Source organism: Haliotis rufescens, unplaced genomic scaffold (assembly GCF_023055435.1).
Source record: "Haliotis rufescens isolate VD_foot unplaced genomic scaffold, xgHalRufe1.0.p SCAF_119, whole genome shotgun sequence".
Lineage (NCBI taxonomy): Eukaryota > Metazoa > Mollusca > Gastropoda > Lepetellida > Haliotidae > Haliotis > Haliotis rufescens.
The window spans coordinates 18856-90944 of NW_025963801.1; the positions used below are offsets into that span (position 1 = coordinate 18856).

Genomic DNA, 72089 nt, shown 5'->3' on the forward strand with positions numbered 1-72089 from the left:
GGTAGGCGGGTCGGACAGGTCCCCCCGACCACGTTGACGTTCAAATTGTAGATTTTTAGCTATTTTCTCCAGGCCTTAGGGGCGACCGTAGTGTCAAAAGCATGACTTGTCACCATGGGCAGGGGTGCCAAAATGTAAAAAAAGGAGTATCGTCTTGAAACTCGGTAGGCGGGTCGGACAGGTCCCCCCGACCACGTTGACGTTCGAATTGTAGATTTTTAGCTATTTTCTCCAGGCCTTAGGGGCGACCGTAGTGTCAAAAGCATGACTTGTCACCATGGGCAGGGGTGCCAAAATTTTAAAAAAGGAGTATCGTCTTGAAACTCGGTAGGCGGGTCGGACAGATCCCCCCGACCACGTTGACGTTCGAATTGTAGATTTTTAGCTATTTTCTCCAGGCCTTAGGGGCGACCGTAGTGTCAAAAGCATGACTTGTCACCATGGGCAGGGGTGCCAAAATTTAAAAAAAGGAGAATCGTCTTGAAACTCGGTAGGCGGGTCGGACAGGTCCCCCCGACCACGTTGACGTTCGAATTGTAGATTTTTAGCTATTTTCTCCAGGCCTTAGGGGCGACCGTAGTGTCAAAAGCATGACTTGTCACCATGGGCAGGGGTGCCAAAATTTAAAAAAAGGAGTATCGTCTTGAAACTCGGTAGGCGGGTCGGACAGGTCCCCCCGACCACGTTGACGTTCGAATTGTAGATTTTTAGCTATTTTCTCCAGGCTTTAGGGGCGACCGTAGTGTCAAAAGCATGACTTGTCACCATGGGCAGGGGTGCCAAAATTTAAAAAAAGGAGTATCGTCTTGAAACTCGGTAGGCGGGTCGGACAGGTCCCCCCGACCACGTTGACGTTCAAATTGTAGATTTTTAGCTATTTTCTCCAGGCCTTAGGGGCGATCGTAGTGTCAAAAGCATGACTAGTCACCATGGGCAGGGGTGCCAAAATTTAAAAAAAGGAGTATCGTCTTGAAACTCGGTAGGCGGGTCGGACAGGTCCCCCCGACCACGTTGACGTTCAAATTGTAGATTTTTAGCTATTTTCTCCAGGCCTTAGGGGCGATCGTAGTGTCAAAAGCATGACTTGTCACCATGGGCAGGGGTGCCAAAATTTAAAAAAAGGAGTATCGTCTTGAACCTCTGTAGGCGGGTCGGACAGGTCCCCCCGACCACGTTGACGTTCAAATTGTAGATTTTTAGCTATTTTCTCCAGGCCTTAGGGGCGATCGTAGCGTAAAAAGCATGACTTGTCACCAAGGGCAGGGGTGCCAAAATTTAAAAAAAGGAGTATCGTCTTGAAACTCGGTAGGCGGGTCGGACAGGTCCCCCCGACCACGTTGACGTTCAAATTGTAGATTTTTAGCTATTTTCTCCAGGCCTTAGGGGCGATCGTAGTGTCAAAAGCATGACTTGTCACCATGGGCAGGGGTGCCAAAATTTAAAAAAAGGAGTATCGTCTTGAAACTCGGTAGGCGGGTCGGACAGGTCCCCCCGACCACGTTGACGTTGAAATTGTAGATTTTTAGCTATTTTCTCCAGGCCTTAGGGGCGATCGTAGTGTCAAAAGCATGACTTGTCACCATGGGCAGGGGTGCCAAAATTTAAAAAAAGGAGTATCGTCTTGAAACTCGGTAGGCGGGTCGGACAGGTCCCCCCGACCACGTTGACGTTCAAATTGTAGATTTTTAGCTATTTTCTCCAGGCCTTAGGGGCGATCGTAGTGTCAAAAGCATGACTTGTCACCATGGGCAGGGGTGCCAAAATTTAAAAAAAGGAGTATCGTCTTGAAACTCTGTAGGCGGGTCGGACAGGTCCCCCCGACCACGTTGACGTTCAAATTGTAGATTTTTAGCTATTTTCTCCAGGCCTTAGGGGCGATCGTAGTGTCAAAAGCATGACTTGTCACCATGGGCAGGGGTGCCAAAATTTAAAAAAAGGAGTATCGTCTTGAAACTCGGTAGGCGGGTCGGACAGGTCCCCCCGACCACGTTGACGTTCAAATTGTAGATTTTTAGCTATTTTCTCCAGGCCTTAGGGGCGATCGTAGTGTCAAAAGCATGACTTGTCACCATGGGCAGGGGTGCCAAAATTTAAAAAAAGGAGTATCGTCTTGAAACTCGGTAGGCGGGTCGGACAGGTCCCCCCGACCACGTTGACGTTGAAATTGTAGATTTTTAGCTATTTTCTCCAGGCCTTAGGGGCGATCGTAGTGTCAAAAGCATGACTTGTCACCATGGGCAGGGGTGCCAAAATTTAAAAAAAGGAGTATCGTCTTGAAACTCGGTAGGCGGGTCGGACAGGTCCCCCCGACCACGTTGACGTTCAAATTGTAGATTTTTAGCTATTTTCTCCAGGCCTTAGGGGCGATCGTAGTGTCAAAAGCATGACTTGTCACCATGGGCAGGGGTGCCAAAATTTCAAAAAAGGAGTATCGTCTTGAAACTCGGTAGGCGGGTCGGACAGGTCCCCCCGACCACGTTGACGTTCAAATTGTAGATTTTTAGCTATTTTCTCCAGGTCTTAGGGGCGATCGTAGTGTCAAAAGCATGACTTGTCACCATGGGCAGGGGTGCCAAAATTTAAAAAAAGGAGTATCGTCTTGAAACTCGGTAGGCGGGTCGGACAGGTCCCCCCGACCACGTTGACGTTCAAATTGTAGATTTTTAGCTATTTTCTCCAGGCCTTAGGGGCGATCGTAGTGTCAAAAGCATGACTTGTCACCATGGGCAGGGGTGCCAAAATTTAAAAAAAGGAGTATCGTCTTGAAACTCGGTAGGCGGGTCGGACAGGTCCCCCCGACCACGTTGACGTTCAAATTGTAGATTTTTAGCTATTTTCTCCAGGCCTTAGGGGCGATCGTAGTGTCAAAAGCATGACTTGTCACCATGGGCAGGGGTGCCAAAATTTAAAAAAAGGGAGTATCGTCTTGAAACTCGGTAGGCGGGTCGGACAGGTCCCCCCGAACACGTTGACGTTCAAATTGTAGATTTTTAGCTATTTTCTCCAGGCCTTAGGGGCGATCGTAGTGTCAAAAGCATGACTTGTCACCATGGGCAGGGGTGCCAAAATTTAAAAAAAGGAGTATCGTCTTGAAACTCGGTAGGCGGGTCGGACAGGTCCCCCCGACCACGTTGACGTTCGAATTGTAGATTTTTAGCTATTTTCTCCAGGCCTTAGGGGCGATCGTAGTGTCAAAAGCATGACTTGTCACCATGGGCAGGGGTGCCAAAATTTAAAAAAAGGAGTATCGTCTTGAAACTCTGTAGGCGGGTCGGACAGGTCCCCCCGACCACGTTGACGTTCGAATTGTAGATTTTTAGCTATTTTCTCCAGGACTTAGGGGCGATCGTATGTCAAAAGCATGATTTGTCACCATGGGCAGGGGTGCCAAAATTTAAAAAAAGGAGTATCGTCTTGAAACTCGGTAGGCGGGTCGGACAGGTCCCCCCGACCACGTTGACGTTCAAATTGTAGATTTTTAGCTATTTTCTCCAGGCCTTAGGGGCGACCGTAGTGTCAAAAGCATGACTTGTCACCATGGGCAGGGGTGCCAAAATGTAAAAAAAGGAGTATCGTCTTGAAACTCGGTAGGCGGGTCGGACAGGTCCCCCCGACCACGTTGACGTTCGAATTGTAGATTTTTAGCTATTTTCTCCAGGCCTTAGGGGCGATCGTAGTGTCAAAAGCATGACTTGTCACCATGGGCAGGGGTGCCAAAATTTTAAAAAAGGAGTATCGTCTTGAAACTCGGTAGGCGGGTCGGACAGATCCCCCCGACCACGTTGACGTTCGAATTGTAGATTTTTAGCTATTTTCTCCAGGCCTTAGGGGCGACCGTAGTGTCAAAAGCATGACTTGTCACCATGGGCAGGGGTGCCAAAATTTAAAAAAAGGAGAATCGTCTTGAAACTCGGTAGGCGGGTCGGACAGGTCCCCCCGACCACGTTGACGTTCGAATTGTAGATTTTTAGCTATTTTCTCCAGGCCTTAGGGGCGACCGTAGTGTCAAAAGCATGACTTGTCACCATGGGCAGGGGTGCCAAAATTTAAAAAAAGGAGTATCGTCTTGAAACTCGGTAGGCGGGTCGGACAGGTCCCCCCGACCACGTTGACGTTCGAATTGTAGATTTTTAGCTATTTTCTCCAGGCTTTAGGGGCGACCGTAGTGTCAAAAGCATGACTTGTCACCATGGGCAGGGGTGCCAAAATTTAAAAAAAGGAGTATCGTCTTGAAACTCGGTAGGCGGGTCGGACAGGTCCCCCCGACCACGTTGACGTTCAAATTGTAGATTTTTAGCTATTTTCTCCAGGCCTTAGGGGCGACCGTAGTGTCAAAAGCATGACTAGTCACCATGGGCAGGGGTGCCAAAATTTAAAAAAAGGAGTATCGTCTTGAAACTCGGTAGGCGGGTCGGACAGGTCCCCCCGACCACGTTGACGTTCAAATTGTAGATTTTTAGCTATTTTCTCCAGGCCTTAGGGGCGATCGTAGTGTCAAAAGCATGACTTGTCACCATGGGCAGGGGTGCCAAAATTTAAAAAAAGGAGTATCGTCTTGAACCTCTGTAGGCGGGTCGGACAGGTCCCCCCGACCACGTTGACGTTCAAATTGTAGATTTTTAGCTATTTTCTCCAGGCCTTAGGGGCGATCGTAGCGTCAAAAGCATGACTTGTCACCAAGGGCAGGGGTGCCAAAATTTAAAAAAAGGAGTATCGTCTTGAAACTCGGTAGGCGGGTCGGACAGGTCCCCCCGACCACGTTGACGTTCAAATTGTAGATTTTTAGCTATTTTCTCCAGGCCTTAGGGGCGATCGTAGTGTCAAAAGCATGACTTGTCACCATGGGCAGGGGTGCCAAAATTTTAAAAAAGGAGTATCGTCTTGAAACTCGGTAGGCGGGTCGGACAGATCCCCCCGACCACGTTGACGTTCGAATTGTAGATTTTTAGCTATTTTCTCCAGGCCTTAGGGGCGACCGTAGTGTCAAAAGCATGACTTGTCACCATGGGCAGGGGTGCCAAAATTTAAAAAAAGGAGAATCGTCTTGAAACTCGGTAGGCGGGTCGGACAGGTCCCCCCGACCACGTTGACGTTCGAATTGTAGATTTTTAGCTATTTTCTCCAGGCCTTAGGGGCGACCGTAGTGTCAAAAGCATGACTTGTCACCATGGGCAGGGGTGCCAAAATTTAAAAAAAGGAGTATCGTCTTGAAACTCGGTAGGCGGGTCGGACAGGTCCCCCCGACCACGTTGACGTTCGAATTGTAGATTTTTAGCTATTTTCTCCAGGCTTTAGGGGCGACCGTAGTGTCAAAAGCATGACTTGTCACCATGGGCAGGGGTGCCAAAATTTAAAAAAAGGAGTATCGTCTTGAAACTCGGTAGGCGGGTCGGACAGGTCCCCCCGACCACGTTGACGTTCAAATTGTAGATTTTTAGCTATTTTCTCCAGGCCTTAGGGGCGACCGTAGTGTCAAAAGCATGACTAGTCACCATGGGCAGGGGTGCCAAAATTTAAAAAAAGGAGTATCGTCTTGAAACTCGGTAGGCGGGTCGGACAGGTCCCCCCGACCACGTTGACGTTCAAATTGTAGATTTTTAGCTATTTTCTCCAGGCCTTAGGGGCGATCGTAGTGTCAAAAGCATGACTTGTCACCATGGGCAGGGGTGCCAAAATTTAAAAAAAGGAGTATCGTCTTGAACCTCTGTAGGCGGGTCGGACAGGTCCCCCCGACCACGTTGACGTTCAAATTGTAGATTTTTAGCTATTTTCTCCAGGCCTTAGGGGCGATCGTAGCGTCAAAAGCATGACTTGTCACCAAGGGCAGGGGTGCCAAAATTTAAAAAAAGGAGTATCGTCTTGAAACTCGGTAGGCGGGTCGGACAGGTCCCCCCGACCACGTTGACGTTCAAATTGTAGATTTTTAGCTATTTTCTCCAGGCCTTAGGGGCGATCGTAGTGTCAAAAGCATGACTTGTCACCATGGGCAGGGGTGCCAAAATTTAAAAAAAGGAGTATCGTCTTGAAACTCGGTAGGCGGGTCGGACAGGTCCCCCCGACCACGTTGACGTTCAAATTGTAGATTTTTAGCTATTTTCTCCAGGCCTTAGGGGCGATCGTAGTGTCAAAAGCATGACTTGTCACCATGGGCAGGGGTGCCAAAATTTAAAAAAAGGAGTATCGTCTTGAAACTCGGTAGGCGGGTCGGACAGGTCCCCCCGACCACGTTGACGTTGAAATTGTAGATTTTTAGCTATTTTCTCCAGGCCTTAGGGGCGATCGTAGTGTCAAAAGCATGACTTGTCACCATGGGCAGGGGTGCCAAAATTTAAAAAAAGGAGTATCGTCTTGAAACTCGGTAGGCGGGTCGGACAGGTCCCCCCGACCACGTTGACGTTCAAATTGTAGATTTTTAGCTATTTTCTCCAGGCTTTAGGGGCGATCGTAGTGTCAAAAGCATGACTTGTCACCATGGGCAGGGGTGCCAAAATTTAAAAAAAAGGAGTATCGTCTTGAAACTCTGTAGGCGGGTCGGACAAGTCCCCCCGACCACGTTGACGTTCGAATTGTAGATTTTTAGCTATTTTCTCCAGGCCTTAGGGGCGATCGTAGTGTCAAAAGCATGACTTGTCACCATGGGCAGGGGTGCCAAAATTTCAAAAAAGGAGTATCGTCTTGAAACTCGGTAGGCGGGTCGGACAGGTCCCCCCGACCACGTTGACGTTCGAATTGTAGATTTTTAGCTATTTTCTCCAGGACTTAGGGGCGATCGTATGTCAAAAGCATGACTTGTCACCATGGGCAGGGGTGCCAAAATTTTAAAAAAAGGAGTATCGTCTTGAAACTCGGTAGGCGGGTCGGACAGGTTCCCCCGACCACGTTGACGTTCAAATTGTAGATTTTTAGCTATTTTCTCCAGGCCTTAGGGGCGATCGTAGTGTCAAAAGCATGACTTGTCACCATGGGCAGGGGTGCCAAAATTTAAAAAAAGGAGTATCGTCTTGAAACTCGGTAGGCGGGTCGGACAGGTCCCCCCGACCACGTTGACGTTCAAATTGTAGATTTTTAGCTATTTTCTCCAGGCCTTAGGGGCGATCGTAGTGTCAAAAGCATGACTTGTCACCATGGGCAGGGGTGCCAAAATTTAAAAAAAGGAGTATCGTCTTGAACCTCTGTAGGCGGGTCGGACAGGCCCCCCCGACCACGTTGACGTTGAAATTGTAGATTTTTAGCTATTTTCTCCAGGCCTTAGGGGCGATTGTAGTGTCAAAAGCATGACTTGTCACCATGGGCAGGGGTGCCAAAATTTAAAAAAAGGAGTATCGTCTTGAAACTCGGTAGGCGGGTCGGACAGGTCCCCCCGACCACGTTGACGTTCAAATTGTAGATTTTTAGCTATTTTCTCCAGGCCTTAGGGGCGATCGTAGTGTCAAAAGCATGACTTGTCACCATGGGCAGGGGTGCCAAAATTTAAAAAAAGGAGTATCGTCTTGAAACTCGGTAGGCGGGTCGGACAGGTCCCCCCGACCACGTTGACGTTCAAATTGTAGATTTTTAGCTATTTTCTCCAGGCCTTAGGGGCGATCGTAGTGTCAAAAGCATGACTTGTCACCAAGGGCAGGGGTGCCAAAATTTAAAAAAAGGAGTATCGTCTTGAAACTCGGTAGGCGGGTCGGACAGGTCCCCCCGACCACGTTGACGTTCAAATTGTAGATTTTTAGCTATTTTCTCCAGGCCTTAGGGGCGATCGTAGTGTCAAAAGCATGACTTGTCACCATGGGCAGGGGTGCCAAAATTTAAAAAAAGGAGTATCGTCTTGAAACTCGGTAGGCGGGTCGGACAGGTCCCCCCGACCACGTTGACGTTCAAATTGTAGATTTTTAGCTATTTTCTCCAGGCCTTAGGGGCGATCGTAGTGTCAAAAGCATGACTTGTCACCATGGGCAGGGGTGCCAAAATTTTAAAAAAGGAGTATCGTCTTGAAACTCGGTAGGCGGGTCGGACAGGTCCCCCCGACCACGTTGACGTTGAAATTGTAGATTTTTAGCTATTTGCTCCAGGCCTTAGGGGCGATCGTAGTGTCAAAAGCATGACTTGTCACCATGGGCAGGGGTGCCAAAATTTAAAAAAAGGAGTATCGTCTTGAAACTCGGTAGGCGGGTCGGACAGGTCCCCCCGACCACGTTGACGTTCAAATTGTAGATTTTTAGCTATTTTCTCCAGGCCTTAGGGGCGATCGTAGTGTCAAAAGCATGACTTGTCACCATGGGCAGGGGTGCCAAAATTTAAAAAAAGGAGTATCGTCTTGAAACTCTGTAGGCGGGTCGGACAGGTCCCCCCGACCACGTTGACGTTCGAATTGTAGATTTTTAGCTATTTTCTCCAGGCCTTAGGGGCGATCGTAGTGTCAAAAGCATGACTTGTCACCATGGGCAGGGGTGCCAAAATTTCAAAAAAGGAGTATCGTCTTGAAACTCGGTAGGCGGGTCGGACAGGTCCCCCCGACCACGTTGACGTTCGAATTGTAGATTTTTAGCTATTTTCTCCAGGACTTAGGGGCGATCGTATGTCAAAAGCATGACTTGTCACCATGGGCAGGGGTGCCAAAATTTTAAAAAAAGGAGTATCGTCTTGAAACTCGGTAGGCGGGTCGGACAGGTCCCCCCGACCACGTTGACGTTCAAATTGTAGATTTTTAGCTATTTTCTCCAGGCCTTAGGGGCGATCGTAGTGTCAAAAGCATGACTTGTCACCATGGGCAGGGGTGCCAAAATTTAAAAAAAGGAGTATCGTCTTGAAACTCGGTAGGCGGGTCGGACAGGTCCCCCCGACCACGTTGACGTTCGAATTGTAGATTTTTAGCTATTTTCTCCAGGACTTAGGGGCGATCGTATGTCAAAAGCATGACTTGTCACCATGGGCAGGGGTGCCAAAATTTTAAAAAAAGGAGTATCGTCTTGAAACTCGGTAGGCGGGTCGGACAGGTCCCCCCGACCACGTTGACGTTCAAATTGTAGATTTTTAGCTATTTTCTCCAGGCCTTAGGGGCGATCGTAGTGTCAAAAGCATGACTTGTCACCATGGGCAGGGGTGCCAAAATTTAAAAAAAGGAGTATCGTCTTGAACCTCTGTAGGCGGGTCGGACAGGCCCCCCCGACCACGTTGACGTTGAAATTGTAGATTTTTAGCTATTTTCTCCAGGCCTTAGGGGCGATCGTAGTGTCAAAAGCATGACTTGTCACCATGGGCAGGGGTGCCAAAATTTAAAAAAAGGAGTATCGTCTTGAAACTCGGTAGGCGGGTCGGACAGGTCCCCCCGACCACGTTGACGTTCAAATTGTAGATTTTTAGCTATTTTCTCCAGGCCTTAGGGGCGATCGTAGTGTCAAAAGCATGACTTGTCACCATGGGCAGGGGTGCCAAAATTTAAAAAAAGGAGTATCGTCTTGAAACTCGGTAGGCGGGTCGGACAGGTCCCCCCGACCACGTTGACGTTCAAATTGTAGATTTTTAGCTATTTTCTCCAGGCGTTAGGGGCGATCGTAGTGTCAAAAGCATGACTTGTCACCATGGGCAGGGGTGCCAAAATTTAAAAAAAGGAGTATCGTCTTGAAACTCGGTAGGCGGGTCGGACAGGTCCCCCCGACCACGTTGACGTTCAAATTGTAGATTTTTAGCTATTTTCTCCAGGCGTTAGGGGCGATCGTAGTGTCAAAAGCATGACTTGTCACCATGGGCAGGGGTGCCAAAATTTAAAAAAAGGAGTATCGTCTTGAAACTCGGTAGGCGGGTCGGACAGGTCCCCCCGACCACGTTGACGTTGAAATTGTAGATTTTTAGCTATTTTCTCCAGGCCTTAGGGGCGATCGTAGTGTCAAAAGCATGACTTGTCACCATGGGCAGGGGTGCCAAAATTTAAAAAAAGGAGTATCGTCTTGAACCTCTGTAGGCGGGTCGGACAGGCCCCCCCGACCACGTTGACGTTGAAATTGTAGATTTTTAGCTATTTTCTCCAGGCCTTAGGGGCGATCGTAGTGTCAAAAGCATGACTTGTCACCATGGGCAGGGGTGCCAAAATTTAAAAAAAGGAGTATCGTCTTGAAACTCGGTAGGCGGGTCGGACAGGTCCCCCCGACCACGTTGACGTTCAAATTGTAGATTTTTAGCTATTTTCTCCAGGCCTTAGGGGCGATCGTAGTGTCAAAAGCATGACTTGTCACCATGGGCAGGGGTGCCAAAATTTAAAAAAAGGAGTATCGTCTTGAAACTCGGTAGGCGGGTCGGACAGGTCCCCCCGACCACGTTGACGTTCAAATTGTAGATTTTTAGCTATTTTCTCCAGGCGTTAGGGGCGATCGTAGTGTCAAAAGCATGACTTGTCACCATGGGCAGGGGTGCCAAAATTTAAAAAAAGGAGTATCGTCTTGAAACTCGGTAGGCGGGTCGGACAGGTCCCCCCGACCACGTTGACGTTCAAATTGTAGATTTTTAGCTATTTTCTCCAGGCGTTAGGGGCGATCGTAGTGTCAAAAGCATGACTTGTCACCATGGGCAGGGGTGCCAAAATTTAAAAAAAGGAGTATCGTCTTGAAACTCGGTAGGCGGGTCGGACAGGTCCCCCCGACCACGTTGACGTTCAAATTGTAGATTTTTAGCTATTTTCTCCAGGCGTTAGGGGCGATCGTAGTGTCAAAAGCATGACTTGTCACCATGGGCAGGGGTGCCAAAATTTAAAAAAAGGAGTATCGTCTTGAAACTCGGTAGGCGGGTCGGACAGGTCCCCCCGACCACGTTGACGTTCAAATTGTAGATTTTTAGCTATTTTCTCCAGGCCTTAGGGGCGATCGTAGTGTCAAAAGCATGACTTGTCACCATGGGCAGGGGTGCCAAAATTTAAAAAAAGGAGTATCGTCTTGAAACTCGGTAGGCGGGTCGGACAGGTCCCCCCGACCACGTTGACGTTCAAATTGTAGATTTTTAGCTATTTTCTCCAGGCCTTAGGGGCGATCGTAGTGTCAAAAGCATGACTTGTCACCATGGGCAGGGGTGCCAAAATTTAAAAAAAGGGAGTATCGTCTTGAAACTCGGTAGGCGGGTCGGACAGGTCCCCCCGACCACGTTGACGTTCAAATTGTAGATTTTTAGCTATTTTCTCCAGGCCTTAGGGGCGATCGTAGTGTCAAAAGCATGACTTGTCACCATGGGCAGGGGTGCCAAAATTTAAAAAGAGGAGTATCGTCTTGAAACTCGGTAGGCGGGTCGGACAGGTCCCCCCGACCACGTTGACGTTCAAATTGTAGATTTTTAGCTATTTTCTCCAGGCCTTAGGGGCGATCGTAGTGTCAAAAGCATGACTTGTCACCATGGGCAGGGGTGCCAAAATTTTAAAAAAGGAGTATCGTCTTGAAACTCGGTAGGCGGGTCGGACAGGTCCCCCCGACCACGTTGACGTTCAAATTGTAGATTTTTAGCTATTTTCTCCAGGCCTTAGGGGCGATCGTAGTGTCAAAAGCATGACTTGTCACCATGGGCAGGGGTGCCAAAATTTAAAAAAAGGAGTATCGTCTTGAAACTCGGTAGGCGGGTCGGACAGGTCCCCCCGACCACGTTGACGTTCAAATTGTAGATTTTTAGCTATTTTCTCCAGGCCTTAGGGGCGATCGTAGTGTCAAAAGCATGACTTGTCACCATGGGCAGGGGTGCCAAAATTTAAAAAAAGGAGTATCGTCTTGAAACTCGGTAGGCGGGTCGGACAGGTCCCCCCGACCACGTTGACGTTCAAATTGTAGATTTTTAGCTATTTTTCTCCAGGCCTTAGGGGCGATCGTAGTGTCAAAAGCATGACTTGTCACCATGGGCAGGGGTGCCAAAATTTAAAAAAAGGAGTATCGTCTTGAAACTCGGTAGGCGGGTCGGACAGGTCCCCCCGACCACGTTGACGTTCAAATTGTAGATTTTTAGCTATTTTCTCCAGGCCTTAGGGGCGATCGTAGTGTCAAAAGCATGACTTGTCACCATGGGCAGGGGTGCCAAAATTTAAAAAAAGGAGTATCGTCTTGAACCTCTGTAGGCGGGTCGGACAGGCCCCCCCGACCACGTTGACGTTCAAATTGTAGATTTTTAGCTATTTTCTCCAGGCCTTAGGGGCGATCGTATGTCAAAAGCATGACTTGTCACCATGGGCAGGGGTGCCAAAATTTTAAAAAAGGAGTATCGTCTTGAAACTCGGTAGGCGGGTCGGACAGGTTACCCCGACCACGTTGACGTTCAAATTGTAGATTTTTAGCTATTTTCTCCAGGCCTTAGGGGCGATCGTAGTGTCAAAAGCATGACTTGTCACCATGGGCAGGGGTGCCAAAATTTAAAAAAAGGAGTATCGTCTTGAAACTCGGTAGGCGGGTCGGACAGGTCCCCCCGACCACGTTGACGTTCAAATTGTAGATTTTTAGCTATTTTCTCCAGGCCTTAGGGGCGATCGTAGTGTCAAAAGCATGACTTGTCACCATGGGCAGGGGTGCCAAAATTTAAAAAAAGGAGTATCGTCTTGAAACTCGGTAGGCGGGTCGGACAGGTCCCCCCGACCACGTTGACGTTCAAATTGTAGATTTTTAGCTATTTTCTCCAGGCCTTAGGGGCGATCGTATGTCAAAAGCATGACTTGTCACCATGGGCAGGGGTGCCAAAATTTAAAAAAAGGAGTATCGTCTTGAAACTCGGTAGGCGGGTCGGACAGGTTACCCCGACCACGTTGACGTTCAAATTGTAGATTTTTAGCTATTTTCTCCAGGCCTTAGGGGCGATCGTAGTGTCAAAAGCATGACTTGTCACCATGGGCAGGGGTGCCAAAATTTAAAAAAAGGAGTATCGTCTTGAAACTCGGTAGGCGGGTCGGACAGGTCCCCCCGACCACGTTGACGTTCAAATTGTAGATTTTTAGCTATTTTCTCCAGGCCTTAGGGGCGATCGTAGTGTCAAAAGCATGACTTGTCACCATGGGCAGGGGTGCCAAAATTTAAAAAAAGGAGTATCGTCTTGAAACTCGGTAGGCGGGTCGGACAGGTCCCCCCGACCACGTTGACGTTCAAATTGTAGATTTTTAGCTATTTTTCTCCAGGCCTTAGGGGCGATCGTAGTGTCAAAAGCATGACTTGTCACCATGGGCAGGGGTGCCAAAATTTAAAAAAAGGAGTATCGTCTTGAAACTCGGTAGGCGGGTCGGACAGGTCCCCCCGACCACGTTGACGTTCAAATTGTAGATTTTTAGCTATTTTCTCCAGGCCTTAGGGGCGATCGTAGTGTCAAAAGCATGACTTGTCACCATGGGCAGGGGTGCCAAAATTTAAAAAAAGGAGTATCGTCTTGAAACTCGGTAGGCGGGTCGGACAGGCCCCCCCGACCACGTTGACGTTCAAATTGTAGATTTTTAGCTATTTTCTCCAGGCCTTAGGGGCGATCGTATGTCAAAAGCATGACTTGTCACCATGGGCAGGGGTGCCAAAATTTAAAAAAAGGAGTATCGTCTTGAAACTCGGTAGGCGGGTCGGACAGGTTACCCCGACCACGTTGACGTTCAAATTGTAGATTTTTAGCTATTTTCTCCAGGCCTTAGGGGCGATCGTAGTGTCAAAAGCATGACTTGTCACCATGGGCAGGGGTGCCAAAATTTAAAAAAAGGAGTATCGTCTTGAAACTCGGTAGGCGGGTCGGACAGGTCCCCCCGACCACGTTGACGTTCAAATTGTAGATTTTTAGCTATTTTCTCCAGGCCTTAGGGGCGATCGTAGTGTCAAAAGCATGACTTGTCACCATGGGCAGGGGTGCCAAAATTTAAAAAAAGGAGTATCGTCTTGAAACTCGGTAGGCGGGTCGGACAGGTCCCCCCGACCACGTTGACGTTCAAATTGTAGATTTTTAGCTATTTTCTCCAGGCCTTAGGGGCGATCGTATGTCAAAAGCATGACTTGTCACCATGGGCAGGGGTGCCAAAATTTAAAAAAAGGAGTATCGTCTTGAAACTCGGTAGGCGGGTCGGACAGGTTACCCCGACCACGTTGACGTTCAAATTGTAGATTTTTAGCTATTTTCTCCAGGCCTTAGGGGCGATCGTATGTCAAAAGCATGACTTGTCACCATGGGCAGGGGTGCCAAAATTTTAAAAAAGGAGTATCGTCTTGAAACTCGGTAGGCGGGTCGGACAGGTTACCCCGACCACGTTGACGTTCAAATTGTAGATTTTTAGCTATTTTCTCCAGGCCTTAGGGGCGATCGTAGTGTCAAAAGCATGACTTGTCACCATGGGCAGGGGTGCCAAAATTTAAAAAAAGGAGTATCGTCTTGAAACTCGGTAGGCGGGTCGGACAGGTCCCCCCGACCACGTTGACGTTCAAATTGTAGATTTTTAGCTATTTTTCTCCAGGCCTTAGGGGCGATCGTAGTGTCAAAAGCATGACTTGTCACCATGGGCAGGGGTGCCAAAATTTAAAAAAAGGAGTATCGTCTTGAAACTCGGTAGGCGGGTCGGACAGGTCCCCCCGACCACGTTGACGTTCAAATTGTAGATTTTTAGCTATTTTTCTCCAGGCCTTAGGGGCGATCGTAGTGTCAAAAGCATGACTTGTCACCATGGGCAGGGGTGCCAAAATTTAAAAAAAGGAGTATCGTCTTGAAACTCGGTAGGCGGGTCGGACAGGTCCCCCCGACCACGTTGACGTTCAAATTGTAGATTTTTAGCTATTTTCTCCAGGCCTTAGGGGCGATCGTAGTGTCAAAAGCATGACTTGTCACCATGGGCAGGGGTGCCAAAATTTAAAAAAAGGAGTATCGTCTTGAACCTCTGTAGGCGGGTCGGACAGGCCCCCCCGACCACGTTGACGTTCAAATTGTAGATTTTTAGCTATTTTCTCCAGGCCTTAGGGGCGATCGTATGTCAAAAGCATGACTTGTCACCATGGGCAGGGGTGCCAAAATTTAAAAAAAGGAGTATCGTCTTGAAACTCGGTAGGCGGGTCGGACAGGTTACCCCGACCACGTTGACGTTCAAATTGTAGATTTTTAGCTATTTTCTCCAGGCCTTAGGGGCGATCGTAGTGTCAAAAGCATGACTTGTCACCATGGGCAGGGGTGCCAAAATTTAAAAAAAGGAGTATCGTCTTGAAACTCGGTAGGCGGGTCGGACAGGTCCCCCCGACCACGTTGACGTTCAAATTGTAGATTTTTAGCTATTTTCTCCAGGCCTTAGGGGCGATCGTAGTGTCAAAAGCATGACTTGTCACCATGGGCAGGGGTGCCAAAATTTAAAAAAAGGAGTATCGTCTTGAAACTCGGTAGGCGGGTCGGACAGGTTCCCCCGACCACGTTGACGTTCAAATTGTAGATTTTTAGCTATTTTCTCCAGGCCTTAGGGGCGATCGTAGTGTCAAAAGCATGACTTGTCACCATGGGCAGGGGTGCCAAAATTTAAAAAAAGGGAGTATCGTCTTGAAACTCGGTAGGCGGGTCGGACAGGTCCCCCCGACCACGTTGACGTTCAAATTGTAGATTTTTAGCTATTTTCTCCAGGCCTTAGGGGCGATCGTAGTGTCAAAAGCATGACTTGTCACCATGGGCAGGGGTGCCAAAATTTAAAAAAAGGAGTATCGTCTTGAAACTCGGTAGGCGGGTCGGACAGGTCCCCCCGACCACGTTGACGTTCAAATTGTAGATTTTTAGCTATTTTCTCCAGGCCTTAGGGGCGATCGTAGTGTCAAAAGCATGACTTGTCACCATGGGCAGGGGTGCCAAAATTTAAAAAAAGGAGTATCGTCTTGAAACTCGGTAGGCGGGTCGGACAGGTCCCCCCGACCACGTTGACGTTCAAATTGTAGATTTTTAGCTATTTTCTCCAGGCCTTAGGGGCGATCGTAGTGTCAAAAGCATGACTTGTCACCATGGGCAGGGGTGCCAAAATTTAAAAAAAGGAGTATCGTCTTGAACCTCTGTAGGCGGGTCGGACAGGCCCCCCCGACCACGTTGACGTTCAAATTGTAGATTTTTAGCTATTTTCTCCAGGCCTTAGGGGCGATCGTATGTCAAAAGCATGACTTGTCACCATGGGCAGGGGTGCCAAAATTTAAAAAAAGGAGTATCGTCTTGAAACTCGGTAGGCGGGTCGGACAGGTTACCCCGACCACGTTGACGTTCAAATTGTAGATTTTTAGCTATTTTCTCCAGGCCTTAGGGGCGATCGTAGTGTCAAAAGCATGACTTGTCACCATGGGCAGGGGTGCCAAAATTTAAAAAAAGGAGTATCGTCTTGAAACTCGGTAGGCGGGTCGGACAGGTCCCCCCGACCACGTTGACGTTCAAATTGTAGATTTTTAGCTATTTTTCTCCAGGCCTTAGGGGCGATCGTAGTGTCAAAAGCATGACTTGTCACCATGGGCAGGGGTGCCAAAATTTAAAAAAAGGAGTATCGTCTTGAAACTCGGTAGGCGGGTCGGACAGGCCCCCCCGACCACGTTGACGTTCAAATTGTAGATTTTTAGCTATTTTCTCCAGGCCTTAGGGGCGATCGTATGTCAAAAGCATGACTTGTCACCATGGGCAGGGGTGCCAAAATTTAAAAAAAGGAGTATCGTCTTGAAACTCGGTAGGCGGGTCGGACAGGTTACCCCGACCACGTTGACGTTCAAATTGTAGATTTTTAGCTATTTTCTCCAGGCCTTAGGGGCGATCGTAGTGTCAAAAGCATGACTTGTCACCATGGGCAGGGGTGCCAAAATTTAAAAAAAGGAGTATCGTCTTGAAACTCGGTAGGCGGTTCGGACAGGTCCCCCCGACCACGTTGACGTTCAAATTGTAGATTTTTAGCTATTTTCTCCAGGCCTTAGGGGCGATCGTAGTGTCAAAAGCATGACTTGTCACCATGGGCAGGGGTGCCAAAATTTAAAAAAAGGAGTATCGTCTTGAAACTCGGTAGGCGGGTCGGACAGGTCCCCCCGACCACGTTGACGTTCAAATTGTAGATTTTTAGCTATTTTCTCCAGGCCTTAGGGGCGATCGTAGTGTCAAAAGCATGACTTGTCACCATGGGCAGGGGTGCCAAAATTTTAAAAAAGGAGTATCGTCTTGAAACTCGGTAGGCGGGTCGGACAGGTCCCCCCGACCACGTTGACGTTCAAATTGTAGATTTTTAGCTATTTTTCTCCATGCCTTAGGGGCGATCGTAGTGTCAAAAGCATGACTTGTCACCATGGGCAGGGGTGCCAAAATTTAAAAAAAGGAGTATCGTCTTGAAACTCGGTAGGCGGGTCGGACAGGTCCCCCCGACCACGTTGACGTTCAAATTGTAGATTTTTAGCTATTTTCTCCAGGCCTTAGGGGCGATCGTAGTGTCAAAAGCATGACTTGTCACCATGGGCAGGGGTGCCAAAATTTTAAAAAAGGAGTATCGTCTTGAAACTCGGTAGGCGGGTCGGACAGGTCCCCCCGACCACGTTGACGTTCAAATTGTAGATTTTTAGCTATTTTCTCCAGGCCTTAGGGGCGATCGTATGTCAAAAGCATGACTTGTCACCATGGGCAGGGGTGCCAAAATTTAAAAAAAGGAGTATCGTCTTGAAACTCGGTAGGCGGGTCGGACAGGTCCCCCCGACCACGTTGACGTTCGAATTGTAGATTTTTAGCTATTTTCTCCAGGCGTTAGGGGCGATCGTAGTGTCAAAAGCATGACTTGTCACCATGGGCAGGGGTGCCAAAATTTAAAAAAAGGAGTATCGTCTTGAAACTCGGTAGGCGGGTCGGACAGGTCCCCCCGACCACGTTGACGTTCAAATTGTAGATTTTTAGCTATTTTCTCCAGGCCTTAGGGGCGATCGTAGTGTCAAAAGCATGACTTGTCACCATGGGCAGGGGTGCCAAAATTTAAAAAAAGGAGTATCGTCTTGAAACTCGGTAGGCGGGTCGGACAGGTCCCCCCGACCACGTTGACGTTCAAATTGTAGATTTTTAGCTATTTTCTCCAGGCCTTAGGGGCGATCGTAGTGTCAAAAGCATGACTTGTCACCATGGGCAGGGGTGCCAAAATTTAAAAAAAAGGAGTATCGTCTTGAAACTCGGTAGGCGGGTCGGACAGGTCCCCCCGACCACGTTGACGTTCAAATTGTAGATTTTTAGCTATTTTCTCCAGGCCTTAGGGGCGATCGTAGTGTCAAAAGCATGACTTGTCACCATGGGCAGGGGTGCCAAAATTTAAAAAAAGGAGTATCGTCTTGAAACTCGGTAGGCGGGTCGGACAGGTCCCCCCGACCACGTTGACGTTCAAATTGTAGATTTTTAGCTATTTTCTCCAGGCCTTAGGGGCGATCGTAGTGTCAAAAGCATGACTTGTCACCATGGGCAGGGGTGCCAAAATTTAAAAAAAGGAGTATCGTCTTGAAACTCGGTAGGCGGGTCGGACAGGTCCCCCCGACCACGTTGACGTTCAAATTGTAGATTTTTAGCTATTTTCTCCAGGCCTTAGGGGCGATCGTAGTGTCAAAAGCATGACTTGTCACCATGGGCAGGGGTGCCAAAATTTAAAAAAAAGGAGTATCGTCTTGAAACTCGGTAGGCGGGTCGGACAGGTCCCCCCGACCACGTTGACGTTCAAATTGTAGATTTTTAGCTATTTTCTCCAGGCCTTAGGGGCGATCGTAGTGTCAAAAGCATGACTTGTCACCATGGGCAGGGGTGCCAAAATTTAAAAAAAGGAGTCTCGTTTTGAAACTCGGTAGGCGGTTCGGACAGGCCCCCCGACCACGTTGACGTTCAAATTGTAGATTTTTAGCTATTTTCTCCAGGCCTTAGGGGCGATCGTAGTGTCAAAAGCATGACTTGTCACCATGGGCAGGGGTGCCAAAATTTAAAAAAAGGAGTATCGTCTTGAAACTCGGTAGGCGGGTCGGACAGGTCCCCCCGACCATGTTGACGTTCAAATTGTAGATTTTTTGCTATTTTCTCCAGGCCTTAGGGGCGATCGTAGTGTCAAAAGCATGACTTGTCTCCATGGGCAGGGGTGCCAAAATTTAAAAAAGGAGTATCGTCTTGAAACTCGGTAGGCGGGTCGGACAGGTCCCCCCGACCACGTTGACGTTCAAATTGTAGATTTTTAGCTATTTTCTCCAGGCTTTAGGGGCGATCGTAGTGTCAAAAGCATGACTTGTCACCATGGGCAGGGGTGCCATAATTTAAAAAAAGGAGTATCGTCTTGAAACTCGGTAGGCGGGTCGGACAGGTCCCCCCGACCACGTTGACGTTCAAATTGTAGATTTTTAGCTATTTTCTCCAGGCCTTAGGGGCGATCGTAGTGTCAAAAGCATGACTTGTCACCATGGGCAGGGGTGCCAAAATTTAAAAAAAGGAGTATCGTCTTGAAACTCGGTAGGCGGGTCGGACAGGTCCCCCCGACCACGTTGACGTTCAAATTGTAGATTTTTAGCTATTTTCTCCAGGCCTTAGGGGCGATCGTAGTGTCAAAAGCATGACTTGTCACCATGGGCAGGGGTGCCAAAATTTAAAAAAAGGAGTATCGTCTTGAAACTCGGTAGGCGGGTCGGACAGGTCCCCCCGACCACGTTGACGTTCAAATTGTAGATTTTTAGCTATTTTCTCCAGGCCTTAGGGGCGATCGTAGTGTCAAAAGCATGACTTGTCACCATGGGCAGGGGTGCCAAAATTTAAAAAAAGGAGTATCGTCTTGAACCTCTGTAGGCGGGTCGGACAGGTCCCCCCGACCATGTTGACGTTCAAATTGTAGATTTTTTGCTATTTTCTCCAGGCTTTAGGGGCGATCGTAGTGTCAAAAGCATGACTTGTCACCATGGGCAGGGGTGCCAAAATTTAAAAAAGGAGTATCGTCTTGAAACTCGGTAGGCGGGTCGGACAGGTCCCCCCGACCACGTTGACGTTCAAATTGTAGATTTTTAGCTATTTTCTCCAGGCTTTAGGGGCGATCGTAGTGTCAAAAGCATGACTTGTCACCATGGGCAGGGGTGCCATAATTTAAAAAAAGGAGTATCGTCTTGAAACTCGGTAGGCGGGTCGGACAGGTCCCCCCGACCACGTTGACGTTCAAATTGTAGATTTTTAGCTATTTTCTCCAGGCCTTAGGGGCGATCGTAGTGTCAAAAGCATGACTTGTCACCATGGGCAGGGGTGCCAAAATTTAAAAAAAGGAGTATCGTCTTGAAACTCGGTAGGCGGGTCGGACAGGTCCCCCCGACCACGTTGACGTTCAAATTGTAGATTTTTAGCTATTTTCTCCAGGCCTTAGGGGCGATCGTAGTGTCAAAAGCATGACTTGTCACCATGGGCAGGGGTGCCAAAATTTAAAAAAAGGAGTATCGTCTTGAAACTCGGTAGGCGGGTCGGACAGGTCCCCCCGACCACGTTGACGTTCAAATTGTAGATTTTTAGCTATTTTCTCCAGGCCTTAGGGGCGATCGTAGTGTCAAAAGCATGACTTGTCACCATGGGCAGGGGTGCCAAAATTTAAAAAAAGGAGTATCGTCTTGAAACTCGGTAGGCGGGTCGGACAGGTCCCCCCGACCATGTTGACGTTCAAATTGTAGATTTTTTGCTATTTTCTCCAGGCCTTAGGGGCGATCGTAGTGTCAAAAGCATGACTTGTCTCCATGGGCAGGGGTGCCAAAATTTAAAAAAGGAGTATCGTCTTGAAACTCGGTAGGCGGGTCGGACAGGTCCCCCCGACCACGTTGACGTTCAAATTGTAGATTTTTAGCTATTTTCTCCAGGCTTTAGGGGCGATCGTAGTGTCAAAAGCATGACTTGTCACCATGGGCAGGGGTGCCAAAATTTAAAAAAAGGAGTATCGTCTTGAAACTCGGTAGGCGGGTCGGACAGGTCCCCCCGACCACGTTGACGTTCAAATTGTAGATTTTTAGCTATTTTCTCCAGGCCTTAGGGGCGATCGTAGTGTCAAAAGCATGACTTGTCACCATGGGCAGGGGTGCCAAAATTTAAAAAAAGGAGTATCGTCTTGAAACTCGGTAGGCGGGTCGGACAGGTTCCCCCGACCACGTTGACGTTCGAATTGTAGATTTTTAGCTATTTTCTCCAGGCCTTAGGGGCGATCGTAGTGTCAAAAGCATGACTTGTCACCATGGGCAGGGGTGCCAAAATTTAAAAAAAGGAGTATCGTCTTGAAACTCGGTAGGCGGGTCGGACAGGTCCCCCCGACCACGTTGACGTTCAAATTGTAGATTTTTAGCTATTTTCTCCAGGCCTTAGGGGCGATCGTAGTGTCAAAAGCATGACTTGTCACCATGGGCAGGGGTGCCAAAATTTAAAAAAAGGAGTATCGTCTTGAAACTCGGTAGGCGGGTCGGACAGGTCCCCCCGACCACGTTGACGTTCAAATTGTAGATTTTTTGCTATTTTCTCCAGGCCTTAGGGGCGATCGTAGTGTCAAAAGCATGACTTGTCTCCATGGGCAGGGGTGCCAAAATTTAAAAAAGGAGTATCGTCTTGAAACTCGGTAGGCGGGTCGGACAGGTCCCCCCGACCACGTTGACGTTCAAATTGTAGATTTTTAGCTATTTTCTCCAGGCTTTAGGGGCGATCGTAGTGTCAAAAGCATGACTTGTCACCATGGGCAGGGGTGCCATAATTTTAAAAAAGGAGTATCGTCTTGAAACTCGGTAGGCGGGTCGGACAGGTCCCCCCGACCACGTTGACGTTCAAATTGTAGATTTTTAGCTATTTTCTCCAGGCCTTAGGGGCGATCGTAGTGTCAAAAGCATGACTTGTCACCATGGGCAGGGGTGCCAAAATTTAAAAAAAAGGAGTATCGTCTTGAAACTCGGTAGGCGGGTCGGACAGGTCCCCCCGACCACGTTGACGTTCAAATTGTAGATTTTTAGCTATTTTCTCCAGGCCTTAGGGGCGATCGTAGTGTCAAAAGCATGACTTGTCACCATGGGCAGGGGTGCCAAAATTTAAAAAAAGGAGTATCGTCTTGAAACTCGGTAGGCGGGTCGGACAGGTCCCCCCGACCACGTTGACGTTCAAATTGTAGATTTTTAGCTATTTTCTCCAGGCCTTAGGGGCGATCGTAGTGTCAAAAGCATGACTTGTCACCATGGGCAGGGGTGCCAAAATTTAAAAAAAGGAGTATCGTCTTGAAACTCGGTAGGCGGGTCGGACAGGTCCCCCCGACCACGTTGACGTTCAAATTGTAGATTTTTAGCTATTTTCTCCAGGCCTTAGGGGCGATCGTAGTGTCAAAAGCATGACTTGTCACCATGGGCAGGGGTGCCAAAATTTAAAAAAAGGAGTATCGTCTTGAAACTCGGTAGGCGGGTCGGACAGGTTCCCCCGACCACGTTGACGTTCAAATTGTAGATTTTTAGCTATTTTCTCCAGGCCTTAGGGGCGATCGTAGTGTCAAAAGCATGACTTGTCACCATGGGCAGGGGTGCCAAAATTTAAAAAAAGGAGTATCGTCTTGAAACTCGGTAGGCGGGTCGGACAGGTCCCCCCGACCACGTTGACGTTCAAATTGTAGATTTTTAGCTATTTTCTCCAGGCCTTAGGGGCGATCGTAGTGTCAAAAGCATGACTTGTCACCATGGGCAGGGGTGCCAAAATTTAAAAAAAGGAGTATCGTCTTGAAACTCTGTAGGCGGGTCGGACAGGTCCCCCCGACCACGTTGACGTTCAAATTGTAGATTTTTAGCTATTTTCTCCAGGCCTTAGGGGCGATCGTAGTGTCAAAAGCATGACTTGTCACCATGGGCAGGGGTGCCAAAATTTCAAAGAAAGGAGTATCGTCTTGAAACTCTGTATTGTTTTTTGTTCGAAATATGCATCTGTTCACCCGGAAGCTCTTGGGTACCTGATAGGATGATATTGTAATGTGAGCGTATATATATATAAACGTATATTTACAACGTATTGTCTTCAGACTGTCTAGCACAGTTATTGTTCAATAAATCTTTCTCCCAACACACATCACCACGATCAAAATATCAAATAGTCGACACCTCATACGATATTACTACGCTCCCTGATTCGTTAATCTGGATATTGGTTTTCCCGACTATCCACCACGAACCGTACCCTCCGGATAAACGAGCTTTCACTGTACCCTGCCTGTAGGGATTAGTCTTCACTGCACATTGTAGTAAGAGATACGACCTTATCTCTACATTGAAATGTCCCAGCAGAGACAATGGGTATCAAGATCGTTTGCTTCACCAGAGGATGAATAAACGAGACTTTAAAAAAGAACTATATCGATCTACTCTTGTCATCAGTGTCATGATGTCAATATTTAATTATTTTAATATTGTGTTGAAGTGTCATGCTAATAGGAAGCTCCTTGTTCGCGCAAACGTGCCTTGTCTCTTCTTCATTGTATATGGGAATGCTTTGAACCGAAGGATTCTTTGCATTAGAGGAAGTTCGTGATTGAGTGAATGTTTTGCAACGGCGAATTCAGCTATAGTTGAGTTATATCACGACAGTCTGTAAATGACTCCAGGAAAACCAGTGACTGACAACATGACCACCGGAAACATAAATCGACACGGGTTAAGGATAGCAAATGGCGCCCCATAAAAACACCATCGTTTTCTGTTTTTGGTTTGGAATAATCATTCAGTGTTCACTTTTGATGGTATGAAGTAGGTGTCTTTGGAGCGATGTTTGAGGAAGATTTGGTGTATGACTTTAAATTATTGTTGTTAATTTGTAGTCAATTAGAGGTGTAGAAGTGGGCTAATCCCTAGATCGCACATATGCATAGCAAACGTTCTTCAAGGGAGGAGCGGACATATAGAAAAGAATATTGACATTAAACAGTGAACCGACGAGAGTATGCGGTAGCCACAGCCAACGTCTAGGTTACCGAGGACAAGTTCTAGGTTACTGAGGACAAGTTCTAGGTTACTGAGGACAAGTTCTGGGTTGCTGAGGACAAGTTCTAGGTTGCTGAGGACAAGTTCTAGGTTGCTGGGGACAAGCTCTATCTTGGAATACCCACATGATTTCACAGTTTGATTTTTTTAAGTGATGGCAACAACCAAACGTATTTTCCCTTCGCATCTATTCGGAGATCAATTTGATACCTTTGGAAGTGGTTTCCAATCATGCGTTTGTGTTGACAAAGCAAACAAATAATGAACGTTCTCTTCATGCTGTTGGACAGACAACCTGGAATCTGTTTGGTATTGACGCCTGGAAACAAGTGAACAGGTCAACGGATGGGACCAAGGTGGACATTCTGTGCGGAGGTTTTGCTGGCAGCTGTCAACCAAACGGACCTCTAGCCCTGGTCGTTAACCCTTCCGACGGTGAGACCCATCCCGTAGGATGTGTTAGAATAACATTTACAACACAGTCATGCCGTTTTGCATTTACGAATGACTTTAATTCATGGATCAGGTGACATTGGGAACTGGTATCTTTTACAGAGAAAACAAATTGGGGTTAGGGTGTGATGTGATGTGGTGTGTAGTGGTGTGTAGTTGTGCGGTGCGGTGCGGTGCGGTGCGGTGCGGTGCGGTGCGGTGTACTTGCTTGCCGTAAAAAGCGACCATGCTTGTCGTAAGAGGCGACTAAAGGGGTAACTGTTAGAACATTCTGAAAAATATTCACATGACGTACCAATGATCCGTTAATCCTGAAATCTGTAAATTGGGACGATTTAACAAACGAATACATCTTCCAAAAACACTGGATACCGAAATGACGGATTCATCTATATGAAATCGAAATTTACTTTCTGTCTGTAAAATCGATTATTTTAATTTTCAGTTCTAGATTTGAGTGCCGCCGTGGACCCTAATGACATCTGGTGAAATCGGCAGTGGACGATAGGCTTGGGTAATCTATCATGGCACCCATCTGCCAGGTTTTTGGATCGTCGGAACCGAAGTGTCAAGCTGCATCGATTAACCGTTTTACTCCTACTCACCTGAAAGTCAAGTGGGCTTTTTCACGGCATTCTTGTCCATCGTCCGGTCTCAATCGGAAACAGCCGAACAAATGAAGCTAACCCTTCACATACTTGTTTCAACCAATGATGACAACCGAGTTTACGCAAGAGGTTCGAATCCAATTTTCAATTTTACTGCGACAGCAGCCATTTCGAAATACCTTTTTATGACCATTAATCGGCCATTTTGGTTCACAATATCATGAAATTTCGTATATGTGAGGATAATATTGAAACTTTATACACGTATGTTCCGTGTTTGCAATATTTAAAATTATGACCGAAGAGGTTCAAATGTTTCGAATGTGAAGTTTGGATATGGCCCCCGCGGCATCAATGTTGAAAAAGTATTTATTGCCATTACTGAACCATGTTTGTACAAAATCTAATTGCATTGGCTATTTGTTAATTTTGTTGTCGGATTCAATACTCATATGTTTTGTGTTCCTTTTCGGAGAGAAGAATTAACTTTTTATCTTGTTTTGACTATGCTCTCAAATTCTCTTATATAAACTTATTCTCATCTGAAAATGCCGGATTGAGTAAGCTGATCTTTGATTATGTTTCTCTATATATTAACACAATTTGTTCAAATCGTCAAATTTTAGTTTTTCTTCAGGTTTTATGCAGACATTACGTCAATATAAAGGCTGATTTCAGCCGTTCTTAAGTACCCATCTTTGTAGACATTTTGAACCATTAATTAGATTTTCAGTTGAGCTACAGTGCATTGACACTGAATTGTTTCAAAATGTAATGAAATTTGGTATATGTGTACTTTTTCACTGGATATTATGACCATGGCACTTTTGAACATACACTTTTACCTATGCTATGCATTGTATTTTTACATATTTTGTTTGAACCATTACATTTTAGTGTTAGTTCTTATTCCGTAGTATTTATAAGAATATCTGAATATCAATGCTGACAGCGACTTTTCTTTTAGTGTCTGTCCTTTTTGACGTGTGTAAACTGTTGTCTACAAACCCAAGTGGGCTACATTGGCATTGGCGCTATATTGTTTCAAATGTGGTGTAGTTCGGTAAATTTGTCGTTAGTATTTGGGATAACGCATGTTTCTCTTTTCAATATATTCTGACAGTTTTACCTACGCTCTTCTATTCTTTTAAAGGCTTAGTGGCGCTATAAACGTATTTATTCGCATCTGAAAAGTGACAGACTGAGTAATCTGAAAATGTGTGTTACTTCTTAAGATGACATATTTTTGGTTTAAACCGTCAGATATGTGTTAGTTGTCAGTCCGTAATATTTACGCAGAAAATAGTTGAATATCAATGCTGACTTCAACTTTTATTTAAGTGTCTGTCCTTGTTGACGTTTGTAACCTGTTGCTTACATACCCAGGTGAGCTACAGTGCCCGTGGAACTTTTCTTTACATTTTTACTATAGGTGGGCTAGGCACAGGCATATTGCCAATTCTGCCAAGTTTGCCTTACAGTGAATCACGGCGGCCATCTTGAAAATTCTTATGTGGGTCTTTTATCTTTGTAAATAAATATGTTTACTGGTGATGGGGTGTGGGGAGTCGCATTGATATTGAGTCGCATTGTTAGCTAGGGGTCAGCAGTCGTATTAATTTGGAGACGAATTAATATTAGGATCAACAGTACTTAATTTATGACGTTCCTGATAAACACTCACGAGTGATAACCTCTTTATCATGTATTGTCATTCTTAATATTTGTTGTAAAAAAAACTTTTATCATCTCACAAACGGTACCTTAACATTTCAATGTATTCCTAGAATACATGTGCATGAATATGTATGAATGTTCCTCCCACATTAAGCTGACACGCCGTGATATAACTGTAATACAGTTAAAAGCGGCGTAAAACCCAACTCACTCTCTATGATGCAAAAATGGATGTAATGTATCGCTGGTCGTTTTTATTTTTCAGTGAAATCGTTGGCACCATAAGTCAGCGTTGTAAAGTCTGTGCTGCAATCTGTTGTTGATTTGGACGTGAAATCCTCTTGGCTTTACACTGCGAAATGGATACAGCATTCATTATATATTAGGTTTGATCAATATTTTTCAGAACGATTTCGATTTAGTTGCTTGGCGAATAGTCCTCACGGATCAATACGTCATACAATATATTATTACTTCAAAGTAGATATGTCAAGAATAGTGTATGCTTATTTACCGGTATTCAATACTATAGTTTATTTATTTGGTGTTTGGTTGGCAGCATTGTTTGTATATTATTTGAACAATTATTTATATGTGCAAAGAGACACCTGTGTACCAGCAAACACTGGGTTTCAAAGCGTGCTGGAATCGACAATCGACTTTTACAGGCTTTTACTGGACGAACAAGACAAAGCAACGTACTGGGAATAAAACAAAGTCCAACATTGTCCTCATAGAGTCCAGTTTTACTGCTGTATATTCCATAACGTTTCGAGTAAACATTGAGATTGATTCGGCGAGTCAGTCATTCATTGTGGCCGAAGCCTCTGTCTTGCTAACAGTGTCATTATATTGTTCTATCCTGAACAGCCGCGCAAAAGAAAGTACACACCAATGTTGACTTTCCTGGTGGCTAATAATGAAACAAACAAAAGACAGTTACTCGACCTAGTCTCGTAGTCCCGTTGTTGTCATCCTTGTAACGTTTTGATAACGTTTGCAATGCTAGATCAAATCCAATTTTCCAAGGTATACTTCCTGTGCTCATCAGTTTATATGATGTTCAAGTATCATCTGTATCAAGAACAAATACTATTTTACATGTTGTTCTCACCCCTATGTAAAGTTAATGGTTCGAAAAACTGCAAAGCTGGTATCCGTCCTGATGGAACTAGGATGAGGATCGCACGTTTGTCGGTCAAGGCGATTGATATTCCTTTAACAGTTTGCCCATTTTGTAATATGGAATAGAAGATGAATGCTATGTCGTGTTTGCAAACCAAGGACGCATTTTCAAGCACATTTTACTACTAGCAGTCATGTTAATTTGGACAAATAAAAATGATTATATACATCTGTTACTTATTTCATAGGGGGCACGGGTGGCCCAGTCGTCTAAGGCGCCGCGATTCGCTGTTTTGTTTGTTGTTTAACGCCGTACTCAGCAATATTCCAGCTATATGACGGAGGTCTGTAAATAATCGACTCTTGACAAGACAATACAGTGATTGATATCATGAGCATCGATCTACGCATTTTATGATATGATGACATGCATCAACCAAGTCAGCTAGCCTGATCACCCGACCCCGTTAGTCGCCTCTCGCGACAAGCATGGGTAATCATTGCTGAAGACCAATTCTAACCCGGATCTTAACGGGTGCATATGAAACAATGCCTAGTAGAAGTGTAAATACAATTTAAACGGTAAATCGTCATGTCTAGTGATGTTTTATCTCAAATTTCAAATTTGTATTAACCAAATATATCACCTATTCGTTGACCTGAGTTTGCTCACGGACCTATATACAAGTCCGTGGTTTGCTGTAGGGATACGATGTAAAACAATTACTTCCAAATGCCTTCCAAAGACTTAAATAAATTCTGCTCATAATACTCGATTTTTTTCCCCCAAAATACTGAATACCATAGAAGGGGGTGCGCATGATACAACGGACATGCATGTTCAACAAAAAAAGTAGTATGTATTGTTTATTGACCTGTTCACAAGAGAGTAGCAATGTTGTTGTGCATATCTGAAATGAAATACAGATTAATCCATTAAAGTGTACTCTTTAGTTTTGCCAGTACTGAAAACTTATCTGTATAATCCAGTTTAAATGTATATAAATATATATACCGTATATAAAGTCACAGCGCAAGACGAACAGCGTGTTGCTTGTGTTATAAGGGACGCAACTCTTGCAGGCTAGCAACGTACAACGTGATGTTGTTCACAAGATATTTATAGATCATTTATCGCTTGGTACAATAAAGACTCGACAAGTCGCACCGAGGTCATGTGCCCGGTACTTGATATAACGACAGAAGGTGATCGGGGTTGAGTCGGTGACATCTACCCATGCCATGAAACCTCATCACAACAACATTCATACCAGTCGCAGGATGTTTAATTAATACAGTTTATGTGCGTCTGCAGAAAGTACTGTTGGTCATAAATTGTGTAAACTTCCGAATGGGGTCTTCACCTAGTTTTCCTGTTGTCTCGCTCCCAAGGGACCGAATCGTCGTGGTCACTGGCGGCAACACAGGTAGGTTTTAAGGCATGTGATCAAAGCAGGTAACTTTTCCTTCGTGCTTTGAGAATCGCCGCATCCGTATCTATATTTCCTGTTGCAGACATTTTATATTTTCTGTATCTAACAAATCGTGAAGGCACAATCTAGATTATGAAGGATGTAACATTAATATAACAAGTAAATGAAGATATGAAGATGCACCTGAGCTTGTGTAAGCCCAGAACCGAGTTTATATAATGTGTCCGCATTTCCGCATGACGAAACATGTAAACATAAAAAAGAGTTACCTCCCTTTGTGTACAGGGTTTAACGTTGCGTTCAAGATGACTGAATATTTATATTGGCATGTTAGTCATATATATATGTGTGTGTGTGTGTGTGTGTGTGTGTGTGTGTGTGTGTGTGTGTGTGTGTGTGTGTGTGTGTGTGAGTGTGTGTGTGTGTTTTGACTGATCTACTCTTATGGCAAAGGATCTCGCCACTTATCGACACACGGCACATAGAAACCACTACTCACTCTTTCACATATGGATACCCCTCTCAGGCCGTCCGAGTCGACCAGTACTTGTTTAATCCCCTTAACGCAATACCTCGCCAGGCAGGTTAACACTTTTTAACGTCTTTTGGTGTAATGCCGCCAGGGGAGTTAACGAGGACAGTGTTCCTCTTTATGATGTATCCTAAATGATGATCAGATATGTCATTCTACTTACATGTAATCTTGAAAAATTATAAGAATAAGATTTGTTTTTCCTAGAAAGATGACAGTGTCCCAATAAAACGTGGAGTGGTATACATGTACTTCCTGTGTTAAGTTTTCGAGAAAAGGATGAGAAAATACATCCTGCGTTTATTACTGTTTAACGATATGAAGGGCACGGGTGGCCCATTCGTCTAAGGCGCCGCGATTCGCTGTGCAGAGTTGCGCCCCTTGGGCATGCCAGAAATCTATGATTGTGGGTTCGAATCCCTGTTCGCTCCGATTATGTTTCTAGGTTTGTCAGCACCGTGCTCGTGGGTTTCACCGAAGTGGTAAACGTCTGAGACCTGCATCACTTCGGGCTTTCCCCCCACATTAAGCTGACACGCCGCGATATAACTGGAATACTGTTAAAAGCGGCGTTAAACCCAACTCACTCACTCAATCTAACGATATGATGATATTATACCATGATTGGTCTGAATAATGATCATTTAGGTATTGGTTACGAGACGGCTAAACACATCGCAATGATGGGTGCTACGGTGATCATCGCATGTCGCTCGGAACAGAGAGCCACTGATGTGAGTATATATCTTTATTCCGTTAATTTTTGTTTTAAATGCACACGCATCAGATGTCCAATTCAATTCAATCTTCGTAGAGAGCTCTATGGGTGTGTCAAATATATATATTATGTTTGTCATTAATTTAGTGATCAACTGAATTTGACATGAGATACCTGTGTAAACGAGGTCACCAGATTTTTGTGCGTCAGTCTTACGGGTGGCCAGGTCGTCTTAGGCGCCGCTCTTCCCTCTGCAGAGTTGCGGCCCTTGGACACGCAGAAACCTATGATTGTGGGTTCGAATCACGGTTTGCCCCGATTATGTTTGTAGGTTTATCAGCACCTTACCCGTGCTCGTGGGTTTCACCGAGGTGGTAAACGTCTGAGGCATGCATCACTTCGAGCTTTCCTTCCACATCAAGCTGACACGCCGTGATATAACTGGAATACTGTTGAATGCGGCGTTGAACCCAAGTTACTCACTCACTCTCTTAAGTAAATGGTAATTCGTCTAAACGGTATGGTGCTAGTACGTGAAGTATGTACCTAATTGTACATTCCATCATGATAAATGGAAACATGCAGACATTTTATGTTTTTTAATTATGTTAAGAGAAACACTTTAAGTACGTATTAGTGTCCCAAATATTATAAGGAAAATAGTGAAAACATATTCGGTATTTAAATGTGTCAAACAGAACGTCACCAGTCGATCGTACTGATATAAGTTTTTGACATGTTTGTTTTGTTTGTTATTAAGTAAGGTATATGCTGGTCACAACGTCCGTTACCTGAGATGAGGGGTGTGGCACAGCAGTGTTGTGCTCCTGTACAAGGAACTTCGTTTAAGTGACTGTAATGTTTAGAACTGTTATTTTTTGTATCTGGTGTCAAAACTAAACGTAGCGTCCAAACAAAACACATGACCATGAGGTGTATTCCAGTATCCAAAAGAATTTGATTTTAGATTTAAAACAATTATATTTACCCTCATACAGCTAATTGTTTAACGACAAATGGAGGAACTCCGAGATTACAATAAATATGGACATGTGCTGTGTGTCTTTGGAAACAGTTGTAACACGATATAAACACCCCTGGTAGTTCTAACACCAGTCCTCCGTGGTTTAGAAGGGAATGAGTCTGCCAGGAGAGTGGAAGGTCGGTGGTTTCAATCCGGCTGCGTCATACCACAAGACGTTAACATATGGTACTTGTTGTTACCCTGCCTGTCTAGCCGTTTAGGGGACAAAACAAGGACTGGTCGGGTCGGAGTCAATATACTGTGTTCAATTCAATTCTTTATTCATGTACATGTGTAGGCCAGCGGCCCATGGTACAATATTTGGTCCATCATTAACATTTATAGGCTAAGTGTTTGGAGTCTAACATTCATAGCATGGTATATAAAAGTTGCAACATTTCTAATAACAGTTTCATTGTTTACCGCCATAAGCATATTGAATTTAGCAAGAGAAGGGTGTATAAAATACTTCTGTGGTAAATACTGAAGACGGAGTTCATCATAGGCATTACAAATTAGTAAAAAATGATATTCATTCTCGACATATCTTTGGTTGCAACTATTGCACAATCTCTGCTCTCGTGGAGTATTAACGTATCTACCAGTCTCAATGTGGAGAGTGTGGGAGCTACAGCGAAACTGGGCTAGTGCAACACGAAATTTGTTTATAGTGATAGACAAATACAACCCTGGACTAAATGAATTTTTTAAAAGTGTATAATGGAACATTGTAGAACTATTTGCTAAAGACCAATGCCAATCCTGTTCGTAAGCAAATTTTAACCGATCTTCACATTCGGAAATAAATTATTCGGGGCAAATACCATATTGGTTCTCCCATATATATCCAAATCCAAGACTGTATAAAAGAGTTTTGACTTTTGTAGCCCAATTAGTTTTACCATGTGTGGCTTGCTGAAATAACATATCATAACTTTTCTTAGGATATCGTGAATTTGGGAGGGACACAAGTTTACACCAATATTTTATACAGCGTTTATACGCAGAAATGTACAGTGGGTATCTTCCACACTCTCCTCGCACAACATGATTGGGAGTAGACGTTTTAACACCTAGCAGACGTTTATAAGCAAGTACATGGATACTTTCTATTTCTTTACAGTTTTCAAAACTCCACATTTCAGCCCCATATAACATAATTGGAGCAATTTTAGTATCGAATATTTAAAAAAATAGTTTTAAGTGATGAAAGGGATTTTAGAACCGAGAACAATACCCGTTTAGCCTGTAATGAAGCACTGTAAGTATGTTTCGACCATCATAAATTCTTTGAAAATACAACTCCCAAATATTTGTACGATGATACACATTCCAACTGACAACCACTAAAATACCATTTCTCAGATCTAGAAAGTACTTCATCATTCTTAAAAACTACTATTTTCGATTTATCAAGATTCAACTTTAGGAAATAATTCTGGCAATAGTGTTCGAGTACATCGCTGCGTTTTTGGAGGCCATATACGGTATCTGATATAAGAATTACATCATCAGTAAAGAGTAGCAGGAAAAGTTGAATTATGTCTGGATGGAGCTGAATTCCGGGTTCACAGTTAGCCTCAATTTCAACAGCTAGATCATTGATTAACAATGAAAACAAAAACGGGCTCAGCACACAGCCTTGACGGACACGCAAGTCACAATTCGAATAGATCTGAGAAGCTATTGTTAAACTTTACACAGAAACGTACAGTCGTATATATGGATTGTATACATTTAAACATTTTAGGTGATACACCACTGTTATTCAAAACTATCCATAGTTTTGATCTGTTTATAGAGTCGAACGCTTTGGAGAAGTCTACAAATAAAGCATATAGTTTACCTCGCTTCTTCCCCAGATAACGCTGTTTAACTGACTGTAAAATAAACATATTATCAATTGTGGAATAGCCACAACGAAGTCTCCACAACTTTATCATAGGCATCACACCAGGACTGCAACCTTCTATTTAGAACAGAAATATATAACTTGCTAAAAATACTTAATATACATGTATCTCATTGGGCCGTAAAACTTTAAAACTGACATTTGTTCGGACTTGTATAAGCAGACACACTCGCACGCACGCACGCACGCACGGACGCGTGCAAGAAGGTCACTATGTCAGTGCAATAGTCGTGAACGCCATTTTACCTCCCCTCCCCCAACAGTCGGCGTATTTCACTTTCAGGCCATCAGAAGGATGAATGAAGAATATCAAGACGACAGGACAAAAGGCAAGCTGGAGGAAGGACATATAAATGAAGACAAACTCCCTGTAGAGTTCATGAAGCTGGATCTGGCTTCTCTGAAATCAACCATGGACTTCATAGAGGCATTCAAGTCTTCCGGGCGGAAACTCCAGGTCCTGTTGTGTAATGCTGGTCTGGCGGTTGTACCGAGAGGTAGGATGTACAGAGTTGTGTACCTTAGCACTGACAGGATCCACTGATAGTTGATGCGCCAGGCTGGTCTGGTCTAGGCTCGATCATCTACAGCTGGAACAATGCTGTGTGCGATGTCGCAAACACACTATGGGAAGTTTTCGTCTATTGGAAGGTTATTTTTCTGATTAAATGGATAACGTCGTAAAAAACAGCTTAAAAATACTGTGATCAAGCTATCATTTTGGTATCTTACTTTCAGGCCACACAGAGGATGGGTATGAGACGCACTTTCAGGTAAAGATAAATCATCTTGGCTACACAAGGACATACACATTAACACATCATTCTCCGGCATTGTTGATACGTTAAACACTAATTTATTCCTATTCTCCATGACCATTGCCCGCACAACATCAAACCTGGGTGTTTGTCATCGCAGGTGAACTACCTGGGCCACTTCCTGATTGTCGCCCATCTTCTGCCTATAATGAAGACCTCGGGAGAAGACTGCAGGATTGTGTTCACGTCAAGTCTGGCACACAAAGGAGCAAGGTTTGACCTTGAGAAGGCCCAAGCCAAAAATCCATCTGACTATGGACGAATGCTTTACTATTCCAACTCAAAGATGTATCAGGTGCGAGATCTACGTGTACTGATTTGTCGAGCCTCTTTCTTTCTATAAATACAATTTCAATATGAAATAAAATTTCAAACATCTTCACATATACCATTTATTCAAGGATGCTGACTACTAACTAACTCAAAGGGACCACTAATTTTAGTTCGATATAACCGTAGTTCGTTATAAGCATAAACAGAGCATATATACAACAAATGACCGGAACTTGAATCTTGTTAAGTTTTGTAACCCACTAATTTCCCATTAAGCTCCCAGACCAGATAATAAGAGGTTGTTAAGGTTATCCTGTCATGACTCCAGCTAGTCCATGCTGCACGTGTTTTTTCTCTAGCACGCTTTGAGCGAATTCCTTTTATACCTTTGAAACACTATGTTGTTTTGAACACTATAAGGTTTGTCGATATTTCTTATTTTTTCTGGTATTTCTTGCATTTAGAGGGTTCATAAGTTGGATAAAACACGCCCCCTCGGTTTTGGTTGAAAATGAAAAACCTTGAGCTCGGGAAAAGCCCTAAACCAAACTAAATGGGTTTTTTTAAAAATGACTATTTTAGGGGGAAATATATAGTAAGCAGTGCTTAAGTTTCTTTTCCCGATTATAATTGTTTTCAGCTGTGTTTGTAACGCTATGCCTGTATTATAGATTCAACACATGTTCTGTCTATCACGCCGACTGAGAGGAAGTGACGTCACTGTGACGTCAATGCATCCGGGTACTGTCTCCACCGAGATCACGAGGAACTACAGTGATTTGAAGTGTTTCTCGTGCTTAGTCAGTTGTCTTGACAGTATGAGTGAGTAACTTTACATTATTTCATCTTCATTTCACTGTAAGTATAGCGGTGTGACATCATGGACACCAAGCGAACCCCCCTCCTTGCTGAGTTGTTTCTTCAATCATTCGAGTCGGATGATCCTGCTCGGATCAGCAAAATAAAAAAAAGGAAATTTGGCCAAGAAGTTTTACTTACGCTTCTGGGATATCGATCTCCTGATGTCTTTCAATGACGGTCAAATAGTCAATTCCCTTCCACTGATTTACCCACCTGAACAGGAAATGGGACCAAAGTGGCTTGTTACATATGTTGCCGTGTTTGTTTGACTTCCAAATTGACTTGCCTTTTCGTGTGTTTGTGACGGGTGCCCCCGATGGGGCAGGATACAGTAATATTTGTATTCATCTGGTCGTGATACAAAGTTAATCGGATAGGTGTATCGCGATGACTCTGTCCATTACATGAAAATGATGAATTCAGTATAGCTCTTACCAGCGTGTATTGTGTTACAAATACATACATCGTTTATTTTACCTTCGTGCTAATTCCTAATAAACTTTTAAATTCACGACAAAATGTATCGAGGTAAATACATAGCATAAATATTTACTGGTCTCGTTGCATTCAGAGGTTAGAATTGATCTTCATGAACCCGTGGTTGTTGTAAGAGGCTTGGTTGATGCATGTCAAAGTATCCCAACTGTGTAGATGATGTCAATCACTGGATTGTCTGGTCCAGTCTTGATTATATCAGACCGCCGTCATATAGCTGGAATATTGCCGAGTGCGGCGTTAAACAACAAACAAAACGTATCAAAAGTGCTGTTCATTGTGCTATTTACGATTGAAATGTATGTTTTGTCAATTTCAGAAGTTCTACGAACGCCATATCAAGGGGCGGTGACGTTGGTTGACTTGGCTGTGAACCCGAAGAATAAAGGCGTAAAGGATGTTTACTTTGTTGACTGTAAATCAGCGTCCATAGCCCGACTTTCCAGGTACGTTCAGGGAGAACATTTGTTTCCGTTCTCACAACCTGTTCACTCGGGGGAGTGAGTGGGTTTGGTTCAACGCCGCTTTGAACAGTGCTCCGGTTGTATCACGGCTTGTCAGCTTTTGTATAAGTTAGAGCTAAAGTGATGCATGTCTTAGACCTTTACCACTGTAATTTGTGAGTGAGTGAGTGAGTTGGGTTTAACGCCGCTTTTAACAGTATACCAGTTATATCGCGGCGTGTCACCTTAAGGTGGGAGGAAAGCCCGAAGTGATGCAGGTCTCAGACGTTTACTACTTCGGTAAAAACAACGAGCTCGGGTATGGTGCTGACAAACCTAGAAACATAATCGGGGCGAACCGGGATTCGAACCCAAAATCATAGGTTTCTCTGCACAGCGAATCGCGGCGCCTTAGACGACTGGGTCACCCTTGTAATTTGTGAAATCGAAATTCGCGAGAACATTGGGCTAGACAAACTATAATCACCATCATGGCGAAACTGAGATATGAACACGAGATTATAGGATCCTGGTACCATATGGACCTCAAGTAAGCGATTTGTGGCTCCTTTGACAACTGGGCCACGCATTGATATGTTTAATTGTACATAGTTGTATCATGCATTGATTGCATATGATGCTTATTTGTGCACAGCGCACAGGTCACAAGTCGGGTGAAGTTAAGTAACGTCGGTCGCGGAGAGGAGCTGGATGGGTGACCGCGTTTGGCAGTTTGACTTCTGAGAGTTTCTAGTCCTGCCCAACACTGAAGCACATGTGGTGACAAGTGACTTTGTTCGAACTGTGCCTCTGTTCACCCAGCAGGAAATGGGTATCTTGGAGGATGGTCATATGGCTGTTAACGTTCTACCGCCTCAAGACAGCTTGGGTTGCATACTTCCCAGGGAGCTGGGAATGAAAATCGAGCACTCACCGATCCATTGACCTGGGCAATAATGTTAGCGCTTTGCGCCTTGTGCAAAGAGTCTAACGCAATATATGAACACATTATTATAATTAGTATTGGTATTAATATTTTAGTTTTAAAAGCATTTAAAGCACTTCAAACATTTGTTTCAGAAATGAACAATATCAGGAAGATCTATGGAACTATTCTGTAGAGTGTCTGAAGCAATATCTTCCCCCAGATATCACTGCATCACTGGATGTGCCTCAAGATGGTTACCAGTAACGACAAGAAATTTGTACCCCAGAAACCAAATACATGCTCAATCTTCAAAGGTAGACATCGAGCGATTACCCCAAGCGCTGCACTGTCGCCACATGAGGTTTACATTATCGTGCTATTTTGATCGTCATTCAGTCCTATACACATTGGTTATCACTTGTAGCTATAATACTGGTGTCGTGTGAAGAAAACAAATTCCATTCTCACGTGTTATGGCCTTTCAATCTTTGGGTATCGCTCGAATGCTTCCTTTAAGGCAACTGTTAAAAAGACAAAGTTATTAACACAAGTCATAATATTCAGGAACCCGTGCATGAACAGGACGTTTTTTGGTCTCATCGCTAAGCCGGGCGGTCAAGCGCCTTGTTAATAGAGCCTGTGAACAACATGGTCGTTAGTCTGTGTTGTCATTCGGGACCGAGTTCGGAGATCGGGTTTTGGAGATTGAGTTTCGACGTGGGGTTTGTGATGGAGTTTCGAGGTAGGGTTTGTGATGGAGTATCGACGTGGGTTTTTTGATGGCGGGACTCGTTTGTCCACACATGCCGTCTTGTAGAACATCAGAGTCCAAGGGGATTCCCCACAGGTTAATCTCAGGAATACCTTGTCCTCAATACATTTTGTTATTACATGTGATGTGACACTTGTAACGTCAGATCATTGTTTTGTATAAGCCGGTCTATTAGACAGGCAATACTAGACTTCGTATGCAATAAATTGAGTTTCCATTTTTCAAGAGTTTTGTAGTGTCTCCTTTTAGTCAAATGCAAAGTTTTCGCGACAATAGCATGTAGTTGTAGTTGTTTTGGATATCATCGAATGTCAGATGGAAGATTAAAAACAGTTTTCCAAGACCTGTCATATGTTAATTGTAGCATTATTGCGTCTCTTACATCTCCTCCGATGAAAATTAATACATGTTTTTGTACGTTTGCTTGTGTACTGATTCATGATGACATGAAATCTCCAGGTCACACAACTAAGTGGAAAATATATACCAATAATAATTGCATTTGAGAAACAGGTAAACCCAAACCGACATCCAAAACCGACTCCCACAGGAGATATCGCTTGGGTGAGATCAAGCGATATCTACACTGTAGATATCGCTGCAATGAAATTGCATCACAATGCTTTGCAGACCATTGTGACGTCATTGTTATCATGACGTCACAATCAAATGACATCACTAATGGCTCTGCTACTGAAGCCGTAAGCAGTACTTTAAGACAATGCTTATTACTGTCTACAAACTGAAAAAGTTGGAAGAATGATGTTGGATGATAAATAAAATCTCACCCTCGTGTTTTTTTATATCAAATATATCAACACTCGTTGATAAAAGTGTCGCTAGTGTCTTAGGAAACAGATTCCATCGGGCGTGAAAGTCAAGGAGATGCTAATGATATAAATGGATCATTGAAAATCAGTGATTAATAACACCAGGTGTTCGAGAAAAGGTAAACATGATGTTCCTGCTCGAACGGTACCACCCACCATTCACAAAGTTTTCATGAAGGAAGTAAGTGCCGGTGAGTAATTTTTAAGGTGTGAAAACTTCATTTAAAACACATCTGTGACGCCCTAGTGCTGTTTAAAAACTCCATTATTTTTCAGGGATGGACAGTTGTTTTCGATTTGAGTATGTCCAATTGCCGACCTCAGCTTCGGCGAAACATGACAGTACGGTATTATAATTAACTATTAAATATCTTCAAATGTTTGCATACTCCTTAAACGCTGAAACACATATGTACATGAGCTCGTGTTACAGCATGATGACAATGTTCATAATTATATAAAGCAATTTAAACCTTTGACGAGAAAAATATTCAGGTAAACATATATATCCTTGTTCAGGGCTCTACATTTGCTACAATCCCTATCAGCATGCATTTACAACTTGCAAGCGATTGATACAATACTGGTTTAGGTCCCTACGAAATTATGAAGAGCCGTGTACCATGCATTGTGAATATCAGCTCGCGACGGATCTTGGCGCACGCGCAACAGCAGCAGAGAACGTTTTCCTCGTGCATCACGCAAGGGCGAGTCACTCAGTATAAATACAGTCTACAAAGAGTTCAGGTTTATTTTTCAAATATTTTACAAAAGAGAATGTTTTGTCAAAGAGCAAAAGTAGGGATGTGTTTTAGGTTGGGGAATATCCTCGTAACTCTCCATTCCTTAGAAGTAATGGGCCTTGGCTCCAGGCTCCATTATATTTAAGGAAAGGAGAGTTGCTCGGACATTTCCCTCCGCGTAAAGGTCATGTATGGACAGGATCGCGCACCTTGTTGAAGTGAAGTGTGATATATAGTGAAATTTGCATAAAATGCACATGCTCTAAATAAAAGTATCTAAGTAAGTGAGACATGTAGACGCCATAAACTGGAGCTAATGATATACTGCTCGACATGAACATCCATTTCAGTATACGTTCATTGACATCAATTATTTGCCTTTCACGCCCTATGGAATCTGTTTCGTCAGGTAATCGAGACTGCTTATTCTTTGGCATTGATGTTTTGAGTTTACGTCAATTTCCTTTCCACCACGTGAATAAATCGCCTCCTTTAATTCTTTCAGTGCCTGCATATGACACTATATCATTACCTCAATCCTTCCTGAGAAATACTGCCCTAATTTCACAGTGTATCAATATAACGTATTACTAATTCGTGTGACCTGACTGTATAATGCTCGACGATCCGTAACGTAACACTTTGTTATCAATCAATTGGAAAATGAGCAATGAGCAAGCTATTTCAACGACATTCTAAAAACGCATCACGACAGCTTAGGCCAGGATGAAATATAGGATAATATATAATCTGTAGTCTACTTGTAACTCCGGCTCTAGCTTCCATTCAACAGAGAAGTTGCTCATAGCACTGCCAAGGAAACGTGTAGGTCACTTTCTTGAAAAGATAGGTTTCCAAGTTTGATTTGAGTGAGTGAGTGAGTATGGTTTTACACCGCCTTTAGCAATATTCCGGCAACATCACGGCGGGGGACACCAGAAATGGGCTTCACACATTGTACCCATGGCACGAATCGAGCCCGGGTCTTCGGCGTGACGAGCGAACGCTTTAACCACTAGGCTACCCGACCGCCCCTAGTTTGATTTGAAGGCTTGGAGGTAAGAACGTCTTTTGTCCCCTTGTAAAGAGTTCCATTACTGTGGAACAGAATAGGAAAAGGAAAGGACCAAAAGGATAGGCATTATCTTGTTTGTTTGTTTGTTTGTTTGGTTTATGTGTTGTTTAACGCCGCACTCAGCAATATCCCAGCTATATGCCGGCGGTCTGTAAATAATGTTGGTTCACACAACATGACAGTATTTGTTCGTTTGTGCATCGAACCAATCTAATGTCTCTGAAATAGGAGTAATTCGTCACATATTAACTAACATGTATGATATTCGCGTTTCTTTTGTTGGTGAGTATATATGGCTATATTTTGTCACAGTAACTTCATGCACATACTACATGCACTTTTGTGTTACGAAGTATATTGTTACCTTGACTTTGTATCTTATATAATAGTTTATGTAACTCCGTTGTGCAAAGGCCTGTGGCCTTTCATACAATAAAGATTTGAAATTGAAATTAACTTAGCGACATTTTGTAACGCTACCAGAGTAACAAAATTCACATACTGCATATAAACTTCAGTAAACTACGTTTATAACGAACACGCGTATAACGAACTGACGGATCTAATGAATTTAATTTTGGGTCCCAACCATTTCCTGTATAAATGCTTACAACGAACTACGGTTATAACGAACTGACGGATCTAATGAATTTATTTTTGGGTCCCAACCATTTCCTGTGTATATGCTTACAACGAACTACGGTTATAACGAACTGACGGATCTAATGAATTTATTTTTGGGTCCCAACCATTTCCTGTGTATATGCTTACAACGAACTACGGTTATAACGAACTGACGGATCTAATGAATTTATTTTTGGGTCCCAACCATTTCCTGTGTATATGCTTACAACGAACTACGGTTATAACGAACTGACGGATCTAATGAATTTATTTTTGGGTCCCCAGCATTTCCTGTATATATGCTTACAACGAACTACGGTTATAACGAACTGACGGATCTAATGAATTTATTTTTGGGTCCCAACCATTTCCTGTATATATGCTTACAACGAACTACGGTTATAACGAACTAAATCTAGTGGTCTCTTTACGTTCGTTTTAACCGCAGTTTACCGAATCCACATTTAGTAACGCAGTCATGATGACAATGCTGTTTCAAATGTATACACAAGTAATCGTACTGCTCAACTGTCGTGGCCTACTGGAACATTCCATTCTGTTAAATACACCCGGACATTGGAACGTGTGTCGGCTGTGCCAGGCCAATAGAATGACAAGGCTGCCAAGGCACAATCATTCCAAAAATGCTATTAAACATAGCCCTTCCAAATGTTGACTGTATATATTTATATACATGTGTATGCAACACAACTATCCTCTTCTTGACTCACACACTAGCTAGAAACCTACATTGTGTATGTCACTCAAACACACTGACTTTACACTGTATATATATCACTTAATGATGTCGCTTAAATCTGTCACGCATGCATAAACACTGGCTTATGTTTCAACTACGTAATCTCTCTCAACAGTAATACATTTATTTATTTATTTATTTATTTATTTATTTATTTATTTATTTTATTTTTTTTTTATTTTTTTTTTTATTTATTTTTTTTTATTTATTTATTTTATTTATTCTCAGAATGCATGTACAGTATTTTCAACACTTCCATGAAATGCATTGACCGCTCCTGTATGAATGATATATGTAATGTCAGAGTAAGTATTATACCCGCTTGGGTGAGTAACACGCCGTAACCTCGTCAGCAGAGATTTCCTTTCAGGTAGCTAGCTATCTTTTCAGCCAGTCAGTTAACATGACTCAGCAAGATAGTTAACTCAGGTGACTCAAGGCAGCTCGTACGTCGTTGATAGAGACGAACTAGCTCATCTTGTAATTTGTGACTGACAAAACAGAGATACAATTTTACCATCATCGTGGACGAATAACAGTGAACAACAGACATGGGAGCTTCACCGAGTTTTCCCGTGGTCTCACTGCCGAGAGAGAGGATCGTTGTTGTAACGGGTGGCAATACAGGTATGTGCTTCGAATAGTTTATTGTCATGCCGGTTCGTAATGCATTGAGTCTAGCTGAGGACCATTCGTGACGAACTCGTGTTATTCCGGGACAAGCCGAATAGCGAGACATATATAAAATCAAAAATTATTTCTGAGGGATTCTTTGACGAAGAACCTGAAATCATACGCGCATTCTGATTGGTTTGTCGTATTTTCGCACATAACATTCATCGATAAGGGGGACGAGTCTTCTTGCAGGTTACGGAAAGGGGCGAGTGGTGACGAATGGCTGAGAACCAGTGTTATAATGTTTGTAAACGTAATGCAGCGTTGCCATATACACTATGGCTAGATATTGCTATGTTGATTGCGTAATCTGACACAAAGCTCAAAGTACAAAGGTTGTGTGAATGTGAATAGAGTTGTCTCCCTTTGAGTGTTATTATCTACATCGGTTGGACGTGGCTGACGTAAAATCACAGACAAGTGATCACAATGTGATCCTCCATTTTCTTTTTCACTGACCCACACTATACCATATATGATGACGACTACGCTGTTCGTTTTCCTCAAACTGCAGTTATACCCGCTCGATACGTTCCCAGATATGAATACACTACATATATGTAAACTTAATTCTCGTTAATTTGGAGCTTTTATAAAGGTCTATCGCTCGGATAAGTATTGTTTACTCACCGTACAAGTGTATATTCGTAATAGTGAGTGAGTGAGTTGGGTTTAACGCCGCTTTTAACAGTATTCCAGTCATATCGCGGCGTGTCAGCTTAATGTGGGAGGAAAGCCCGAAGTGATGCAGGTCTCAGACGTTCACCACTTCAGTGAAACCCACGGGCAGGGGTATGGTGCTGACAAACCTAGAAACATAATCGAAGCGAACCGGGATTCGAACCCACAATAATAGGTTTCCGGCCTGCCCAAGGGACGCAACTCTGCACAGCGAATCGCGGGGCCTTAGACGACTGGGCCACCCGTACCCCCTTATATTCATATTAACATTAATAACGAGGCCTGTATTTCAAGTAAAGGGATGACTAGTCAGTTTTGTATTTCGGTAAAACGAATTGCAATCCCTTGACTAACCCCGATGTAGTGATTCATGAGGTCACTAATAAACAAGAAGTTATCATTTATTCATAACAGGGGTCCATGTTTTCTTTCTAGGGATTGGCTATGAAACTGCAAAACACATTGCTATGATGGGGGCTACAGTGATTATTGCCTGTCGCTCCGAACAGAGAGCCACTGATGTAAGTTGTCTGGCAACAATGGTTGTGGTTTGTTTTGTGTGACATGTTGTTTAACGCCGCAATCAGCAATATGCCAGCTATGCCAGCTATGAGTGTGAATGTGTGTATGGATGTGTGTGAATGATATGTACTTTCTTAAAAAACCCTGGTCATGTATTTTGACTCTTATCAAAACATGATGTACCTTTACCAGGAACCAAAAAAAAAAAAATAAAAAAAAAATATGCCAGCTATATGGCGGCGGTTTGTAAATAATCGAGTCTGGACCAGACAATGCAGTGATTGACATCATGAGCATCGATCCACGCAATTGGGATACGATGACATGCATCAACCAGGTCAGCGAGTCTGAACCCCCGATCCCGTCTGTCGCCTTTACGACAAGCAAAGTCGCCTTTTAAGGCAAGCATGGGTTGCTGAAGACCTATTCTACCCCGGATCTTCACGGGCCGTCTGGCAACAATAAACTGGTGATGTGTGTAAAACAATGAAATACTTTCTTTACGTCAAATCTTGATGCTAATCTTCGACTCGTATTTTGTGATTAAATCAAAATCAACAAAATAAAGATTGGGAACGTAAGCATTCATTCCGAAGACACATTGTTATGATTTAAGATCTTTATGACGATTAACCGTGAGTTTCTTGATGTTCACTTACTGTCGGAAATTCGGAATGGTTCCTCGGTCATACTGCTGGAATATTGCTGAGTGCGGCGTTTAAACAAACATTGACTTTTTGTGTTTCACAATTTTTATCAATATTCTTATCATGGCTATTTTTATCATCGAAGGCAATCAAAAGGATGAATGAAGATTATGAACAAATCAAAGCACACGGCAAGCTGGAGGAAGGACATATAAATGAAGACAAACTCCCTGTAGAGTTCATGAAGCTGGATCTGGCTTCTCTGAAATCAACCATGGACTTCATAGAGGCATTCAAGTCTTCCGGGCGGAAACTCCATGTCCTGTTGTGTAATGCTGGTCTGGCGGCTACGGAAAGAGGTACATATAATTCTAAACAGGGGATTAGCTTAATGTATAGCTAATGCATTGATCGAATTTGCTGTAAGCCCAACTACTTGGTAATTAAGCATTGTTTCTTATGATGTTACAATATTGACAAACCACAACAAATTAAACGTGTTTGTCTCGAATGGGTGTTCATTACAGTAAGTATGTATATGCGGTGTGACACGTCACTAGGTTGTGTGTGACGCTGGGTCAAAGTACAAGGAGGTCAAATACTGAGGACACCAATACGCACATGACATCACAAAGGTCATGGGTCAGTTTCTATAGTTTTAACACCATAGATAAACGTGTTCAAATTAAAATGTTTTGTATGAATGGCCACAGACCCAAATACATGAAGTGCATACTATAGTGCTCAGGATCATTTTTTACAAGATTGATAATCTTATATAAATACATTTCGGATTTTGAAGACATACTTGAAATGTATCTTGACAGATTGCAAATCTTGATGATTATGTAATGCGAGTAACTGTCTCCATTGGGAGAATCGTTTCCGTATTTTTCGCGCTTATACACAGCCCTGTGCAGCAAATTTCGGACCATTAAACATCTACGTGGTCCAGCGAATCTGTTCGGAGAACGCCTCCGTGGTCTAGTGGATAGAGCGTCTGCCCGTACGGGTTGTTACCCTTCCTGGCGCTTGGTTTTGAAGGGCTAATACAACTACAAGGACTGGCCGGCTCGGTATACGGTCCAGAATAGTACAAGCAACAACAACCACACACACACACACACACACACACACACACACATACACGCACGCACGCACGCACACACACACACACACACACTCTCTCTCTCTCTGTCTCTCTCTCTCTCTCTCACACACACACGCACGCACTCACGCAGGCACAACACAACTCAACACATGGTATAAACTGAAAATATATTTGTGAAATACGGTGCTCCTATCCCATACACCTTTAAAAGCGGGAGAAGACCAAACTCACTCACTCACTCACTCACTCACTCACTCCAAGGAGACGTACAAAGATATCCAGACAGTCTCAGCACCGTAGTGTTCATCAACTTGATCTGGTCTGTTTCAGAGATCACAGACGACGGGTATGAACTGCACTTCCAGGTAAATGGGACGTCTGTAGGCAAGAACATGTATGTGAATTTTGTCTGACATACACAAAACCACCCTCTGGTAATATTGGAAACATTCATGTATTATCAATCAAAATATTTAGGTAGTCGATGTAAATAACCTAATGTACGCCTGCATTGCACCTGACGACCCTTTCATTACGAATACAGATATCGATGGATTCCTATAATTAACATGCGTGTCTTATTAGGCTAGTTGCTCTAGTTTACCGTTATTTCATCCTTGTGATTTCTTACGTTCATGCATTTACTGACAACGTATTTACGATACATTTCTCATAAAATTATTAATGAAGGTAGAATTCTTAATCATTCCCCGTTGTTGGTTCTAATCAACGTCATTGTTAATACGTCAAACACTAATTTATTCCTAATCTCCACGACCATTGCCCGCACAACATCAAACCTGGGTGTTCGTCCCTGCAGGTGAACTACCTGGGCCACTTCCTGATTGTCGCCCATCTGCTGCCTATAATGAAGACCTCGGGGGACGACTGCAGGATTGTGTTCACGTCAAGTCTGGCACACAAATTCGCCAGATTTAACTTGGACAAAGCACAAGCAAAGAACCCTTCAGATTTTAACAACCTACGTTTCTATGGCAACTCAAAGTTATATCAGGTAGGGCCACCTGAAGGTACTCTTCTAGTTGGCATACTGTTTCAAGGTTGTATAATAATAATAATAATAATAATAATAATAACAACAACAACAACAGTATCTTAAGCGACATGATGGGGTGGCTCGATCATTTTATTACCGTCTTCGCCATGCTTGTGGTTTTGACACAGAGGTCCATGCTTGGTACGACCCTGAATATGTAGAGGGCGTCATGGAAAATGATAAATACAAAATCCTTTGGAATAGGCCCGTATACAGCCTCAGACATATCCAGGCCAACAAACCTGATCTTGTCCTTTTTTATAAATTCAATGAAATCATTTGTATCATTGCATTTTCTGTCTTTTTGAGAGAAATGTGATTGACAAGATTGAGGAAAAACATGGCAAATATGCAGACCTCGCTTTCGAAATGTCACACTTGCACCCCAAGTACCAAGTTGTCCGACTCCACATTTTTCTCGGTGGCTTAGGTTTGGTACCTCCCAATCTGTTGACTGACATTGGGACAGTATCCGGGTTAGCTACCAGGTATACAGCCCTTCTGACAATCTGGGTAATGCAGAAGGCTGCAGTGTTTGGGAGTCTTCACATTCTCCAAAATGTTCTGGGCCCTGACCTGATGGTGAGCCTTACCAGCCTGACTGTGCCAGGATCACCCAAACTCTCTTCACTGCATTTCTTAAATTTTAATCTGTAACTAATAATAATAATAATAATAATAATAATAATAATGATGATAATGCAAAAGTCGAACTATACTTCTCCCTAAGAATGGTGATTTGACTGACTCTAAACACTCCCGTACCGCTCGTCTGAATACTCTGTCCAAAATATTTACAGGGTGTCTTACAGATATTGTGTCATACTGCGCTTCCAATGACATTATGAACATGGAGCTGAAAGGAATCAGTACGGGATGCTGGGGTTGTAAGGATCAATTGCTGGCACTTGAGATGATGTCTTTCAACTTTCAGATCCAGCATATGTTCAGCCTTCTACGTCGCCAACATGGAGAACACGTCACGGTGACGTCATTTCACCCGGGTGCAGTTGGAACTGAGTTGGCCAGGGACTATACGAGGCGGCGTTTTTATTCTGTTCTCATGGGGGCCATGTCTGCTTTAAGTGAGTGTAACACGGTGGACATACTGGATAGGGAGGGTACTGGATAGGGTACTGGATAGGGTACTGGATAGGGTTCTGGATAGGGTACTGGATAGGGTTCTGGATAGGGTACTGGATAGGGTACTGGATAGGGTACTGGATAGGGTACTGGATAGGGTTTTAGGTCGCATGGCCCTGAATGATCTGTGCCTTGGACAAGCAAACCAGCGATCGATTGAGTGAGCACATGTCCACTACTTAACGAAACATACTAGTGTCAACGCGCATGTTGACGGGGAATTAGCTCTTGGGGCAATAAAGAACAAAATCGACATCACTGTCCCGGGACGCTTTATGCACAACATGCAAACAGTAAACAACAATTGCACAATGAGCGGAATACCTGCTCTGACAACACAAACACAGCGATGAGCGGACCTTCCAGCTCAGGCATACATGAGGTGAGCGGAGCTCCAGCTCACCTCAGGACGTTTCCTACGAGCGGCACATCCTGCTCGAGGTCGTCCCTACCCCATGCTCGGAATACCAAGCTTTTTAACACATGTAATGGTAACACATATATAGTAATGAACAACAATGGACAGACAAAGAGACAATGACGTTGCTTTGGACATTGGACATATAGGAGTGATTAACCGACACAGTTCAGGGGATGATCAATAAAGGCAATAAATGCCATACTATAAAAAGCAGTAGTTGAAGGGAAGTGATATGGTAGTCCAGGCTGACTGACAGTCAAAATACAATGAAATTTTGGTGAGGATTAACAACGGGGATTAGTGTCTTATAAATAATGACAATTAAGTTATGGAGACATGAACATGTCATGGCTACAGGGTAATTAGCCTTTGGAGTCAAATATACTTCAGACAATGGTAGTCGTAAATCAGTCGCTATGACACTAGTACCATCTTCCCGAGGCAAGGGAGTTAACTGACTCTAAAAATCCAGTTTCCACCCTTGCCGAACTAGGCTGGAATGTCTGGGCTTGATCGAAGCGCCACTTTCGTGTCATGTCCCTTTCATGTCCCTCCTATTGCCCAATCAGATTTCACCTCTTATATCACTTGCATTTGTTTCAAACAAAATGGCGGCGCCCAGTTAAGACGGTCTGATAGATGATCCAGATATATATCATAATAAAACGCATCAAATCACGTGAGCACCTTGATTAAAAACTTGAAAAGATTTGGAAAACATCTGTCGACGTACAGTTGTGCAAATCGTGCAGTCGACCGAAATCTGCACGTTGTTTACGAACCAGATGTCGATTTCGTTTCGCGACTTTGACTATGCATAGGCTCGTTAGTCCAGCCAAAATATGACTCCATAATTGGAAACTTGCCTTTTACAGTCAGTTAACTCCCTTGCCTCGGGAAGATGTACGACCAGGTCATGACTGACAGTTATTTTACCAATACGACATACACATTTTAGTCATCCTTTGCAATAAGCAAAAAAGGATACTGGGGATATTCACAGATCCTTAATGATACAGGAGCGCCATCGATCAATTTGCATGACTGTAGGTAATATTATTAGAGGACGAACTAAACTTGGGATGTTTTACCAACATTGCATATTTAGTCTTAGTTGTACTGATTTGAGTTATTTATTGTCATCACCTCATCAATTTGAGATACTGTGAAGAGTTCCGTCGCTTGGGATACACCCGTGAGCCAATAGAAAACTGGTCCGGGTTGTGATCCTTTCACTAACGTTTCTCAACACCATACCCTTGCTGTAGGGTTTTCACAAAGAGATAACCTTCCTCGACATACGCCTCTGTGTACGTCCACATTTAGCTGACACACCGTGACATGGCTGAAAGACTGTACAAGACTCTAAAAGTTTCTTGGGTAAAATCCTTTACCCCCCATCTCCAATTAGTTGACTTTTTTTAATATTTGCAGGAATTACTCGGACTCCTTTTCAAGGGGCGGTAACTCTGGTGGACGCTGCAGTGAATCCCGCAAAGAAGGGTTTGAATGGTGTCTATCTTGTTGATTGCAAGCCAGCTTCCATGTCCAACGATGCCAGGTACATATTGGTTGCCTTATTCTGTACATGTTCAAAACCTAGACTGGATGCAGAACTTGTTCTCCCAAAGCATTAATTTCAATTAACGGATATAATTACTTGAACATTTGTGGGCGCCAGTAGATGACCAAATTGTGGAAACAGGAATACGTACATACACCCAAAACACGTGTAAAAAACGTATGGTGTCACCCTTTGCAAGTTACTAAATGTGCCTCTGTTCACTCAGCAGATAATGGGTACCCGATATGTAAGGTGGATGTAAAAACCTTCTACCGCTCATAGGCAGCTTTGGTTCCATACTCCCCAGGAAGTTGAGAATGATAACTGGAATGCAAACGGATCCACTGGTCGGGGAACCAACAAAACCGCATTTGAGCAGATACTAGTACCTGGATACCTGCGGTATATAGATGTATTATATACAAATAATACTAATTTCAGGAATGAAAAATACCAAGAAGAACTGTGGACGTACACGTTGGAGTGTTTGAAGCAGTATCTGCCCGAGGATGTCCTCAGTGCATTGGGAGGACCTTCATCCTGACCTGGAGCATCATACCAGGGGATACACAGACAGCCTTGTTAGACAGACAGCATATTACCTCAATCACTGTGATATAACATGCATATTGTCATTGATGGCACATACAACAACCATGTTGTATTGAGTAATAACATACAGCCACAATCTAAAAGACGTCAGATACTGTTGTTGACATGTATAATCTCCATCTCAGCCATTAAAAATCATGGATGAATGTATTTATCTCATTGTGATGTAACTGTTGTGGAGATAAACAAAGCTGGACAAAACGTGTTATGGTAAAGTCAGAATCGGACAACGGACTCTGCCATTGGTGTTTACATTTCACAACTTTTGAGATACCATCGCGCTCTTTCTACCAAGATTTCAAAAAGCGTCATACGACTCTTGCTCTGAAGTTGTATGATCAAGGTTACAACATTCAAGGCCTCAGTGAAGCTTTCAAAAGGTTCCATGGTAGACAAATGGAGGACATTTCCAAATTTCCAAATCAGTGACAAAAATAATGTCGGATGCAATTCCCTATATATGTTCCCGTGTTTTTTCGGGGTAACAATTTACTTGCCTTTGCATGTGTTTGTGACGGGTGCCATCGGTGGGGTAGGATACGCTCACCTTTTCGCAAACACCTGGTATCATTACTATTTGAGAGTGATTCAGAAACATGTTCATATTCATGCTCATGATATAGTCGGAATCGTACAGTCGAGCCTGCTTTATGCAGATATTTCTATTGGATATGGAAAGGGTTTTGTCGCTTTATTTAGTACAGATTTCTTATCATTTATCCCTTATATTTAGAAGTGATGCTGATAGAAATGTTTCGACGTGTGTAATAAAACAACAAGGAAGAGATTCAAGGCAAGTCATTATAACCCATATCAATGGATTTCACCTACAAATGACCATAACGTTATACCATTATTTAAAAAAACTTGCTGAAATTCGTATTAAATATTTACATAAGGAAGAGAGCCTTTCAAAGACTTAAATAAATACATGTTATCTGGATGCTTGCGCCCATATACTTTTACTATGTATTAGGTATCTAATGATATATCTTATATCATTTGTTACTAATAAACATTAACACTGATAAATATGTGGATGTTTCCTTTTGAACGAATATGAGTAATGGGTTCAAATAGCAGATTACCCCCAACTGCCATTCAAGGATATCACCGATGTACGAGTCATAAGTTATGAATGGACAGTATGCATCCGTGGTGTAATTCCGTAAAGTGACAGGCATCTACGATTTATGATCATACAGAGCAATCGTTCCCACACATCCCAGATATGGCTATGACACTATTATAAGTGTCACACACACTCGTATGAATGGTGTACTCATAAAGATGTAGAATCATTATGTTGGTTGGTTTGTTGTTTAACGCCTCACTCAAGCAATATTCCAGCTATATGACGGCGGTCTGTAAATAATCGAGTCTGTACCAGACAATCCAGTGATTAATATCATAAGCATCGATCCACGCAATTGGGATCGATGACATGCATCAACCAAGTCAGCGAGCCTGACCACTCGATCCCGTTAGTCGCCTTTACGACAAGCATAGTCGCCTTTTACGGCAAGCATGGGTTGCTGAAGACCTATTCTACCTTGATGATCAGTTTTGCCAAGGTTCATCATTTTAATATGTCTCAAAGTATGTTAACAGTGTTTGGACAAATAAGGTTTCTCATATATCTATCCATGGTGACGTTTCTTTTGCGGTTCAGTATATTTATAAACCAGCAATCAGTCGACCACCTAATATATATAATCTACTGAAACCACACGACCAGACCTGAGGCTATGCGTGCCCAAGCATTCGTCAACTGCTCATATAAAACTTTATCGATACTGTTTCCTTGTCTTGACTATTTATACATCCACCCCATCAATGTACAGGTATGGAAAACTGAGTGAGTGAGTGAATAAAAGCAATATTCTAGCTGTGTCCCGGCCGCCTGTTTATGACAGGTTCATCACTGACTGAAAACGATCAACAATCCTAACCGTCGGGACATGAGTGAGTGAGTATAGTATTACACTACTTTTGCCACAATATCAAGGAGAGGGACACCAGAACGTAGGGACATGATGAAACGCAAATAACCCAGTCTCAGTTTAATATCTGAGAATTATAAAGAAATCAGTTGTGGATAATACAATATATCTGAACGCTTTCTGGTTCAATCAAAACAAAGTATTCAATTGCTTGAAAAATGTATGAGTGTGCGGTGACTGTTGTATGCAGTCTAATCGATAGTATGCTGTGACGATTTACGCTCGTATATATAACAGTATATATTATCGAGGATGTTCACTGTGCTCTGCATGTGTTACTCACTTGATATATTTAGGTATGAATAATTTAATACGTTCTGCAGTAGGTCTTACGTTTGCAGCAAAAGCGAAAACGAAAGCGAAAGTATATTTCCCTATTTATCGAACATGACCAACCATGTCACACACAGACGTCTGGCGGGTCTTCTGGCGACAATCCCTGCACATCTGAGGCGACGACGTACGGTTTGTGAAGATATTCGTCGAAGGCCAGGGATGCTTCTTGCAGTCACTGTTGCTGGCTGGAATCGATTTCGTCGGTGAGTTGTTCGAATCCAATTGTCTTGTCGATTATTGGTTACGCGTGGCCTGCCACTCCTAGGATGGTCTCTGACTGCATTCGTCTGTTGCCAACGTTGCCATAAAGACCTAATGGTGTTTCTGTGGACGTTAAATTGTCTTGCAACATCACGTTGACTCGATCCTGCTTCAAGCATACCAATGGCTCGAAGACGCTCATTTTCGGGCAGGCGTGGCATTTCGTAAATTTGAATAATTGCGTAATTTTGTTGTTTTTCTGAGTGGTTGTTGTCAGCACGATGCTAAAGAATGCATATGCAATCCCGTTAACGCACATGTTTTTATACCCATTCTTGGGTAGTGAAATGCATGGGGCTTGCATAAAAGTCAACTTTTGCATGGAATGCATGCTTTTCTGTAGCAGTTGCGTTTTTGTGACTTGATCCATACATGTACTACAATATTGAAAATCAAACTTAACTTGTTTGAAATAAACACTAAAATATTGATGTCACAGGAACTTTTGTTGTTGAGTGTATAATACACAGAAAATAGTCAAATATACTTTACAGGTAGTAATCAACATTGATTTATACTTATGACTGAGTCATTGTTTTTCAGATACTAGAACTCACGAGCAAATAACATGGATGGAGCTGGAATCGTCGGGATTGTCATCCTTGTGTTAATATTACTGGCTCTACTTATATTTATTTGGTACTTTTACACGGGGAAGCTGAAATGGGGGTCATGCAGAGACTGAACACCTTTGGAACCTGCATTTGCTCCAAGAGGTACTGCATGGTTCCTATCTTTGTGAACATCAATGGACGTGACTAAATGAATGTGATTATCTACTTTACCCTTCATGAAGGTATTCCATACATCAATATATAACTAATTATTGCTATGTCACTGATTTAGATGCGTCCTTTCTTGTTGATGGATATGTATCAGGACTGCAGTGTGTATTCCACGTCGGTTGAAATATTGTACAGACCAAAAACATTTATATTTTGTTGTCATTGACGTTAATGTGTTGTCAGAATGCATGCAACAAACCAATCAATGGCATGTGTGTCTGTACATGGCAGTGCACGCTCATACTTTGATTTCGCTTGTTTGTCTGTTGTTTAACGCCGCAATCAAGCACTATTCTCGCACTATGACAGAACGAGTCTGGTACAGGCCATACAGTGATTGATAATATGAGAAACCATCGACTCGGCTGAGTACGATGACAAGCAATCAACCAAACCAAGTCTCCGAGCCTTATACCTCCCGATCCATTATATCGCCTTGTGGGAAATACTTAGTTGCTGTGGACAATTTGTAACTCGGAATCTCCAAGAGGGATGTTGTTTTTGCAAATGTATATATTTACTGGCGCAGAATAAAGGAAAATAACTCAACCGTATTTGACCGTTATTCAGGACAACTAATATTCGGCTCCCGGATCCATAGCTATAAACTGAAATGCTGTTCAAAGCGGCTTTAAACCCGACTCCTCCGAACGAAGCTATCCAGAATAGATGTGTCAGTGGCTTTAGAAGTATCTGGTCCTTGTTGCATATGCATTGGACAGGCTTGGTCGTTCGTAAAGTTTCGAGACTGGACAGTTTCTTAAGACTCGAGCACCAATATAAGAGTGAGAAGAGGGCGATTCGAGAACTTGGTGCTCATCTACTTACCAAGTGGATTGGATACCTACTTGTAGACACCGACCTACTGCCAGTTTCCTGCTCTATTCTAGATTCAGGCACGGATACAGGCCTCTTTCAAGACAATCAACAGTACTCTGAACATTCGTGAGTGCCATTAAGTCAATGTTAGGGCCTGTTACCTATTACTGCTGCCATGTCTTTATCAATTGTATCGTCTTTTTGTATTGTAAAACTAAACTTACGATTTCTGGGTTCACGTTGCATTTCAGTTTGAAAATCACATGGTAACAATAGAAAGAGGTAGATGGTTAGGGAATGAAAGACATGGTATGTCTAGTATGTCAATCAAAAACAGTCGTTATTGATGAGACATCTGTTGGTTTTCATTTGTCTAACCCAAGGGCATGCTAAGATTGAATGTATTAAATATATATACAATGCAGCCCATGCCTTTAAATGAGATGATAATTTTGACAGTTACAATCTGTATTCATTTCGGAATCATAAATAGCTCATGGACTGTTGACAAATTTGTTAATATCGCGTATGGCTGTCACATGATGTGTGCAGATGCCTTCATCTCAGGATTTCGTTCAGTGAGGTAATGAATGTCAAACGTCATTGTAACCTGACCATGGTAGAAGGCTTTATCACAAACAAGGGCAAACAAGTTGGGTTAATATCGCAACGGGAAACACAAGGATCCAACTAACCCAAGTGGTGACATGTTCAAATAGGAAAAACACCTCATAACATGGGCCAACGAGAGCAAGCGAACACAGTTGCATTGGAATGAACGCTCTTTGACTTTTAACTATATCCAGGCTGGTCATGGCATTCGTGTCAGACGGCAACGCAAACGTTATTGGTCAAATAGGTTAACGTTACCATGACCTTTGCGCTAATCTACAGGAAACAATCATCATCATTATGTATAGCAAAGTCGACTACATTTTCCGCAGTTGGAGCAGCGCTTACAAACAGACAGACAGACAATCATCGACAGAGATGCACACGATGTCCACGGGAACGTTTTTTGGGCTCCTGGCAATATGTGTTGTTGGTAAGTGTTATTCATAAACAATATACATATGCTTGTATAGGTGGTTTGCTGTTTTTCTCTGGTGCCAGTGGGTTAATGCTATTGGTGGGCGTTTAATGGTGTCATCGCTGTACCTGACACTGATTAGTGAGTGTCGCGTCACGACTTCGTCTCTTCAATATGCATGTATTGGGATTTTTTTCCCTGCCTTTCACAAGATTACTTTATGACTACCCCTGAGTCAATTTTGTGTCTAATTTGCCAGTATTATATATGCATGTCAGATGTAACAACACTTTTGTACTTCATTATACAGTATATGTCGTGAATATTTACTTCAACAAATCTATGGGATGTAAATTAGGAAATGATAGTTTTCTCTGTAAGTGTATTTGATTGCACCAAAACTGTTTTTTATATACGGGTTTTGGATAGTGCAAATGTGTTTTAAAGCGTCGCAATTACAGGATTGACTACATCTGTGGTACATATATAACAAACCTTTTTCGCTCGACATTGAAGTACATGTTAAGGTTACAGCATGGCTATAGCAGGACAACATCTTGCTGACAACGCCGTTAAACTGTCGGCCATGCAGCGCATCTTGATATAAAGTTTGATCAAAGTAGATGCCCTTCATCATTTCAGCTCAGTGTCAGCTATTTGATGCTCTGTACAAATACGTCATCGACAAAGCTGCTGACACCACCATCCCTGTCAGTACATTGAACCAGCCAGTCAATGTGTCCATAGGGATGTCGCTTATACAGCTAACGTCACTGGTAAGTACCATCGGTCAGCCAGTCAATGTATCCATAAGGATGTCGCTTTTAGAGCTAACATCACTGGTAAGTACCATCGGCCAGCCAGTCAATGTATCCATCGGGATGTCGCTTATACAACTAACATCACTGGTAAGTACCATCGATGTGCATTACATTGACTGGTTCTTAATACCCTTGTACCTATAAACTGATTGGTTCTTAATATTCTTGAGCCTAAACCTGACTGACTCTCGGTAAACTTGTATCCCAGTACACCTGCACCTTAAACTTGATCCTGTATATGGTGCACAAATGTGTCAAGGTTTTGGAATGTTTCTATTATTGACTGGTACCTAATCACATTTCCATCTTCCCTGAACCCTGACTCCCGATACATATACATCAACACTAATAGTATTACACTAACAAAATATCAAGGTTGAAACCCAACTTTGTGAAATTCAAGGGGGTATATCAACCTAGCAGTTATTATTCACCCCCAATACTACTGTACCTCCACGTTCCCAACAAACACTACTGTATCTCCACTTAAACTTCCAATACTACTGTACCTCCACGTTCCCAACAAACACTACTGTATCTCCACTTAAACTTCCAATACTACCGTACCTCCACGTTCCCAACGAACACTTCTGTATCTCCACTTAAACTTCCAATACTACTTTACCTCCAAGTTCACTACAAACACTACTGTATCTCTACTTAAACTTCCAATACTACTGTACCTCCACGTTCCCAACAAACACTTCTGTATCTCCACTTAAACTTCCAATACTACTTTACCTCCAAGTTCACTACAATGCTACTGTACCTCCAAGTTCACTACAATGCTGCTCTACATCCACGTTCACTACAATGCTACAGTACCTCCACGTTCACTACCAATGCTACAGTACCTCCACGTTCACTACCAATGCTACTGTACCTCCACTTTAACTGTCAATACCACAGTACCGCCACTTTAACTGTCAATACTACAGTACCTCCATTTAAACTGCCAATACTACAGTACCGCCACTTTAACTGCCAATACTACAGTACCTCCACTTTAACTGCCAATACTACAGTACCTCCACTTTAACTGCCAATACTACAGTACCTCCACTTTAACTGCCAATACTACAGTACCGCCACTTTAACTGCCAATACTACAGTAACTCCACTTTAACTGCCAATGCTACAGAAACTTCACTTTAACTGCCAATACTACAGTACCTCCACTTTAACTGCCAATACTACAGTACAGTACATGTTACAGGACCCCAAATCCGGTGATACTGAGTTCGAGGTGTGGATGTCCTACGAATGGACAGACACAAGACTGTCATGGAACCGCCCAACTTTCAACGGTACAAGAATGATCCGTCTTCCAGCATCCAAGATCTGGAACCCGGATGTAAGGCTATACAACGGGTGAGTATGCTTACATTTGTTTTGGTTTACATGTGTGCACAGAGAGAGAGAGAGAGAGAGAGAGAGAGAGAGAAAGAGAGAGAGAGAGAGAGAGAGAGAGAGAGAGAGAGAGAGAGAGAGAGAGAGAGAGCAAAAAACGTGACCCAATGAGATATTTCTAATCGCATATATACCTGATAATATGGTATAGATTATGTGGTATGATTGTGGATATGTACGATTATTAAGGTGTTGACTATTTTATGACTATTATTATAAGACACAGCTGCCTGTACATATCTGATGGAATATAATTTACCTGATTATGTGACACCACTTTTTCACCAGACACACAAGTACCCGTGAAGTCCTGGCTGTTGTGGAAAGTACCGGAAGTGTCATGCACATGCCCCCCGCCACTCTCAAGACACGTTGTGACGTCAGCAACTACACTACCGACGGCACCGTCACCTGCAGACTCAAATTTGGTTCGTGGACCTACGATGGCTTCCTTCTCAACCCCGTCACTGCTTCATGGAACGATGTAGACGTCTCCGACTACAACCCGAGTGGGACAGTGTGGGATTTGACAGGGCACAAGGCGGAACGCAATGTAAGGTACTATTCATGTTGCCCGGAGCCGTACGCGGACGTCAACTTCTTCTTCACCTTCACGAAGAAAGGAAAGAGATACAACGGATGGAGCATATTTGGTTAATCTCATTGTCCAAGTCGTCCACTCAGTATACTGACTCAGAGCCCACCAGTCCTTGGAGTGCAGTGGGTAACAACAAAAGCCATATTTTAACTTTTGACACTCTATTCACTGGATGAGGTCTTCTGGAAGATGGACAATTTGTTGTTTTAGTTTTTATTTCATTCGTCAGTACTTTTGGTTCATTACAAGCTGCACACGTTCTAAACTTGATGATTAAGTTGGGAAACACGTTTTATTGCTTGGAGATTGGAAATACCAGACAGCTCAAAATGATTGTCTTATGTATTTGCGTTATAAGTAAATGTTTTCTACTACCATGCTCAATATCAATCTTAAGTTAAAATGAAGAATGAAGTATTGATCATATCCACTGTTCTATGATGCATGTACTGATCTCATCGAGTACAACCCCATTGGGACAGAGTGGGATTTGACCGGGCACAAGGTGGAACGCAATGTAAAGTACTATTCATGTTGCCCGGAGCCGTACGCGGACGTCACCTTCTTCATCACCTTCATGAAGAGAGGAAAGAGATACAGCGGACGGAGCATTTTCAACTAATCTCAAAGTTCAAGTCGCCTGGAAGACTTCAGGGGAGGTCAAATGAGGTTAAAGATTATTGCACTTATGTGTTTTATGCTGCTTGGAAGTGTCCGGGTTTATGCTAGTTTTATAGTGTTAGCTCACTGAGATAACATGCCGCAGTTTAGCAGGGTTAAAGGGTAATATCATATTTACAACATATTCTGGTATGACGTGATTGGGGATCGAAACGCCGACCTTCCACCCTCCGGGCAGACTTTCCGTGAAGATGAGCAATATGTTCTTTTACTTTTTTTGTTCGTTTGTCAGTAGTTTTGGTTTATGACACAACCGTTGCAATGGCAACAAGAGGATCTTGTTTTAAACTTGATGTGAACTTGTGACACGCATTTCCTAGCTAGGAGATTGGAAATACCAGCTAAATTTCAACCCTATCTTGTAGTGCATAAACATGCATTGAAGTTATAAGTAAACGTTTCCTATTAGCATGCTCAATATCAATCTGAGTGTAGTTAAAACATAAAATAAAATATTGATCATATTCGCCGTATTAAATTGTATGTTCTGGCTGGTAGTGTGAGTGAGTGAGTGAGTGAGTGAGTGAGTTAATATTTAAATTGTCCTTTGCTTGTATTCCATTCCCAAATGTAACTGCAACCATTATATTTATATTTGGCATAAAGCTTTTGCACATGGCTGGGCAGCGAAATTGTTTTATAAAGAAGCAAATACAAAATGGCTAAAGATCGGGAAAGGATACAAAATGAAGATTCCGAGTTCAGTGACATGCCTCTCGCATTGAAGCAAGGCGTTTCAATGACGGAATCTCAATCCCCAAAGCCTGGCAGAGCCTCAGAGCAAAAACGGCGGGCGGCATGACGAAAACTGATTACATGTTGCCAAAACCCACATCGGTAGTCGAGGAAAAGGAGTTAGAAGCGTCAGTAAAAGAAAGAATTGAAGTTGTCGAAATTTGAGGGGAAGAGAGAAGAGGGCAGAGAAAAGATAGCAGCAACTGGAGAGGCGTAGCTATCGAGTAGAACGAGTAGACCTAGTGAGAGTTGAAGTCGGCCAAGGATCGAAACGTGCGGGTCGGTAAATAATACAAAGGTTCAAATTGCAAAAGGCAAATCAAATTGTTGAATTTATTAGATGAGCGAGAGCGCGTTGAATACCGTTCTTATATCACGAGAGTTAGTGCTAGTCACTTGTGGAATAGCGTGCTTTTATTTGACAAAAACTACAGGTAAGGCCAAACTAAGGAGGTTTAAGTTATCTTTGGGGTCAACAACATCATGAACTTGGAAAGTTTTATCTGATTCCAAAATTTAACAGTACAACAGGAACGGCTTTGCATGAGATGCAAGCCAAGTCTTTTACACAGAGGATGGACCCCTTTGACTCAATCATCACATCTCTTCTGTAAAGCAAAGTGATACAGTTTTGTTACCATTCGCAATAACATATAGTGCTTAAGTTGCATTGGTTGACGTAAACAAAAAATTAAAAGAAAATGTGTGTGTGATAGGTTGTAATATAATTAGTATTCAATAAAGGTAAGTGATTCTTGGTTAATTGTAGGTGTCTTTTTGGAAGTAACTTGATTGCATATGCAAAGATAACCTATTACGTATTTACCATCCGCCATAACCAAAATCTTTTTCTTAGCTTGCAATGGGTGACGTTAAATATAATACTCAGAAAATGGTCTAATTTGTGTTCATAGGTGGTAATCAACACTGAATGAAGGTAGGTGACGTTTATGGGCTCGGATGTTCAGACACAGATTCCAGACGTAATGGGAAAGCCAGGGCATTTAGCACACAGTGGAGATGTATCTTCAACAGTGACATTACTACAAGGACCGCCTCCGTGGTCTTGTGGTAGAGCGTCCGCCCGGAGAGCGGAAGGTCCAGGGTTCGATCCCGGGCCGCGTCATACAAAAAGACGTTAAAAGATTGTACTTGTTGTAACCCTGTCTGGCGCTCGGCATTAAGGGGCTAAAACAAGGACTGGTCGGCTCGGAGTCAGTATACTGTGTCTGAGTGGGGTATTCATGTTAAACTGCGGCATGGTATCTCAGTGAGCTAGCACTATAAATCGGCATCAGTCCGGACTAGTACAAGCAGCCACACACACACATACACGTGCATGCACGTCGCTATATAAGTGCAATAATCTTGGACGCGACGTTAAGCCCAATTTCACCTCACATTACTACAAGGTCTTTGCGCATTTTGAACAGTTATTAGATTTTGCCAACTTTCCGGCATATTTTACAAAATTATATTATGGAATATTTGATATGATAAATACGTTCAAGTGAGCAGGATTGTGTGTTTGCTGTCTTGGATACAATCATGATATCATATTTGGTATTGTTCTTACATTGAGCTATAGATTGTGGCCGTCACCCTAGTAATCACGTGCTTAGTTTTTGTTGGTTGTTGTTTAACGCCGCACTCAGCAATATTCCAGTTTTATGACGGCGGTCTGTAAAAAAGTGAGTCTGGACCAGACAATCCAGTGATTGACATCATGAGCATCGATCTACGCAATTGGGATGCGATGACATGCCAGTGAGCCTGTCCACCCGATCCCGTTAGTTGCCTGTTACGACAAGCAAAGTCGCCTTTTACGGCAAGATGGGTTGCTTAAGACCTAGTCTGCTGTATTATACTACAGATACATACATACATACATACATGACGACGGAGTCATTTTTTTTCAGATACTAGAACTCACGAGCAAATAACATGGATGGAGCTGGAATCGTCGGGATTGTCATCCTTGTGTTAATATTACTGGCTCTACTTATCAAGCGACCCTTGATTACTTATGTGTGTCTTTCTGGAAGTAACTTGATTGCATGCGCAAAGTTACCCTTTTACGTATTTACCATCCATCATAACCAAAATCGTGGTCTTAGGTTGCAATGGGTGACGTTAAATACAATACACAGAAAATAGTCCAATATACTTTATGGGTAGAAATCAACATTGATTTATACTTATGACTGAGTCATTGTTTTTCAGATACTAGGACTCACGAGCAAATAACATGGATGGAGCTGGAATCGTCGGAATTGTCATCCTTGTGTTAATATTACTGGCTCTACTTATATTTATTTGGTACTGTTACACGCGGAAGCTGAAATGGGGGTCATGCAGAGACTGAACACCTTTGGAACCTGCATTTGCTCCAAGAGGTACTGCATAGATCCTATCTTTGTGAACATCAATGGACGTGACTAATTGATTTGAACATCTTCTTTACCTTTCATGAAAGTATTCAATACATCAACTTATTATTGCTATCTTACTGATTTAGATGCGTCCTTTCTTGTTGGCGATTCGAGAACTTGTTGCTCATCTACTTACCAAGCGCGGATTGTATACCTATTTGTACCGTTAACAACTAACTTTCTAGCACTATTCTAGATTCAAGCACGGGGGCAGGTCTCTTTCAAGACAATCAACAGTGACAGTATTATAAATACTTAAGTGCACTTACGTCAAAGTTACCGATTACCGCTCATGTCTTTATCCATTGGATTGCCTTTTTGTACGGTAAACCTAAACTTACGATTTTTGGGTTTACTGCTGCGTTTCATTTTGAAAATCACATGGTAACAATAGAAAGAGGAAGATGGTTAGGCAATGAAACATGGTATGTCTATTATGTCAATCAAAAACTGTCGTGATTGATGAGACATCTTTCATATTCATTTTTCTAACCCATGTGCATGCTAAGATTCAATGTATGAAATATATACACAATGCAGCCCATGCTTTTAAATGAGATGATAATTTTTGACATTTAAAATCTGTATACATTTCGGAATCATTAATAGTTTATGGACTGTTGACATATTTGTTTACACTGCGTATGGCTGTTACATAATATGTTCAGGTGCCTTCATCTCAGTGTATAAACATTTCTCTTTCAGTAGGATCATAAATGTCAAACGTCATTGTAACCTGACCATGGTAGAAGGCTTTCATCACAAACATGGGCAAACAAGTTGGGTTAATATCGTAACGGGAAACGAAGGATTGAACTAACCCAAGTGATAGCATGGTCAATTAGCAAAACACCTTATAACATGGGCCAGACAGAGCCAGTACGAGATAATTTCATTGGAATGAATGTTTTTTTTACTTCTAACAATTTCCAGGTTAGTCATGGTATTCGTGTCAGCCTCCAAAGCAAACCTTATTATGTAAAGTACGTGACCATGACCTTTGTCATGAAACAAACACAGGAAACAATCATCGTCATTATGTATTGCAAAGTCGACAATATATTCCGCAACTGGAGCAGCGCTTACAAACAGGCAGACCTCCATTCACATAGATGCACACGATGTCCACGGGAACGTTTGTTGGGGTCCTGGCAATATGTGCTGTTGGTAAGTGTTATCCATAAACAACTTACATATACTTGCACGGGTGGTGTTATGTTTGTCTCTGGTGCCAGTGCGTTAGTGCGATTCGTCTCTTCAATATGCATGTATTGGGATTTTTTCCCTGCCTTTCACAGGGTTACTTTATGACTACCCCTGAGTCAATTTTGTGTTTAATTTGCCAGTATTATATATGCATGTCAGATGTAACAACACTTGTGTACTTCATTTTACAGTAAATGTCATGCATATTTACTTCAACAAATCTATGGGGTGTAAATTAGGAAATCGAAATGATTCTCTATAATTTTGTTCAGTTGCACCACGATATTATATATATATATATATAGTTTCCACAACTCAGTTTATAACATGCATATTACTCTGGACTCAAATCAATACCTAACACAATATGTTAAATTCGCTCCAAACTTCCAAATGGAAATTTACATTATTGTATTGATGTGGGAGAAACTGGTTTTGGATAGTGCAAATGTGTTTTCCAAGCGTCAAAGGAAACAAACTATTTTCGCTCGACATTGAAGTACATGTTAAGGTTACAACATGGTCACCGCAGGACAATATGTTAGTCACAACGTCGTTAGACTGTCGGCCATGCAGCGCATCCTGTTATACAGTTTGATCAAAGTTGATACCCTTCATTACTTCAGCTCAGTGTCAGCTATTTGATGCTCTGTACAAATACGTCATCGACAAAGCTGCTAACACCACCATCCCTGTCAGTACATTGGACAAGCCAGTCAATGTATCCATAGGGATGTCGCTTATACAGCTGACATCACTGGTAAGTACCATCGGCCAGCCAGTCAATGTAGCCATAGGGATGTCGCTTATACAGCTAACATCCCTGGTAAGTACCATCAGCCAGTCAGTCAATGTATCCATAGGGATGTCGCTTATACAGCTAACATCACTGGTAAGTACCATCAGCCAGTCAATGTATCCATAGGGATGTCGCTTATACAGCTAACATCACTGGTAAGTACCATCGGCCAGTCAATGTATCCACAGGGATGTCGCTTATACAGCTGACATCACTGGTAAGTACCATCAGCCAGTCAGTCAATGTATCCATAGGGATGTCGCTTATACAGCTAACATCACTAGTACATGTTGTAAGTACCATCGGCCAGCCATGCAGTCAATGTATCCACAGGGATGTCGCTTATACAGCTGACATCACTGGTACACTCATACACTAACAAAGTATCGGGGTTGAAATCCCAAATACCCGAATATCGCAGTGTATTGTCTTGAGTTTAACGCCGCTTTTAACAGTATTCCAGTTGTGTCGCGGCGTGTCAGCTTAATGTGGGAGCCCTAAGTGATGCAGGTCTCAGACGTTTACCACTTTGGTGAAACCCACGAGCACAAGTATTGTGAAAACAAACCAAGGAACATAATCGCGGCGAACCTGGTTCGAACCTACAATCATAGGTTTCTGGCGGGCCGAGGGGACGCAACTCTACACAGCGAATCCCGGCGCCTTAGATGAATGGGCCACCCGTGCCCCTATATATAAGGTCAACTTCTTTATTATGAAAAACAGCGTTTCGGAGTATATGCTTTCTCTCAGCGCTTATGTGTTGGTGTTGTCTTCCATTTGTTTGTTTGCTAATCACCTTTCAGCGCCAAATATCTGTTGGCTTCCCTTGTTACGTTTCCACCTTTGTTATCTTATTACGTTTGTTGTTCGTACAGGTACATAAATATGTTCTCTGCCTCATAGCATTTATTCACCTGATGAAGGAGTAAGCACATACTCCGAAACGTTGTGTTCCTCATAATAAAGAAGTTGACATCCATAAATTCTCTTCCTTATATCATAAGCAGGTGTTTATATAACGTGTCAATAAGTTTCAGAATGAAACATCAAAGACACAGCACACGGTAGCTCACATGAATTCTTGATTATTTCTATTCTGGATTTTGAAGATTATAAAGAAACGGTAAACTAGAACATGCAACACGAAGTTCTGAAGTTTAGATACAACAGAACTGAGTGATAATTTCAATATGACCGTGGCGAAAGCTATATTTGAAATACGATTGGAATTCTATGGACATTTTTGTCTGGAAACACATACACACTCTTTATATGTGAAATGCTAGTGTTACGTGGCAAACCGGCATACGTGAATATCAAAAGCCATAAAGGGGTCATCGGTCAAATCAAACTACGATTAAGCAGATGTCGAAACTAGCTCACTTGAACTTTCCGTTGCTGGGAACTAACAACGCCAAATGGGCCCAATTGGCAGTTCCATTGAGGCAATTAGGTATGAAGTTATTAGAATGAAGTAATGTCAGCAACGTTTGGAGACATAATGTTTTTAATCGTCGATGTAAATCAACAGCAGCCAGGGCCTTTACGAGGGCCTCGTATTACTGGAATACTGTTAAAAGCGGCGTTAAACCAAACTCACCCACTCACCATAATGCATTAACGTTTTTATTCATTGCTGTACAAATATTGCACCTGGGGTCATCAGCGCCGTAAGAGTGCAAATTTGAAGAATGACATGCACATTCTACCACCAGATCCCAAAGAAGGACCATCTTTAAACACCCAATACTTGATATAACAAATAAAGGTAGAGGGTATGGACCACCTCGCTGTATTCAAACTATACAAATTACCTCGAGGCTTTTTTCAGCTTACAAAATGAATCGCTTGACTTAACGGCAGTGTTCTATTTCATCAGATCACTTTCGTCACCACTCCCAACTACGAACAAAAACATTTAATTAAATCAAAAGTAGCTTTGTCCGTATCGCCTTTTAATGTGTCCTATCCTTTCTTCATATTTGCCCTAGAATCACATCCCTATTTAACTTGACGTGTCTCCTGGCATGTCCCCCAAAGCCTGACTGGTCGGTCCCCAAGTTTCTCATACTAAAACAGTGACGTGCCGTGCGGTCGGTAGATATACTGTAACCACCCTTTTGAACTACCGATCCCGCTTTTAAAGACCCCAAATGGACATATTTGATGACTTTGTCCTTACAATAAGAAAACATTCAACTTTAAGGATAACAACTTATGTTATAACAACTGACTTATTGCATTTAGCGACATTTCTATGTCGATTCTTACAGCGCTATCAAGCTGGAGTGACTACTCGTATATGCTGTTTTGTGTTCGTCGCACCCGAACACTGACTTCCAATACCACTACACCTGAACACTGACTCCCAATCATGTTGATACCTTAACACTGACTCCCAATACTGCTGTACCTTAACACTAACTCCCAATACTGCTGTACCTTAACACTGACTCCCAATACTGCTGTACCTTAACACTGACTCCCAATACTGCTGTACCTTAACACTGACTCCCAATACTGCTGTACCTTAACACTGACTCCCAATACTGCTGCACCTTAACACTGACTCCCAATACTGCTGTACCTTAACACTGACTCCCAATACTGCTGTACCTTAACACTAACTCCAAATACTGCTGTACCTTAACACTGACTCCCAATACTGTTGCACCTTAACACTGACTCCCAATACTGCTGTACCTTAACACTGACTCCCATTACTGCTGTACCTTAACACTGACTCCCAATACTGCTGTACCTTAACACTGACTCCCAATACTGCTGTACCTTAACACTGACTCCCAATACTGCTGTACCTTAACACTGACTCCCAATACTGCTGTACCTTAACACTGACTCCCAACACTTCCGCATCTTAACACTGACTCCCAATACTGCTGTACCTTAACACTGACTCCCAATACTGCTGTACCTTAACACTGACTCCCAATACTGCTGCACCTTAACACTGACTCCCAATACTGCTGTACCTTAACACTGACTCCCAATACTGCTGTACCTTAACACTGACTCCCAATACTGCTGTACCTTAACACTGACTCCCAATACTGCTGCACCTTAACACTGACTCCCAATACTGCTGCACCTTAACAATGACTCCCAATACTGTTGCAACTTAACACTGACACCCAATACTGCTGCACCTTAACACTGACTCCCAATACTGTTGCAACTTAACACTGACTCCCAATACTGCTGCACCTTAACACTGACTCCCAATACTGTTGCAACTTAACACTGACTCCCAATACTGCTGCACCTTAACACTGACTCCCAATACTGCTGCACCTTAACACTGACTCCCAATACTGCTGTACCTTAACACTGACTCCCAATACTGCTGTACCTTAACACTGACTCCCAATACTGCTGCACCTTAACACTGACTCCCAATACTGCTGCACCTTAACACTGACTCCCAATACTGCTGCACCTTAACACTGACTCCCAATACTGCTGCACCTTAACACTGACTCCCAATACTGCTGTACCTTAACACTGACTCCCAACACTTCCGCATCTTAACACTGACTCCCAATACTGCTGCACCTCAGCAATGACTCCCAATACTGTTGCAACTTAACACTAACTCCAAATACTGCTGCAACTTAACACTGACACCCAATACTGCTGCACCTCAACACTGATACCCAATACTAATGCACCTTAACACTGACTCCCAATACTGCTGCACCTTAACACTGACTCCCGATTCTGTTGCACCTTAACACTGATTCCCAACACTTCCGCATCTTAACACTGACTCCCAATACTGCTGCACCTCAGCAATGACTCCCAATACTGTTGCAACTTAACACTAACTCCAAATACTGCTGCAACTTAACACTGACACCCAATACTGCTGCACCTCAACACTGATACCCAATACTAATGCACCTTAACACTGACTCCCAATACTGCTGCACCTTAACACTGACTCCCGATTCTGTTGCACCTTAACACTGATTCCCAACACTTCCGCATCTTAACACTGACTCCCAATACTGCTGCACCTCAGCAATGACTCCCAATACTGTTGCAACTTAACACTAACTCCAAATACTGCTGCAACTTAACACTGACACCCAATACTGCTGCACCTCAACACTGATACCCAATACTGCTGCACCTTAACACTGACTCCCAATACTGCTGTACCTTAACACTGACTCCCGATTCTGTTGCACCTTAACACTGACTCCCAATACTGTTGCACCTTAACACTGACTCCCAATACTGCTGCACCTTAACACTGACTCCCGATTCTGTTGCACCTTAACACTGACTCCCAACACTTCCGCATCTTAACACTGACTCCCAATACTGCTGCACCTCAGCAATGACTCCCAATACTGTTGCAACTTAACACTGACTCCAAATACTGCTGCAACTTAACACTGACACCCAATACTGCTGCACCTCAACACTGATACCCAATACTGCTGCACCTTAACACTGACTCCCAATACTGCTGCAACTTAACACTGACTCCCAATACTGCTGCACCTCAACACTGATACCCAATACTGTTGCAACTTAACACTGACACCCAATACTGCTGCACCTTAACACTGACTCCCAATACTGCTGCACCTCAACACTGATACCCAATACTGCTGCACCTTAACACTGACTCCCAATACTGCTGCACCTTAATACTGACTCCCGATTCTGTTGCACCTTAACACTGACTCCCAATACTGCTGTACCTTAACACTGACTCCCGATTCTGTTGCACCTTAACACTGACTCCCAACACTTCCGCATCTTAACACTGACTCCCAATACTGCTGCACCTCAGCAATGACTCCCAATACTGTTGCAACTTAACAGTAACTCCAAATACTGCTGCAACTTAACACTGACACCCAATACTGCTGCACCTCAACACTGATACCCAATACTGTTGCACCTTTACACTGACTCCCAATACTGCTGCACCAGAATACTGACCCCAATACTGTTGCACCAGAATACTGACCCCCAATACCTTTGCACCAGAATCCTGATTCCCAATACCACTATACCACGTTTACATTAAACACTACACTACTTCAATTTTCATTGTCAATACCACAGTACCTCCACGTTCACTACCAATACCAAAGTACCCCAACCTTCACTGCCAATACTACAGTACCTCCATGTTCACTACCAATACTACAGAACCCCCACGTGCACTACCAATGCTTACAATACCCTCACGTTCACTACGAATACTACTTCACCTCCAGGTTCACTTTCAACACTAATGTACCTCCACGTTCACTACGAATACTGCTGTATCCCCACGTTCACAATCAATACCACAGCACCTCCACGTTCACTACCAACACTACGGTACCTCCACGTTCGCTACCAACACTACTGTACCTCCATCTTCACTACCAACACTAAGGTGCCTCCATGTTCACTACCAACACTACAGTGCCTCCATGTTCACTACCAACACTACTGTGCCTCTATGTTCACTACCAACACTGCTGTGCATCCATGTTCACTACCAACACTACAGTGCCTCCATGTTCACTACCAACACTACTGTACCTCCACGTTCGCTACCAACACTACAGTGCCTCCATGTTCACTGCCAACACTACAGTACCTTCATGTTCACTACCAACACTACAGTGCCTCCATGTTCACTACCAACACTACAGTACCTCCATTTTCACTACCAACACTATAGTACCTTCATGTTCACTACCAACACTACAGTGCCTCCATGTTCACTACCAACACTACAGTACCTCCATGTTCACTACCAACACTACAGTACCTTCATGTTCACTACCAACACTACAGTGCCTCCATGTTCACTACCAACACTACAGTACCTCCATGTTCACTGCCAACACTACGGTGCCTCCATTTTCACTACCAACACTACAGTACCTTCATGTTCACTACCAACACTACTCTTCCTCCATGTTCACTACCAACACTACTGTACCTCCATCTTCACTACCAACACTAAGGTGCCTCAATGTTCACTACCAACACTACAGTGCATCCATGTTCACTACCAACACTACAGTACCTTCATGTTCACTACCAACACTACAGTGCCTCCATGTTCACTACCAACACTACTGTACCTCCATGTTCACTGCCAACACTACAGTGCATCCATTTTCACTACCAACACTACAGTACCTCCATGTTCACTACCAACACTACAGTGCCTCCATGTTCACTACCAACACTACAGTACCTTCATGTTCACTACCAACACTACAGTGCCTCCATGTTCACTACCAACACTATAGTACCTCCATGTTCACTACCAACACTACGGTGCCTCCATTTTCACTACCAACACTACAGTACCTCCATGTTCACTACCAACACTACGGTGCCTCCATTTTCACTACCAACACTACAGTACCTCCATGTTCACTACCAACACTACTGTACCTCCATGTTCACTTCCAACACTACTGTTCCTTCATGTTCACTACCAACACTAAGGTGCCTCCATGCTCACTTCCAACACTACAATGCCTCCATTTTCACTACAACACTACTGGACCCCAACGTTCACTACCCATTCTACTGTACCTCCATGTTCACTACCAATACTACTGTACCCCCAAGTTCAGTGCCAACACTACAGTGCCTCTATGTTCACTACCAACACTACTGTTCCTCCTTGTTCACTACCAACACTACTGTACCTCCATGTTCACTACCAACACTACTGTACCTCCATGTTCACTACCAACACTACTGTTCCTCCATGTTCACTACCAACACTACTGTGCCTCCATGTTCACTACCAACACTACAGTACCTCCATGTTTACTGCAAACACTACAGTACCCCCACGCGCACTACCAATACTACAATACCCTCACGTTCACTACCAATACTACTTCACCTCCAGTTTCACTTTTTTAACTCTAATTACTCCTGAAGCCGCAATGTGCTAACATTATAGGTGAAGTCAATCTGGTCGCCCGTGCAACACGACCACTAACTGTGTGACATAGTGACATAGCACATAGTGAACTCAATTTTCTTCTTGTAACAGGACTCCAAGTCCGGTTATTCTGAGTTCGAGGTGTGGATGTCCTACGAATGGACAGACCCAAGACTGTCATGGAACGGCACAACTTTAAACGAAACAAGCATGATCCGTATTCCAGCATCCAAGATCTGGAACCCGGATGTAACGCTATACAACGGGTGAGTATGCTTGCATTTGTTTACATGTTTAAGTGATGACTTTCATATGATTAAGAATTGACTTTCACTTTGAGTGAGTTCATTGGAGTATGAACCTTCATAGAGTGAGGGCCAAACTGTATGAACGTCGGAAGTTACTTCATGTTTACACTGACAGACATACAACAACCAGCTATATCGCGGAGTAAAATAGTTCCTCAATTAAAAAGAGAGGTGGCATGGGCGTATGGATGCACAACTTGCTCTTCAGAAACATCTTACGCAGCACATGTGTTCAAATCATATCCTCATGAGATGAGAAAGTTCTGTAAAGAACTACCCCTCAAGTCAGTCCCAATGACAGCGCGTCGTAATACATTTACATCAAGTACAAGACGTCAAAATGGCCGACACGATAAACCTGACGGGGGAGATTTCCGAAGTTGTTAATGAACCTGTGGCGGTTACATGTGTTAGTCATCATTGATCAACTGGCCGATCACTGAAGGGTGAATAAAGATGCGTCAAACAGACACTAAGGTAAA

At 43.2% G+C, this 72089-nt stretch overlaps 4 protein-coding genes across 5 annotated transcripts in view; all 4 read left to right on the plus strand.

Annotated features, from left to right (window-relative positions):
• The first annotated feature begins 28881 nt into the window (after positions 1–28881).
• Positions 28882–38191, plus strand: LOC124119972 (dehydrogenase/reductase SDR family member on chromosome X-like). The gene is made up of 8 exons (XM_046482682.2): positions 28882–29187; positions 30374–30459; positions 33663–33876; positions 34118–34152; positions 34298–34492; positions 35142–35292; positions 36146–36272; positions 37350–38191. The coding sequence occupies exons 1-8, from the start codon at positions 29112–29114 to the stop codon at positions 37459–37461; spliced, it is 996 nt and encodes a 331-aa protein (XP_046338638.2). The 5' UTR covers positions 28882–29111; the 3' UTR covers positions 37462–38191.
• Positions 38192–42367: 4176 nt separating this feature from the next.
• Positions 42368–50584, plus strand: LOC124119973 (WW domain-containing oxidoreductase-like). 2 transcript variants are annotated; one of them, XM_046482683.2, is made up of 8 exons: positions 42368–42628; positions 43793–43878; positions 44672–44885; positions 45968–46002; positions 46458–46652; positions 47629–47779; positions 49693–49819; positions 50264–50584. In XM_046482683.2, the coding sequence occupies exons 1-8, from the start codon at positions 42553–42555 to the stop codon at positions 50364–50366; spliced, it is 987 nt and encodes a 328-aa protein (XP_046338639.2). In that variant the 5' UTR covers positions 42368–42552; the 3' UTR covers positions 50367–50584. The 2 variants fall into 2 exon arrangements, with proteins under 2 accessions (XP_046338639.2, XP_046338640.2); XM_046482684.2 differs by lacking the exon at positions 43793–43878.
• A 4490-nt stretch (positions 50585–55074) lies between these two features.
• On the plus strand, positions 55075–59751 carry LOC124119985 (neuronal acetylcholine receptor subunit alpha-7-like). The gene is made up of 4 exons (XM_046482707.2): positions 55075–55683; positions 56311–56444; positions 57706–57860; positions 58188–59751. Exons 1-4 carry the CDS (start codon positions 55551–55553, stop codon positions 58555–58557), a joined length of 792 nt encoding a protein of 263 aa, XP_046338663.2. The 5' UTR covers positions 55075–55550; the 3' UTR covers positions 58558–59751.
• A 3640-nt stretch (positions 59752–63391) lies between these two features.
• LOC124119984 (neuronal acetylcholine receptor subunit alpha-7-like) overlaps positions 63392–72089 on the plus strand; it is an 11508-nt gene continuing 2810 nt past the window's right edge. The window contains exons 1-3 of the mRNA XM_046482706.2: positions 63392–63512; positions 64178–64311; positions 71411–71565. Coding sequence (XP_046338662.2) covers positions 63458–63512; positions 64178–64311; positions 71411–71565 — 344 coding nt within the window. The 5' untranslated portion in view covers positions 63392–63457. The remainder of the gene's footprint in view (positions 63513–64177; positions 64312–71410; positions 71566–72089) is intronic.

What these genes read in the sequence shown, in the direction of transcription:
- LOC124119985 (XM_046482707.2), top strand. Translation starts at nt 55,551, where the DNA reads ATGTATAGCAAAGTCGACTACATTTTCCGCAGTTGGAGCAGCGCTTAC. An exon ending in CCTGGCAATATGTGTTGTTG is followed by an intron (nt 55,684 to 56,310) that starts GTAAGTGTTATT and finishes TCATCATTTCAG; the next exon opens with CTCAGTGTCAGCTATTTGAT. An exon ending in TTATACAGCTAACGTCACTG is followed by an intron (nt 56,445 to 57,705) that starts GTAAGTACCATC and finishes TACATGTTACAG; the next exon opens with GACCCCAAATCCGGTGATAC.
- LOC124119973 (XM_046482683.2), top strand. Translation starts at nt 42,553, where the DNA reads ATGGGAGCTTCACCGAGTTTTCCCGTGGTCTCACTGCCGAGAGAGAGG. An exon ending in CCGAACAGAGAGCCACTGAT is followed by an intron (nt 43,879 to 44,671) that starts GTAAGTTGTCTG and finishes TTATCATCGAAG; the next exon opens with GCAATCAAAAGGATGAATGA. An exon ending in TCTGGCGGCTACGGAAAGAG is followed by an intron (nt 44,886 to 45,967) that starts GTACATATAATT and finishes GGTCTGTTTCAG; the next exon opens with AGATCACAGACGACGGGTAT.
- LOC124119972 (XM_046482682.2), top strand. Translation starts at nt 29,112, where the DNA reads ATGGGGTCTTCACCTAGTTTTCCTGTTGTCTCGCTCCCAAGGGACCGA. An exon ending in TCTGGCGGTTGTACCGAGAG is followed by an intron (nt 33,877 to 34,117) that starts GTAGGATGTACA and finishes TCTTACTTTCAG; the next exon opens with GCCACACAGAGGATGGGTAT. An exon ending in CAGTTGTCTTGACAGTATGA is followed by an intron (nt 35,293 to 36,145) that starts GTGAGTAACTTT and finishes TGTCAATTTCAG; the next exon opens with AAGTTCTACGAACGCCATAT.